Below are 67,695 nucleotides of genomic sequence, written 5' to 3' on the forward strand. Positions count from 1 at the left end.
GCTGTTATTATTCCAAGCTGGCCCGGAGTCCAAGGGAAACAAAAGCTTCTTCCTTGCCAAAGGGAGCGCTGGCTCAGCCACAGGAGACGAGGGCTGGGCTATTCCCTGGGCTCCTAAACGCTGCATTTCGGTGTTTAAATTTAGCCCCAGACTGAAGTTGTGCAGACACAGAGCCCTTCTGGAGAGCCAGCAGCCTGGCCAGCATCAACATCAACCTCGTGTGTGCCCTTCCTTTGCTGAGAGCTCAGCCCCCAAGGCTGCAGCCCCCAGATGTGCTCCCCGGGGCAGATTCCTGGCAGAGAAACACCCCAGAGTGCTCTGGAGGGCAGGGCAAGGCAGCCTGGATGCAACAACAGCTCTTCTGGCCATCCAAACTGCAGCAAGACAAAGGAAGAGGCTTGCAAGTTTTTCTCTCCTCGTTAAGCAGTTGACGAAGAGAACTTCGTGAGAGGTCAGATGTTAGGAGCTCTGGCCATGCCCTGTGCCACCTGCCTCTTTCCTGGGGCACAGAAAGTCCCTGTGGCCTCTGGTACTTTGGGATGCCAGTCCTGGCCTGGGAAGGGAGCCGAGCCCTGGCTTCCATTCCTTCAGTAGGATCCATCACCACTGCAGAGCACAGCAAACAGCCCCAAGGGACACTGCCGAGCTCACATTTGGACCCCCAGATGGGAGAGGCACTGGGGGTTTACCTCCCAAATCCATAACTGGAAGGGTCCAGATGGAAATTCCTGCCCCACACCACCTGGGGAGCTGGGAATGGTCCAGAGCCTGCCAAAAGCTGTCACCCCCTGCAGCTGAGCCCTGCCTGGGCTGGCCGCTGGATCAGGACGGGCAAGTGAGGAGTCAGGAGGAATGCTGGTTGTTTGCTGCAGCTCTGCAAACAATTCGTGGCCTTGTCCCCCGGACAAACCTGCTTTGGTAAGGATCCTATTCATACTCCAGTGATTCCTGGAGAACAGAAAGTTGAGTGCGAGTGAGGCATCCTGCTCCTGTCTGCCAGGGAAATACATCTGCTGGCTCAGAGCCCTGGGAAAAGAGAGGTGCTCCAAGATCCTGAGGATGTTCTGCACCAAAACCAAAACAAAACAAAACAAAACACAAAAAATCCCCAAAAAACCAACCAAACAAACAAAAAAAACCAACCAACCAAACAAACAAACAAAAAACCAACACACACACAAAAAAAACCAACAACAACAAACCAAAGCCAAAAAAAACCCCATAAAAACCCAACAACAACAAACCAAAAAAAAACCCAAAAAAATAAACAAACAAAAAAACCCACAAAAAAACCAACCACAAAACCAACAAAAAATTAATTTATGAAATTATTTCTTTATAATCTTTATCTATTTTAATATTTATTTATATTTATATTTATTCCATATTATATATAAACAACCACAAAAACTACAAAAAATTAATTTATGAAATTATTTATTTATAATATTTATCTATTTTAATATTTATTTATATTTATATTTATTCCATATTATATATAATATATTATAACATTATTCTAGGTTATATATTATAGATAATATATATTAATATATATTATATATTATATGTCATATTATATAACATATAATATTATATTATATATTTGTATTTATATATTATATTTTATATAAAACATATACTATAATATTTTATATAAGAAAATTATTAATGATTATAACATATATATTTTATATAAATATATAATTTATTTTAAATATATTAAAATATATTATATATGTGTGTATATATGTATATGTATACACAAATACAGATATGGGTAGAAATAGAAATATATAAATATATATTATATATGTATTTATAGATATAATATATTTCCACCCTGTAAATAAGGTGGAAGGGAGAGGTGTGGTGAGGAACCACTGGCTGAAGAGACAGCCTGACATTCAAAGGGCACCAAAGGATGGGAATATCACACTGGTTCTTTAGGATGAATGGCAAAAAATCTGAGATTTTTTTACACACAGAGTAGTAGAATAATGAAAACAGCCGAACACCCAATTTCATGGCTTATTAAAATCCTGGGGAGGGTGATGCTCTCTCTGCACACAGCTCCCTGGGGATGAGCCCGTTTCACTGCTCTGGGCAGGGCTCAAATGCTGCAGGGATGCACAGAAACCTCTGGGCACAGCAGGAAACACCAAGGTACCTTTGGCTGGGTTATTTCACCTTCTTTTTTTCCTAAATACTACTTCAGATTGGAAGAGAAATACATAACACTGACAGAAATGAGTGCTGCTCTCCAGGGAAAAGAACTGCAAGCCCACACGGCCAGGCCCAAGCAGAGGAAAAAAGAAGAAATTCTTCCTTCTTCAGAAGGAAGAGCAGAAATTCTGGCAGCTTTGTGCTGGAAAGTTTTTCCCCGTGACAGAGACAACCTGTGTGTAAGGAGTGTAAGGAGAATTTAAGGTCATTTAAGGGGGTTTCCAAGCAAAGGAATCATGGTCTTAAATCTATTTAACAGAATATGTATTTTTTAATTAACAGAAATATGATTAACAGAAATATGATTAACAGAAATACGTGGGGTTTTTTTCTTTATATTAAAGGAACACAAGCTCATATTGAGAATAATTGGGAATGCTGCCATCAAAATTGGATGCTCAGGTGGGAGCCCCATCCAAGTTTCATTGGGATTTTTCCCTGCAGAGGCTGCACCAAGCCTGCCTGAGGTCAAGAAGCATTTGGACAACTCTCAGGCACAGGGTGGGGTTTTTGGGCTGTCCTGTGCAGGGACAGGAGCTGGACTCCATGATCCTCCTCAGGATATTCTGTGATTCTGTATTTCCCCAGGATGGGCTGTGCTTGGAGAGGAACTTGGTGGTTGAACCCCTCCGATAAACCCAAAGGGAGAATCAATAAGCTATAAGCATAAACAAGAACAATTTGCAGTTTTTGTTGCCCCAAATCACATCTTTGCTGTTGTTTTGCGGGAAACCCTGGTATTTTTTGCAAAGATTTATTTGACAGGAAAAGGAAAGCGTTGCTGGACTCAAAGAAAGTGCCAGCCCCTCTCACTTACCTGTGTTTATACAAATACACACAACACCTCGATGGGTTTGTACCACCCTGCTGATTTCCAGGCAGGTCTTCATGAGAGCAAGAGCCCAAGAACTTCCTAAACAACTCGTAGAAACGAGGGAAAATGGAATTGAAACGAGCAAAGGCAATCAGCTGGGGGGAGAAAAAAATAAAATAAAATGAAATAAAATAAAATAAAATAATAAAAATCAGACTGCACACAGAGCCACATGCCTCGAGCTCTTCCCGTGGGGAAGGGCAGGCAGAAAGCCAAGAGTGGCCTCAGCACTGCCTGTGTTCCATCAGGGGATGCTGCTTGGGGAGCTGGGAGGGCAGTGCAGCACTGCCTCCAATCACACCGCTGGCAGCCCGCGTTGCTATGGCCCTCAGGTCTGAAACTTTGGAAATTAGGTAAAAGGTCTAAACACGAAACTTTTCTTTTTTTTTTTTTTTCTTTTTTTTTTTTTTTCTTTTTTTTTTTTTTTCTTTTTTTTTTTTTTTCTTTTTTTTTTTTTTTCTTTTTTTTTTTTTTTCTTTTTTTTTTTTTTTCTTTTTTTTTTTTTTTCTTTTTTTTTTTTTTTCTTTTTTTTTTTTTTTCCTTTTTTTTTTGTTTTTTCTTTTTTTTGCCTCCTCCCCCTCTGCAGTGCTGCCCCTTGCCTAGCACAACTAGCACAATCCCTCTTCCTGCTGGTAGAAGCAGCTGGGATGAAGAATTAACTCTCGCAGTCCCAGGGGTTTTCCAGTCGGGAGCAGGGATGTGAGGCAGGAGCAGTGGAGCAGGGGAGGGGGAATGTGCCAGCAGAGCATGGTTCCCACCTGTCCTGGGGCGATGAAACACCAAAGGGATTCATGAAGGGGTTCATGAAGGCATTCATCCCATTCCTGGAGGGATTCATCTTTTCCTCACCCAAAACGGGCGTGGATTTAAAGTGGGTTTCACACTGGTGCAACAGCAGTGGGAGATCCCAAGGGATGGGATTTTTTTCCATTTCCTGGGTGGAATTTGACATTTTTAAGGGTGCTAGACCCTGCAGAAATCCATCTCCTGCCATTCCAAAGAATATTTTTCATTCCCTGGGTGGATTTTGACATTTTTAAGGGTGCTAGACCCAGAGAGATCCATCTCCTGCCATTCCAGAGCATTTTTTTCACTTCCTGGGTAGAATTTGATGTTTTTAAGGGTGCTAGACCCAGAGAAATCAATTTCCTCCCATTCCAGAGGATTTTTTCATTCCCTGGGTGGAATTTGACATTCTTAAGGGTGCTAGACCCTGCAGAAATCCATCTCCTGCCATTCCAGAGCATTTTTTCATTCCCTGGGTGGAGTTTGACATTTTTAAGGGTGCTAGACCCGGAGAGATCCATCTCCTGCCATTCCAGAGGATTTTTTTGCTTCCTGGGTAGAATTTGATGTTTTTAAGGGTGCTAGACCCAGAGAGATCCATCTCCTGCCATTCCAGAGCATTTTTTTCACTTCCTGGGTAGAATTTGATGTTTTTAAGGGTGCTAGACCCAGAGAAATCAATTTCCTCCCATTCCAGAGGATTTTTTTGCTTCCTGGGTAGAATTTGATGTTTTTAAGGGTGCTAGACCCAGAGAAATCAATTTCCTCCCATTCCAGAGGATTTTTTCATTCCCTGGGTGGAATTTGACATTCTTAAGGGTGCTGGACCCAGAGAAATCCATCTCCTGCCATTCCAGAGGAGATGTCCTGGCGGGGGGCTGGCTCTGCATGGCCCAGCTTGGTTGGGCACAGAGAGAGGTGACGCTGAGCTGGCACTGTCCCCACCCACCAGGGACCCCCACAGTGCCATTCCCACGGGAATCCTGCCTGTGCCCACTCCCTCTGTGCCACCAAAGGGCTGTGCCAGTTTCGTGTGAGCAAAGCTCGTAGCAACATTGATATCTCTGTGAAACCTACAGGACAGGGAAAACTCACTCTTTGTCCCTCATGGTTCTACCAAACCAAATCTCCAGCGTTTCCTATTATGAAAAGGGAAAATCTTTCCTCCTGATGGGAAAGATTTATCCCACCATTACAAGGGTGAGTTGGTAGAATGTTCTACCAAACCAAATCTCCAGCATTTCCTATTATGAAAAGGGAAAAATCTTTCCTCCTGATGGGAAAGATTTATCCCACCATTACAAGAGACAGAATGGGCTGAGGGCTTTGTTTCAGTGTTTGTGTAAAGCTGCTGTTTTGCTTCCCTACAGCTGCACACAGTTTTATCTGAGCTGTTTTGGTGCTTCCATAGTGTTACATCCTTCCAGCCCTGCTTGGCCCTTGCTTTTGAGCGGCAGCACTCATAAATTCAATTTGGAATTTGTGGCCATTCCCTCACCCTCCTGCCCACCAGGGCCACCCCAGGCAGTGGAGGTGCCTTGGGGGGCACACGAGCACCTCCAGCACACCAAGCTGGGAGCACCTTCAGGAGTTACCCCGTCTTTTCTGCTGCTGCCAGGAGAGAGGCTGCTTTTCCAACTGCCCCAAATTCCAGCTCCGGGAAGCTCTTGGCTGCTCAGCCAGCCATCCCCAGGGCTCGGGATGGAGCCAGGCACCTCGCTGGCTCGGGGCCAGCTCTGCAGGGCAGGGGAAGGGCCACAAAGGTGGCTTTGTTCCTCCTGCCTGCTGTGACACCTACGAGGTGGAGTCATCTTTCCACAAAAAATCTCCAGCAGCGTTGCCCAGGTGCTGCAAACCACAGCGGGGTCGGGCTCGTCCCCCCTCCTGCCTTTCCCCAGGAAAATTGCAGGCCAGGAACGATCCAGGCAGGGTTTGGCACGATCTGCAGGACCAGGTATTTGCATTAATCCCTCTCAGGTTCCATCCCCATCTCTGCATGTCTCCCTGGGACTCCCGGTGAGGAGCTGTGAAAAGCACCTCACACATCTTCTCTTTCAGAGTCACAGCATCTTTCAGCCCTGTTTACCCAAGAAAGTGAAGGTGGAGAAACTACAGGTGTCAAGTCTTTAAATCTGTAGGGAAAGGAATTATTCTCTGGCAGAACAGCTGGGGAAACCCCAAAGAAATGCTGGCCCAAACCCACCTCAGGTCTGAGATGGGGCAAGAAGTCTCCAAACCAGGGCCTGGCCAGGAGCAGAGCCAGCTCTCATTGCTGGTTTGGAGCTGGCCACGTCTCTGCTCACACATTTCTTGTTTGCTTTCCCTTGTGCCAGCAGGTGAACTGTTTATTTCCCAGTGATCCCAGTGTCTAACAATGTTTTACCTCTCCTGACAAACACTGCCTTGCCCATCACCCAAAACCAGCCCAGCAGGCGCTGGGCAGCACTGCTACAATCCCTCTTCATGAGCAAATGAATCTCCATTTGGCACAGCAGCCGCATTTAGGGACAGCAAAATATCACTTTTAGAATATAATTCTGTTCTTTGTCCATGCTCTCAACTCGCTGCTTAGAAAAAACCCACCTGGAAAAAAAATCCCTTGGATATTAAGCACCTGCAGCTCCTACCAAACATCAGGTGGGACCAGAGGAAAGGAAAGTGGAGCCTTTTTGATGAGGAATTTGCTGCCTGGGTCTCACGTGGCTGCTCCCAGCCCTGTTGGGTGCTCTGGGCACAGCGAGCTGGGCTGGGATGGAAGCCCAAGGCTGTGCCACCAGAATGGGCTCCAGGGCAGCCCAGCTCCTGCCCATCCCCATCCCTGCCCCAGGAGAGCAGCAGGAGCCAAGCCAGGACCCACCAGGCTCATCCACTATGTGCCTGTTGGATCCCAGGCTTCTGGGATAGCAATAATTGGATTTTCCCTGCAAATTCTTTTGGATCCTGATGCATTCAGATGATAAAAACATGCATCCTGTGCCTTGCTTCTGCTTCTAAATACAGAGCTGCTGTGCAGCACAATGTTCTGCCTCACCACCTGCAACACAGCGCCAGACTAAACAAAAATGCCAAAAAACAGCCCCCAAAAAATGCAGACCTGAGGGGCCCGACCTTGCTGTGGCAACGGTGACACTGAATTTTGGGATGGCAGTGGGAAGCAGGGGGTGTGCAAAATAATGTTCCTCCCAGTCTCTGCCAGGGGAAAGGACTGGGAAGGATGGCAGGAGGAGTAAAAATTAATGAGGTGTCTTCCCCTCCTCCCATTCTGGGTTTAATGGTTGGAAAGGGACCAGCAGATGTCAACAGCTGGAAATGCAGATCCATGCCAGGATGGAGCCCAGCACACCCAAATGAACCTGGGGATGGGACAGAAACGTGCAAGACAATAAACCCTGGGTGAGAGCAACCAAGCCAGGCAGCAAGAAGCAGCCAGGGGTGTCATTTATTCCATGCTCCCACTGCTCCTGTTTGCTGCTGAGCTGGGGGCACATCCACGTGTCTCTGGAGGAGCCAGCTGGATCCCTGCGGGTTTGGCAAGCTGGGAACAGCCAGCACAGGTACTGGGAACAGCACAGCCAGGGCAGAGGGCTTTGTTTATTCAGTGAAGGGTGGAGGGAGGTGCAAAGCAAGGGGAAATCAATGATAGGTGGAGGGAGGATGGAGCTCTGACAGCAAAGGTCCTCTCAGGACTAGGAACTGGATCTCTGGAGGGGAGAGAAAACAAAACCAAACCAAACCAAAAAAACCCAAAAAACTAAAAAACCAACCAACCAACCAAAACCCAACAAAAACCAAAACAAAAAACCTAACAAACAAAAAAAATTAAAAAAAAGACCACCACCAAAAACACCCCAAAAAACAAACCCCAAACAAAACAAAACAAAAAACAAAACCCCCAGGTTTTTCTTACAGAAAGTCACGTTTTCTCATGACTGGAATATAATGAATGGCCCAAAGAAATATTCCAAACAAACAAACAAAACCCAAACCCTCTCATCTGAGCACATTCCTTGCCTTCCAGCCTTCTCCTGTCCCCAGCATCCTTCTCATCCGTGTCCCACACTGAGCTTCCCATTAGTGGGCAAACAGCAGAGGGACTGGAGGCTTGAGCAGAGGATCCAGAGGAGATGCAACGCTAATTAACACAACTTTTCTTCCCTTCTGTGCAAAGTTCAGGGCTCTGGCAGGGGGGTCCCTCAGCACAGGGACAGAGGAACGAGTCCTGCCCGTGCCAGGGAGATGGGCCAGCAGTGCCCACGGGCACATCTGCTCCTGCTTGCTCTGCTTCCCATGGCACTGACGTTGGAAACAAGCTGTTCCCAAGCCCAGAGGAAGGGCTGGCACCTGCCCAGGGGTACCTGGCAGAGGGAGGCACAGCGTGCCCCACGGGACGGGCACACGGTGCCGAGGCTTCCCAGAACTGCGGGATGTTTTGGCAGGGCTGCAGCTCTGCTCTTGCAGCATGCTCGGGCAGGGTGCAGAAATACACACACACAGCTCCAGGTGCCTCTGGTGTTTTGGCTTCAGAAGAGGACTGTCCAACAACAAGCGACCCACACAACTAAAATCCCACCCAGCAGCAGCAGAGCTCCTCATCCTGCTGCTCCCACAGACCCCTGAGCACACAGGGCTGTTTCACCTCCCCAAAATCCCCCCGAGCCCCGGTCTGGGAGCCCAGCTCAGGATTGCACCACTTTCCCCCAGCCCTAGATCTGGCCCAGCTCTGCTGAGAACACTTGATCTCCTCCCTGAGCGCTGCCAGCTGGGTGAAATACAGCTGCTGCCTCAATAGCGCTGCCGAAAAAAAGCCTGACATTATTCACAACAAAGAGACAAGCATTGCTGTGCTTGCTTTAGATTTCATGGGAGCAGTTCCCACTGCTCCATGGGCACGGGGAGACGAGCAGGGGGGAGATGAGCAGGGGGAGCTGCTGGATCTCAAAGGGCTCCTTGGGCAAAGCTGCTACAAGCTCCCACCCAAAACATCCCGTTCTCCTGCAGAACCCGTGGGGTATGGCTGCCATCCCCCTACCCCGAGCTTTGCACAGAGATTCCTGGTTTGCCAAGACCATCTCTTCCAGCAGAAGCTCCCATCTTACAAATTCCATGGCTTTCTCCAGCCCAAGGTCACCAGGAAGCTGAGGGAGCACTTGCCAGGTGAGCCAGCCACAAGGAGAGGTGGAAAAGAGGGAGCCAGTTAATCACGCAGCATGTGTTATCTGTCTGGGTGGAAAATGGTCTGAAAATACCCTGTATTTCAGAGCAAGTGCATGGTGATGCAGCCACCTGAAGCCTTGGCCTCCAGCTTGCAGATGAAGCCCATCTCTAAGCCCAGCTGTTCCCAGGTAGTTTCCAAAATGGAAATGGAAATGGCATCCGGACAACACAGCTGTGGGCACAGCTATTCCCACCTCAAACCTGGGGGCTTGCTCAGAATCCCCTAAAAACCAAACCACCTGAGGCTTACTGTCTCACCTTTAAGCTTCTTACTCTGGAGCTCATCAGAAAATTACAATTTAGCATTTAAATCAGCCAGTATGTAGTGACTTTAGAGCAACACCAAAGGATCATTTGAGGGCTGAAGTGGTGCCTTAACTGAAATTCTCTTCTCCTGTTTGCATCAACTCCAGAGGCCAGACACTCTGACAGTACCTTTTAACACATGAAGCAACTTTTCACACCACTTTCAATATAATTGTACTTACAAACTCAACCACAGATTGGTGTGCAATGTTACAAACAGTATTTAAGCAGAGCAGAAAAGGCATCTGTAAATAAACAAGATATTTACAGGTGACAAAAGATTAGAGTGAAAAGGAAAGAAAGCATCCTGGACAGTGCAATGAATGACACGGAGAGGCATTGGGCAGATTGTGGTTTGTGGTTGGAACAAAAAATCCCAGAATTTTTCCATATATCTGCTGGCCACCATGCTTGCCAAAATCCAGCTCAGTAGAGCAGGAGGTTCCTATTTCCTCCTTTCCCAGTGTTTTGGGCATTTTGGCCAGGCTGTGGCTCAGGACAGAGGCAGCTGGGCAATTCAGCAGCTGCTCAGCATCTCCACGAGCCATGGATGGGTTGGAGCCACACAGCTCTGTGATAAGAAATAACAGCCTAACCCTGGGTCTGATTAATATTTCTCATTTTAACAACATGTTTGGCACTGGGGGAAGCTGCCAGCAAAAACTGTGGAGTCTGGTGCCTCACCCACCCACAGAACATGAAAACAAGACTGCTGTCAGCTTCAAACCTGCCAGGAGGGCGAGGACCTTTCCTTCTGAACCCTCATGCCCAGCCAAATGGGGTCCTGAAGATCACCAGTGCCAGCTGCAGGGGTGAGGGCAGCGGGCTGAGGCTGCTGGGGAGCCACCAAACACCTGCCAAGCACCCCCTGCACCCCACCAGGATGGTGCCAACAGCACCCCTGGGTGCAGGAATCCAGAGTTATCATACTGCACTGCAGGGCTTATGCTTGTGAGTGTGGAAAATGGATTATTTAGAATATTAACTATTGTTTGCCAAGGAGGAGGTAGAGTTCCTGCTTTGCTGTTTCCTCTCACAACATCACTAAAAAGATCCTTGGTGGGACAGGAACCACGTCCTACAGATGGGACACTGGGAGGGCAGCCAGAGCTGGGGAGGTGAGACGTTTCTTGCCACCAACGTGGTCTCCCCCAGGCTGTGTTTTCCACGCCAGTTTCCTGGTGCTGGGATTGTGGGAGCTTCCATTCCTGTTTTCCTGCCTTACCAGCAGTTTTGAAGCCAAGGAGAGCAGAGAGTTCAGCAAAGAAGGGCAAGGAGAGGAGGGTCCCGAGGTGAGCGGTGCACCCTCCTGCCAAGGGCTTGCTGGGCACAGCCTGTTGACAAAGGAGCTCCCCAACAAACAAGCTGGCTCCACCTGGGGCAAGGGATTAGAAACCTCGGCACAGCCCTCGGATTCCTCCCAGCAAACCGACTGTGGCTGGAGGCAGGGATTAAACCCCGTGCTGAGGAATGTGGCTCCTTCCCGCTGCGGAGTCCAAGTTGGCACCGCGTCCCCACTCAAGACTCGGCTTACATAATGCAGCTTATGAAAGCAAAATAGCACGGCCATGCCAGCCTGTGGGCAGGCCAGGATGGGAGGAAAGGAAGGGAAAGAAAGGCATTTTTTGGCTGAGGTGAAGCCTGGCTGCCCCCCCTGCAGTGCAGTGTCACTGGGGAGGAGAGGAAGGAGCAGCGAGGGAGAAGGGCCCAGTTCTCCTGCAAGGCTGTGAAGAGCTGCACTCCTGGTGTTCAGTCTGGAGTCACAAAATGTGGATTTTCCTCCTCAGTTCGCCTCTCTGACCCTGGGTTTCTCCTCTGTCAGGCAAGTTCACGTTGAGGTCACCACTGCAGGCTTGGGGAGGCTAACATGCAAGAAGCACCCAGCCCCAAATTCCATTCCTTCTGAACACAGACACCTCCAGAGGCAGCTCAGAGATGCTCCGACCCACGTCATCTCCCACTGGGAATGGAGCCCCTGGAGATGATGCTTCAGTGAGGAGAGCAGTAGGATTGTGTCTGCCCAGAATCCTTCTCCACAGGTTCCCACCAGAGATCAGTGCACAAAAAGGAGGAACAGTCCCCAAACACCCAGCTCAGGGTGGAGTGACGAGGCTCAGACTGAGATCACCGCTCATGAACCAGGCAATTCACAAGTGACATCTTTAGTCATCCCTCAGTGACTGATATCCCCCACAACCTGCACGGCCTTGGGAAAAGCTGATCCTACTAATGGCCTGGCCCCTTTGTCAGCAAGCAAAGAGTCAGGGTTCAATTTACATCCACACAGGACGTGTTGAAACTGCAAATAGGTCATCAGTCCCAGCTGGAGAGCCTGGAGAACCCCTCGTGGGTGGAGGACACACTCAGGAGCCAGCCCAGGTCTGGCTCTGCCTCCAGCTGGCTGGGGAAGCCAGGCAGGCCTAAGGAGATCTCCCCTTTCAAGAGCTGCCACTTGTTCCCCAAGCAGCTGTCCTCAGTTTAATCAGTAACTGCACAAGTGGGATGAGATGCTGGCTCAGCTGGAGCTGGGTTATGGATGTGTGTGATGGCAGGAGTCCCCTCCCAGCTCTGCCAGCTTCCTCAAAGGGCTCCCACGAGATATTATCACACCTGACCTTTCTCCAGCACCCTTCTAGAGCGTGCCCTGGCCTCCTTTGAGGGCACAGAGAACCTCCAGCCATTTCTCCTAAGGTGGAAACCTCATCACTTTTATCAGCTGGCCAACTGAAAGTGTAGATCTCAGCCCCACACCAGAGGAGCTGGAGCTCCAAAAGGCATTTCAAGAGAACAAAGCTGCTCTGATAACAGCAGCTTCAAGCCCAAACAGAGGCTCTTGCAGAGCAAATCACCCCCTGAGCAGTGTGTGCCTGGGGCCGTCCCTTCCCATCCTCTGTGGGCAGAAGGAGATGCAGGACACTCCCAGGAAGCAGAGAAATATTTATTGGAGAAATAAAACCACTTTCACCCAGCAACTTCTCCCTCCCCGCCTCTCTTCTCCCCCAGGTGAGGGCATCCAAAAGTCAGCTCAGCAATCCTGGCCCAGCTAAGGCTGGCTGATTCCTCCTCCTCCAGATGTGTTCAGCCAGAGGCTGTGCCAGCCTGTGAAGGCTGACCTACCAACCAAAGGTAATCAAGGAAGATCAAACAGCACAGAAAAACTCCTACAAAATTGTAAGGGAAGAGGGATGGGGATACTGGAGCAGCACTAGTGGGAGTGGGAAAGGGCAGGAGAAATCCAAACAGCCACACTTGATGCACCAGGCTCTGCAGAAAGGGAAAATCCCTCGTGTCCAGGCAATAACTGGGCTGGCACAGCCTGGCAAAAAAAAGATGCTTCAAGTGTGATCTTGATTAGCTCATGTGCTCCAGGCTGTGTTTGAAGGGAGCTGTGGCTAATCTTCTTTTGATTGTCTTAAAATCCAGCTATGGGGAGAAGCCTGGCATGTGAGCAGATACATTAATGGGTTAGGGGCAGCCTTGTCTCCTAAGCTGGTGTTTGATTAAAAGGGAGCACAACCAACAGGCACTTCAAAAAGCTGCTGCTATTTTTGGCTGCTTCATTTGGAGCAGTTCCTGATGCTTGGATGTGCCCAGCAAACCCTTTGGGACTGATCCTTGCTATATCATTATTCACATTTTAAGGATGCGTGAGTAGAGAGAAAAGAGATTCACTTCCTCCTGAGAGGCTCAGATCAAAAGTCAAAATGTTTTCTATGAATGCATAAGACATAAATTCAGCTTCTGAGGGTTTCAATCTCAATTTGTAAGAGCCCCTTGGCCTTAAGAGGAGGCCTCCCTACCCTACAGAGCTGGGAAATGGTGTTTAGGTAACTACAAAGCAGATTCAGCAAGGAGGCTTTAGGCAAAAAGTCAGAAAACAATGTCTAGGGGGAATAAATTATTTTTCCCCCCTTCTAATTCATTATAATTTTCTTTTCCCCCCTATACTTTTAATAATGATCTGAAAAGCTATTTCCCAGCACAATGTTGTTCTGACCTTGTTTTCGGCCGGGTAATTGTGCAGTGAGTGGATAAATGCTTTCTCAGCTGAGAACAAGAGGAACCATTAAGCATCAAGCTCCTGACCTAAATTTACATTCAGGGCAGCTGGAGGAGCAAAGGACTGATGCCTGCTCCCCTTATCAGCCTGAGGGACACCCCAGAGATGGCATCTTCCTAAGGGACACCCCAATGGCACAGGGAGATGCTGCTTGCCCCAAAGCAACCCAAGGAAGATGTCCCTGCCCACAGCAGGGGGTTGGAATGAGATGATACTCAAGGTCCCTTCCAAACCAAACCAATTCCACGGCAAAACACAAAACCTGCTGCCCATCAGCTCCTCCTGCCCAAACCATTCCATGATTCCATGCCAAAACACAAAACCTGCTGCCCATCAGCTCCTCCTGCCCAAACCATTCCATGATTCCATGCCAAAACACAAAACCTGCTGCCCATCAGCTCCTCCTGCCCAAACCATTCCATGATTCCATGCCAAAACACAAAACCTGCTGCCCATCAGCTCCTCCTGCCTTGGTGATGCTCAGTGGCCAAAACGGAGCCATGTCCCTTTTTCCCAATTTTTTTTATTCCCCAGGAGGAAAGGGTATCTGGAGGGAGATTCAATGATTTTCAGTGTTTGAAAGACCAGGATCTTTAAGAGAAACAAACAGAAAACCAAACCGTGTCTTTTCCTTCCTTCTGTGCCAACGCCTTTAGAAAAGTTCTCTTACTTCAGGTGAAATCCAATTCTTTCCTCTGTAACGTTTTCTTGGAATGCATAAGGAAGAGCAGTTGCCTTATTCCTGAGCCCAAATCAGAACAAATTTTGAAGATTTCCCGGCTCCTGAGTTACCCCTGAGTTTGTTTTGGCTGCACACCCCAGCTTCCAAATCCTTGTGGCCGTGTCAGGATGGGAGGAAAGGAAAGGTGTTCACTTTGCCTCTGTTCCAGTCACACCAAGCATAGAGACAGGGTAATTTTGGGACTGTGCTGAGGAAGGTGCTGCCCCCAATGTTCCCCAGGAGGGAGATGCAGGAAAACAGCTGATCCACAAAAAAACGTGATGGCAGGAATGGCCCCATCAGCCCAGCAGGAGGCTCAGGTGCAGTTAATCCAGATTTAAAGGTGGGAATGGTTAAAGCATCCTCTCCTGGATGAATCACCTCCTGGGAAGCTGGGGAATGGCACCATGGGCTAAATAAAGGACCACGGGAGCAAAGTGACACATTTCTACTGCCTGGGTTATTTTCCCAAATGACTGGGTTTATGCCAAAGGAGGACGAGCGGCATTTTCTCATTTCTCTCTTTTTCTTTCTTAGGGAGAATGGGAAAGGTTCTTTTTCCACAAAGCTCCCTTTTAAATTAAGTTTGCCGGGGTTTTGTTTTCTGTAGGATTTCTACATCATGTAGAAATTGTGAGGGGGAGGAGGCTGGGAAATGCACAAACATCTGTAGCAACCCCATAACCCTCCCTGTGGACACGCACAAGCCCAGGTCCTGTCCCATCCCAAAAGGATCCCATTCAAGCCAGAGCTGGACTATCCCTCACCACAGAACCAACCACTGCTGACAAATTCCCATTTTCTGGAGAGCACACATGGATTGAAAGACCCCTGACCCTCCCCCCACCCCCAAAAAAAACCCCAACCCACAAATGAAAAGCCACATCTACCCACTAACAGAGTCAAAATCCTTTCAAATGGTGAAGGCAACACACGCACAAAAAGAGGCTGCAGAGGTCAGATTGAAGGTTTTGTTCTTTTTTTCCTTTTTTATTACAAAAAAAAAAAAAAACCAACCCCAAAAAAAACCCCTATTCGGAAGAAGTCCAAATGCAACGGAATATAACTGGCACCATCTAAGATACCCAAGTGTAAAATCCCAGAATGTCTGAACCCCCCAGCAGCAGCTGGGAGGGACAGGGCTGGCTGGGAGGGACAGGTGGCCTTTCCCTTCCCTTCTCCTAGCCCCCATCATCCTGGCTGGGTGGCACGCAGCCCGAGAGAGCCAGGACACAACAGTGGCATCAACGGTCTCTGTAAAACCATTCAGTCGGAGAAACTAAGAACATTATGAAAAAAAAAATCTAAAACTTCTCTTCTTTTTTTTTCTTTTTTTTTTGTTTAACCTTTATCCAAAGCCCTGCTTTAGTGACGTGCTAGCCCTGCTGGACAGGTGACACAGCCACAGCTCTGTCCGGAACGCTGTTGACCAGTCAACTCTTGGTTCAGGACACCTTCCTCCCACTCCGAGCATGTCATGGCCACCTGAATTACAGTAACAAATGCTTCTGCAGGCTTCCTGCTCTGGGAACCCCCTCCTGCAAGCTCCACTCCACGCTGGAACAAATCTCATCCCAGTCTCCCTCCGAGCTCACCCTCAGTCCCACCTGCATCCGACTGCATCTGCAAGAGCTCTGCCCGCTCCGGCTGGATGAGGCGTTGGAACGTCATCTCTTCAAGAAAAAAACACTTTCATATATAATTTTTTTTCTGTTTTTATATTTAAATAGAAAAATACTACTTCACTCTGTGTTATGAGCCAGAGATGGGTTGACTTCCAGTGACAGAACCAAGAGTTCTCCTCAATGCCAGAAGATTCCCAGAAACCTCAGAGTGGCCGGAGGGCGACGATGTCCCCGTCACGTCCCCATATAGGCAGGAGCACACGCACAGCTCCCGTCACCACAGCTCCCATCTTCCCTTCTCCACAGAGAGGCACCAACCTCAGACAGCCATCAGTCTGCAGAGAGCCAGCAGCAGGGCTGGCCCCCCCAAATCTGGCTCTGTTTTAAGCTTTCTCCTCTCCTACGGGTTTTCTGCATGTGCAGTCTGTCCCTGGAAGCCACCGGATCCCATCGGATGTACACATGAATTAGACAAAAAAAATAAAACAGTGGTTAAAAGTTCTCTAACACCCCGTCCTCCTCTCGTCTTCCGAAGAGTCAACGACAAACAGACACGGATAAAACTAAACCTGCCCTCCTCCCCACCTCAAGACAACAAGAGTTACTGAGACACGAAACATGTTATCTTGTACCCTCGGGATTACAGCTAGAAGGGAACTTTAGGGGCGCGGGGAGCGCGGGGGGAGGCGGCGGCGGCGGCCGCGGGGCGCAGTCTGCTTAGTTCTTGTACTCAAAAGGCTCGTCCCCGGTTTCGTTGAGGAGACACGTGCGGACCAGCGCCTCCGTCACGGCGTAGGGGTCGCAGTTGGCCGAGGGCCGGCGGTCCTCGAAGTAGCCCTTCTTCTCGTGGCCCACGTTGCGCGGGATGCGGATGCTGGCGCCGCGGTTGGCCACGCCGGCCGAGAACTCGTTGATGTTGGACGTCTCGTGGAAGCCCGTCAGGCGCCTGGCATTGTCCAGCCCCCCCTTGGGGTCGTAGGCACGGATGTGGTACTGGTGGCGCTTGCTCAGCTTCTCGATGGCCTCCTCGATGTGCCTGCAGAGGGAGGGAGGGAAGGACAGGGGTGGCACAGTGAGGGTTGGGATGAGCTGAATGCCTCTGGCTGTCGTGTCAAAGTGACAACGAGATTAATGGCTGTCCCCAAGGCACTTTGTGATGATGCCTTGTGCCCCACAACCCACTTGGCAGTTCATCCCCACACAGAGCTTCTCTCCGTTCCTCCTGCTGACCCAGAAAAGGAGTCCTTGTGGTCAAATCCCACAGGCTCCCCCGGGAATGCCATCTGTGAGACACCAGCAGTTAAACTGCCCACTTCCACCTGCTCTCGGACAGGAGAGCTCTCAACACTGGGGTTTCCATTCATGAAGCTCACAGAGTCACAGGCTGTCCCATTATCTCAGGGCAGCACTAAGATTAAGGCAAGAAACCAGAGCCACCAGGACGGATCCTTCCACACAGCTCCAGTGACACAGGGTCCCTGACTGCACAACAGTCATGTGCAGGAACTCACAGTTTGCATTTTTAGGATGTTCATCTTTTAAGAAAACATGGCAGCCTTGCCCGGAGGAAGCAAATGGTCTTTCTCTTTCATCATGGCTATAAAAATACAATTTAAAAAGTCCTGTGCTGGGTTGGTTTGTTTGTTTGTTCCCAGCTGGAAGGTCAGGAGCTGGACAGGCTGTTAGAGATAGCTGCATCCTGTACTGGTGGAGCTGTACTGCTGGCTGAATTCCCCACCAAGCATCAAGACAAGAATGTGTCATTATAAAAAAAAATACATACGAAGAAAAAAAGAAACCACAAAAACAAAATGACCAAAAAAACCCTATCCAGAAGGCTCATATGCCATGCCAAGAACCAAACTCCCATGTCATCCAAAATCCTGCTGCCCAGTAAACAACCCACACACTTACTTGAGACCTCCTTCTTCCCTCATGCTCTTGGTGCTGAAGTTGGTGTGGCAGCCAGCACCGTTCCAGTTCCCAGGGATGGGTTTGGGATCGAAGGACACCACGACCCCGAAGTCCTCGCACACCCGGTGCAGGATGAAGCGCGCGATCCAGAGGTGATCGCCCATCTCAATCCCCTCGCATGGTCCCACCTGGAACTCCCACTGCAAGGAGGAGGCGTCAGGGGCTCAGTGGGGTGGAGACAGGCACCTCCCACCCCCTGATGCTGGGCACAGCCACACAGCTCAGAGCAGGCAGACACTGCTCCCGCTGCCTGCGGTTTTTCCACGCTACTCTCTCTCATTCCATGAGGTATCTTAGCATGATTTACCTGGGCTGGCATCACTTCTGCGTTGGTTCCTCCGATTTTCACGCCGGCATAAAGGCATGCCCGGTAGTGGGCCTCCACAATGTCCCTGCCATAGGCTTTGTCTGCCCCTACACCGCAGTAATACGGACCTGCAAGAGCACAGGGGAACATCAGCTCCACAGGGAAAATCGCTGACATCCAGTGAAGACCCAGCACGCACAGAGAATGCTTCAAAAGCCCCAAGGTGTGCTTTTCATGGAAGAACTAGCAGGGTAGAACACCGACAGAGAGCAAGTTCTCCCCTGAGTTTAAGTCCCCTGCAGACCAACAAATTTGTTGTCCCCTGCAGCAAATTTGGACATGGCCAATCCCCACCTCAGCCTTTCTGTGACAAATTTAATCTCGTGGTTGGTTTTTGCCAATATTTCACTTTCTACCGTCCACCTTTGGTTCTAGGAACACCTTGGAGCCCTCAGCTCGCCTGAAGCTGTGCCACACAGATTTCAGTTCAAACACTCCTGACTTGCTCCAGGCTCCCAGAAGATTACCTTGGGGTCCAGGGAAGCCATTGGAAGGCCAGCCAAACGGATGTCCGTCTGTCCCCAGGAGAGTGTACTCCTGCTCCATCCCAAACCAGGGGTGCTGGTTGGACACCATGTCCATAATCCTCCTGCAGGTGTGCCGGAGATTTGACTCTGGAACGGAAAAGCGACACGAGGCTCATGAGCGATGCCACCTCCACTCCCCATTTCCACTTATTTTACACTTTGAGTCCCAGCAGCATTGAAGAATCCCAAGCCCAGCCTTTTATCCGCCACCAGCACTTTGTTCGCCCTCTACTTTCAAGTTCTTTCTTCCCATTCCCCTTCCCGGGAACACCACCTGCACCAGGAGAAGGAAGAAGGTCTGTTCATTCACCTGCAGACTGGCGGTTGTATTTGAAGACCTCACAGAGAACGAGTTTGTTGGGGTCCTTGCGGAAAGGGTCCCGAAACATGGCAGCAGGTCGCAGGTACATGTCACTGTTGGAGCCTTCGGACTGGTAGGTGCTGGAGCCATCGAAATTCCACTCAGGGAGATCTGGAGCAAAGAGAGGAACCAGCCACAGTGACCCATGGGCCTCCAGTAAGGCAGAGGTGAAGATGCTCATAGAGAACTGGTTTAGTCCCAGCTCAGCTGATTTTGTTCCAAGTGGGGGAAGCAAAAAAACCCAACGAAACAAAACCCAAAACAAGCAAAAAAATCACAGGAGTGCAAGTCCCCGGCCACCCTGGAAAATAACAAGTTGCTGGGCTGCTGGCCAAGCCCGAGTGAACAGAGTAGCACTGAGGACATTTCCCATGTCACAACAACCACAGGGATGAGCAAAGCATGCAGTCCCCTCGGCTGGGAGAGGGCAGACCATGAGCCATCCTCCAGCTGTGGGAGTGAGGACAGCCATACCCTCAATCACACTACAAGGCCTTAAGAAGGTGGGAAGGCAAATCAGAGAGGTGGAATCTCCTATGGAAGGGGAGCGTGGCCCCTCGCCCACCCCTCCATCCTGAGCACTGCCCTTCAGGTCAAAGCCCAGAACTCCACCCGGGCAGTGTTATCTCCTCCATATCCCAGGGGGAAAGAGGGAGGATGGGAAGCACAAAGATTTCTAAGGAGCTGTGTCAACCACTCCCTCAGAGGGAAAAGGGGAAAGGAGAAAGGGGAAAAGGAAAAAAAAAAAAAAGAAAAAAAAGGAAAGAAAAAAAAAAGGAAAGAAAAAAGATAACTTTGCTCAGTCACACACAGTATTTTCATTTCATAACTGTCTCCAGCCAGCTCCATGGCAACCTGGGGAAAATCCTAATGCTATTATTGTGTAAGCTGGGACTGTTTGTTCTGAGGGACACAAGCTCTTAATTACACCGGATAGCTCCATTCTTTCCCCTGCACTTTCTTCTGCCAAACTACTTCCGGCCAAAACGAGTACTCAAGAGTCAATGGGCAGCCCAGCCCCTGCCAAGAGCCCCCAGCCCCTGCCAGCAGCCCCTCCACGGCGGGGACAGCCCCAAGGACGGGCTCCCAGCCCCAGGCATCTCCCTGAAACTCCACATCTGGAGAGCTGGGAACGTTCCCCCACGGAATCTGGGGAGAGAGGTAACGGGAAGGGCCAAGGAGGAAACATCTTCCCTAAAAACCATCCTTCTGCCACGGGAAGAGAGAAATGGCATCCTTCCTCCACCCAGTGAGGGGCTACGAGTGCTGCACCTGCCCTCTCACCTTCCAGGCTCTTGGGCTCGTGGTCCAGCGTGCGGGTTTTGCAGCGGAGGTGCTCCCCCGTGCCGTCGATCCAGATGTACATGGCCTGCACCTTCTCCCCCTGCGGCAGCTTCATGTACATGTGCTTGATGGCTTTGCTCAGGTGGGAGCTCGCTGAGGTGGCCATGGCTGCAGTCCTGACGAGGGGGTTCCTGCAGGGGGGAATCACAAACAGCCCCAGCTGTCAGCCCTTTCCTGCGTGCCCACATTTTTCGGCAGCCCCCCTTCCCCACCCAAGGCCAGGGAGGAGCAGGAGCCAGCCTGGCCGCAGGGCTGGCTGCCATCTCCAGCGGTTCCCTGGCATTCCTCAGGGAGAACACACAGCAGCCCAGGCTAGCCCTGCTCCAGAAACCCTTCAAAACACCAAGCTCCTGCTAATAAACCAGAGCGACAGACTTCCAAAGGGCTCCTTAGCCCCACGTGAACTTTTCACCTCCACACTCTGCTCAAGAGCAAGGCTAATGCAAGGAAAGCTTAGCTGGGGCTTTCTTCATAAATCTGCATCATCGAGGAGGGCTTTTCTGCCCCAGCTGCCTTCTCAGCCCGGCTGAGCTTATCCAAGCCCGGTCCCAGGGCAGCAGGAAAAGCAACAGGCAGCACAGAGGAGCCCTGAGCACCGCAGGCAGCAGAGGGGAGGCGGGATGGGCCGGGTGGCTCTGGCACCACCGGGTGGGAGCTGCAGCATCCCCAGAGCCCTGCGGGACGGCCTCCTATGGCCAGCCAGCCCACTGGTGTCCGACCCACAGCACCGGGGAGCTCGGAAATGTCTGGAAATGTTTGGATGTCGCTCCAACATCCCGCTGTCCCGCGGGATGAGCCGTCCCCAGCCCACCCCGCCGCGGCTCCCCGCGCCCCGCTGCCCTGCCAGGGGCATCTCCCACGCGTGCATCTCCAGCGAGCAGCTGAGGAGCCTCGTGGGGGGCAAAAAACCACCCACACCAACTGCAAAGGGAGTGTTTTCAACAAAAACTCAAGCTGCCACTTCCTCCCCACCTCCCCGCCCCATCCTCCCCTTCCCCCAAGGGAGGAATTTTCCCTTGGAAGATCTCCCCGGGGCTGCCTCCCCGGCCCTGCCGTGCCCGGGGGGCCTGCGGCGGGTGGCGGCACGGCCGTGTCCCGGTGTCCCCGTGTCCCCCGGGCCGTACCTGGGCTCGGCGGCGGCGGGCGCGGGGCTCCCACGCTCGGCTCCCGGGGCCGCGCCCGCCGCCCCTTTATGGCGGAGCAGCGCCGGCCCCGCCGCACGGATTGGGCAGCGGGCGGGACGGGAGGGACACGGGAGGGGGGACAGGGCCACCACTCCGCCTGCCGCCTCCTCCTCCTCCTCCTCCTCCCGCTCCGGCCCCGCAAAGGGGCACAAGGGTGGGTGGGTGAGGAAAACTGAGGGAAGAGAGGGCAGAAAGAGGAGAGGTTGGGTGGGTTTGGGGTCTTTTTAACAACGCTCCCGAGCGGAAAAACAACCCCTGGGCAGGCGGGAGCGGATCCAGGGCTGTCGGCAGCGTTTACATTAGCGGCTGCCTTGGCAGAGCTCGCAGGGATGAAAAACGGCCACCCCGGGAAAAGCGGGAAGAGAGGGAGGCACCGCAGCTCCACCGAGTCCAGGGCACGGGCTTTGGCTGGGTGCCCGCTCTTGGGAGTGGGGCAAAAGCCTCGGTGCCCCCCTTGTCCTCCCTGGAGCAGGTCACAGCCTCCAGCACCTGGATTTGCAGAGGCTCGCTGCAAGGATCGCGGACTGTCACTCGAGGGGGAGAAATCCCCCACCCCACCATGGGAGCACCCAGCAAACCGCAGGGCAGTGCCCAGTATTTTTCCACAATGTCCGGGTCTCCACCGCACAGGGTCGCTTGTCCCATGTCCTGCAGCTCCAGGATATGGGATAAGAGACTCCTACAAGTCCCAGCCCGGATCCAAGGGGCAGGAGCAGACGGAGCTGCCACCCGTGTGTGCACACGCCGAGGGCACACGCAGGTGCCAGGGCGAGCACACGCCACCCACACGCCTGCCACAGGATCCTGCTGTGCCCCGTGCCAGCCTCGGGGAGATGGCACCAAAACTGCCATTCCTCGAGCAGCTGGAGCCTCCCGGCCATCACAGCCACCCTGCCCGGGACACGGCCACAGAATCCAGAGGGAAAGTGGCCAGGGAGAGCCGGATCCTCAGGAGGGAGGAGGTGGAAGTGCTGGCCAAAACCAGGCTGTGATTTATCGCCCATCTCGAGAGCCAGATCCCCACCCTCCCTGCGGGGACAGCTTGGCTCAATCCTCACACCACCTTGGAGCGGCCATGGGTGTGTGGCAATGCCCCGAGGCTGTCCAGAACAAGGTGAGATTCGGGTGCTTTTCTCCTCCTGGAATTGCTTGGGCAAGGCAGAGAGCCAAGGAGCATTGCAATAGCCTGCCCTCAGCACCCCAGAAAGTGCCTGCTGCCAGCACCCCCGCTCCTGCACCCCGTGCACAGAGAAATGGCTCCAGCACACCAACAAAAGTGGTGTTTTACCCACGGAAATGAGCTCAGGAACTCACGTTCAGCCCAAGTTCAGCTGTGGTCACCCAAATCTAACAGCTCAGCTGAGTTAAAGGAAGCAGAGCGGGAGCTGGTGCCTAAAATAGCTCCCATAAAGGGGAGCTGTCAAGCCACAGGCAACGCTAAGCAGTGTCCAGCCCTCTTCCCTGGGTTTGTTGAGGGTTTCTTTAATCTGAGAGCTCTGATCGCTCCAAATTCTTGGAATTACAGTTCTACCTGCTAATTGCCCTGTAACTTTGTCCGCCTTTGGCTTCGAACACACCCATATGTTGACAAGAGGAGGCCCCTGAGCATTGGTGACCCCCGTGCCCTGCAACCTCGGGGCTGGGCAGCTCCGACCAGCCCCGAAGGCAGGCGGGGAGCGAAGGCAGCTGACAGCATAAACATCATCCCTCCATCCCAAAAATCCACAGGCCAGCCTGGCAGAGACCCCCGGGCTGGGCAGGGCTGTGATGGCGGGGTGGCAGGACGGAGCTGCCAGCCCCGGCAGGGTTTGCTGGCCGGCTCATGCCCCAGCCCCCGGCAGCCGCGGACCCAGCGCCCTCTCCCGGGAAGCGTCCTCGCTGGGCTCACCCAGCTTGTTTACCAGAGCCTGCCTTCCTTCCCCTCCTCCTCTTCCAGCCTGGCCTTTTTTTCTTTTTTTCTTTTTTTTTTTTCCTTTTTTTTTCTTTTTTTTTTGCTGCAGTGACCCCCGATGTCGCTGAAAAAACCCTCCTGGGGGGCAGCTGGGGAGGGCTCGGTGCCAACAGGCGACACCATCCAGGGGTGGATGGAAATCCACCTTCAAAGGGCCACACGCACAGACAGAGGGCGAGACAATGTCCCCTTCCAGGGGCGAGTCCCAACTGGCACAGGTTTTTCCTTCTTCCTCCTGTTAATTCGTGGGAACACCTTTATTGGCCTTTATTGGCCTGGCGCGGCGCTTCCCGCCGCCACAGTTTGATATCCTGAGAGAAGTGCCAAGGTTGGGAAGTCGCTGCTGAGTTAGGAGGGTTGGGCAGGCTGGACTTTGCAGCCTCCTGCCTGCTAGGCAGCTGGGCAAACCCTCAGGGACAGGGCACAGCCGTGACCCTTTCCTTGTCCATGTGTCCCCCTCCATCCCTGTCTTCCATTTAGAAACGCCTTAAAATGCAGAAATGTCACACCATTATGGGGGTAGGGGGGTGGGTGTGAAGAGGAGGGTGGCAACTTGAGGGTTAAATAGACAGGATATGAAATTTCCCTGTGGCTCAGGCCCTGGGGCAGTGGCTGATGGCTTTTGGGGACTTTCCCATCACTGTGATCCTCACCACAGATCCTGGGATCTCAAGCCCAACAGATTGCAGACCTCGACTGCTAAGCCCAGTTGGTTCTTCACCAGCACTAATGAAAAATTCTGAAGTAGAAAGGGATGTTATTTTGGGTTGTTTTTTTTTTATTATTTTTTTTTTTCCAACAGAGATGTCACAAAGGGAGGAGGAATTGCCCATTTTATTGTGATCCCAGGTCCCAGGAGGAGGCTGGACACACCCAAAATGCCCCAGCCTCCAGCAGTGGCACAGCTGGGAGGGAGGAGGGATGGGCACAGCATCATGGAATCACAGAATGCTTTGGTTTCGTTTGGAGGTTTGGAAGGGACCATCAAGTCCAACCCACTGCAATGAGCAGGAACATCTTCAACATCTCTGTCCTCTCAACAGTCAAGACACTCCTAATCTGAGCTAAATAAGGTGTCTGTGCTCAGCTGGGGCTGGGCTCTCTCTCCAGGCAGCACTGACACAACCAGAGCACACAGCCTGCAGCTGCAGCAAGGGTTGGATATATATACAGGTTGGATATTAGGAAGAAGTTTTTTACAGAAAGGTGATAAAGTTCTGGAATGGCTGCGTGGGGAGGTGGTGCAGTCACCATCCCTGGGGGTGTTTAACAAAGCCTGGATGTGGCACTGGGGGCCAGGGTTTAGCTGAGGAGTTGGGGCTGGGTTGGACTCGATGGTCTTGAAGGTCTCTTCCAGCCCAGACATTCTGTGATTCTGTGAATTTTGTGAGCTATACCACTTTCAGATGCATCCAGGGAAGTGCTTTGTGCTGGGAGGCCCTGCATGAGGAACTGAACTGCACCCAAGTGACCTCAGCCACGGGCTGCCTGTCCTGATGTTGCATCACCACCATCCCTGCCCACCCCTGGGCACAGCTGCCTCTGCCTGGACCCACGACAGCAGCTCCTGGTGACCTCCCGAGGTGCTCCCAGGCTGGCACACCAGGCGATGCAGCACGTTTCACCCAGGGCTGGAAAAACCAACCCAACACCCGAGCAAGCGCTTAGCTCAGCCTGGGGGGCTCGCCCTGGGGTGTGGGGGATGAGGGCCCCGGGGGGACTGACCTTGTGCAAGCAGCAGTGGCCGAGCCGTGTCCCCCGGAGCGCTGCAGGAGGCTGACGAAACCCCCCAAGGCAGGCAGGCAGCAGCTGCTGGCCCTGGCTGTGAGCAAACATTGCACGCTCCGCAGCAGCCCCATGCTCCCTTTGAAGATGCTGCCAGGGTCAAGGGTGGCCGTGGGCTGGTGGCCAGAGGGCTTTCAGCCTTTCCAGAGCAGATCACCTGGGCTGCGCTGAAGGGCAGTTTAGGAAAGCAAATTAATCAGTGCAAACTTGCAGAGGCACAGGCAGAATGATAAAAAAACCCCCTCCCTCCCCATTCAGCTCCCTGGAGCACGCACAGAGGGAAGAGGGACCTTGGGGCACGGTCCCCAGGACAGCCCAGGTGCTGCCAGCAGGTTCTTTCTTCAATTAGGTAAAAATACACCTCATAGGACTTTGGGGACTGCACTTCAAACTCAAAGATAGCCAATGGGACAGGAGCCAAAAAATTCTTGCCTAATCAATTCACCAGAAAAAGAAGAGAGCAAAGGAACTAATTGCTTTATGGGGTGTTTTACCAGGAGCAAGAACCTCTTGCGCCTGGCTTGGCTTTTCTCTGTAAAGAGTTTTGTTATTTTGCCTTTTATTAAAACTGTTCTGTTTCCAACACTTAAAAAAAAAAAAAAGAAAAAAAAAAGAAAAAAACCCAACCTTCTAAGCTTTTTTTCCCTTTTAAAAAGACAAAAAATAGTTTTGTCACTCCGTCAACAAGAAGCACATTCCTGCAGCCACCTCCCTCCCCACCCCTTTCTGAGCCACCTGTCCCCGTGCCCACGGCTGGCTTGGCACCCTCCCAGGAGCCATGGCACTGCCCCGAGCCCCAGCAGCCCCCTGCCCGGATCCAGGGGCATTCCCGGTAGGCAGCCCCTACCTGCTGTGCTCCAGAGCTTGCCGGGGGGCTGAGCACCTTCCCCGAGCACTTCCCCTTTCCTTCAGCAGGGCCCGGGGGGAAGCTGGAAGATGAGAACGTCAGGGGCAGGCGGGATTTGAGACCCAGAAATTGCTTGGCTCAGTTTGTTCTGTACAAGGGTGGAGAATATCCCAGGGAGCGCTCGGCACATGCCTTTCCCCGCTGTTGGAAAGTGGTTATGCTGTGCAGGGTTGTTTTTGTTGGGGTTTTTCCCCCCCTATTTTCAGTTCACACCGTTTAAAAGCTCTCCCAGCCACGTTGGGGCTGTGTTAGCTGAGGTTGGTACATTAATTTCAGCCTAACACACCTCACACCTCCATAAGGGAGAGGGCAGAAATCCTCAAAGTGCTGCCTGAGAGGATGAAGTGGTGAATCTGGGCCTGACATTGTAAATTATAAAATAAAAAAAATATTTTAAAAGTAATATTAATTATAAAACTAGAAATTATTAATTATAACAGCAAAGTGCCGCTGCCCATGTCCCTCCCTCATGGCTGAATTAGGTCCCTGTCCTGCCACAACACATACTTAACCCAGGCTGCTGAAGTCAACAGCCCCAGACGCTGGGGTAAGGTTACACCAGTGGTTCTGCTTCAGCTGGAGGGGAGACAAGTGAAGGCAGAGCCTGCCGCAGGGGCTGTCAGCTGTAAGGGACAGTCCCGAGCAAGGAAACCACAGGCAGATGACAACAGGCTCGAAAATACTCCCCAAGGAAACACCAGTGGTGTGCTTGCTGAGCAAACAGATCTCACACACTCAGGGGACTGAGCATGGAAGTCACATGTGAAAAATCACTGTAGTGTGTTCAAGAAGGAAATTAATATTTAAGGCTGAGCTGGAACTCCTCAGCCTTGGGCAACTCCACTTTTTAAGGCACTGTGGGCCTAATGTCCTATAAACTATTTATATGGAAAGAGCATGAGGTTGTACGGGGGGTGAAAAAATCCCAAATCTTCCCCCAAAAGCTCATGGTGGGGATATACTTCATACTTATGCAAGAGGGGAGAGCAGGTTTGTGCACTCAGGCTGGAGTTCCCCAGATTTCTGCCTCTCCAGACCATCACCCAGAGCCAGCAGCAATGCTGAGATGTTCGGGGTGTGGGGGAAACACCAAGAGGGCCAGGCTGGGCTGCTGGGGGGGCTCTGAGTGGCCAGTGACCCCGGGCAGGGAGGCTGACACTGTGTTTGGGCAGCCTTGGACTTTGCCACGCTGGGGAGCAGTGCCAGCTGATGTTGGGCAAGGAGAAAAACCCCAGCCCATCCGCTCTGGGAACATGAGGCTCTGCCCCTCATCGCCTCAGGGCTGCTCCCCACGTCAGGGTGGGTGATTCGGGCTGGGGCAGAGGGGCAGAGAAGCCCTCCTGACGTGTTTGATGTTGCAACCTTGCCCTTATCTTTTTATGGACTCCAGCCACTCCTTCTAAATCTGGGCTCTGCTCCTGTGTCCACTCCTTTTTTTCCAACTTTTTTGGTTTTTTGCCTAAACAGCCACCCAGCTCACGTGAGCTCCTCTTGTGAGGAGACCATGTGCCCTGGGAAAACCTGGGAAGCTGCAGCCAGCAGAGGAGAGCTTCATCCTGCCAGACCTCTTGGGTCCCTTCTTGGGGAAAAACTCTGTGGAAATGTCCCTGTGCCCTCCCACAGTGACCATGTTGGCCAATTCCTGCTCACAACCTTAGTTTTTTTCCTGGCAGAAACCATCACAGTCCCACTGAGGCCCGTCCAGAGCTGGATGAGCACCCAAGGAGCCACCCCACCCCCTGAGGATGCTACAGAGCATCTGCTCAGCTGCCAACTGGAAAATGTGTTCTTTTTTTAAAGTTTTGACCTTTCTCTGAGGATTTCAGGTGTGAGACAGCCACCACTCCAGTTCATTCCTTTCTCCCCCTCTCATCTCATGCAGAATCTTCATGGATCCATGATGGGAGCTGCTCCTCCCAGGGTGTTCCATAACTCCTTCCCACAGCTCTGCCTGCCACCACTGGGACGAGCGGGTGTTTTGTGGCTCACAGCTGCCCCTTCCCCGCATCAGTTGGGGTTTTGGCACAGTGACCAGCCCCGCAATGAGCCCGGAGCTGTCCCTGTACTCCCTGGCTCTGCCTGAGATGCAGAGCCCTGCTGCTGCTGCTGGAACAGCCTCGCATTCCTGGTTTGACAGCGCCACCTCGTGAGGTGGCCCCGCTGCTGGGGACACTCTGGGACACTGTCCTGCCCCCAGGTCTGGCACAAAGACCAGAGCAGGCTCAAACACCCACCTGGGGAGCAGATTCCTCCTCCTGCCAGGGGAGCGGGTCACTCCTGCTGCAGGACGGGCTCCTTCTTTTTCTCCTCCTTCTCCTCTTCCAGCTGGAGGGTCTCCAAGGCTGGGTCTCAGGCCCAGATCTGGTGAAGAAAGACAGCAGATAAGAAATGTGGGCTTGGTCTGTTTGGGGCAGATACGGTGGGGTCTCCTGTGAAATTCCCATCCCGAGCTGAGCAGATGGACTGACAGCGACCACACTGAGGTGCCACCAAGAACCTGCTCTGAAGGCAAGAAGTTTGCCCCAGCAGGGAGAGGGGAAGGGTTTTGTGGCATTGACATTCTCTGAAAAAATTCTTTTGTTTAAGATTTTTCTCTTGAGAAGCTAGGAATCTTAAAAAAAAAAAACCCTAATTCTTATTTTATTTGCTTCTCCTGTGTTGTGCTTATATGTAGAATGTGTTTGAAAATTGTTTACCCACAAGTGATTACTTCATTAGTCTCCAGTATAAGTTGTTTTAACTCATTAGCCAATCAGGGCCAAGCTGTGTTAAGACTCTAAAGAGTCACGAGTTTTCATTATTATCTTTTTAGCTTTCAGTAAGGATCTTTTCTATATTCTTTAGTTTAGTATAATAATCTTGAATATAATATAGTATCATAAAGTAATAAATTAACCTTCTAAAAACATAGAATCAAGTGCATCATTCCTGCCTTCGTTGGAGCAGTTTCCCAACAAATACAATAGGGTTTCATTTCAGGACTGCCCAAGTGTGTCTGCAGGGCTGGCAATTTAAAAAGTGACATTTCACAGCATCACAGGACGGGTAAGGTCAAAAGGAACCACCTGGTCCAGCACCTCAGCTCAAGCAGGGTTCCCTGAACCCAGTACTGAAGATTGTGCCCAGATGGTTCTTGAATGTCTCCACTAAGGGGGGATCCACAACCTCTCAGGGCAGAGAGGTTCCAGTGCTCAGTTACCATCACAGTGAAGAAGTTTTTCCTCATGTTCAGGTGGGAATTCCTCTGTTCCAATTTCTGCTCATCCCATCGCTGGGCACCACCGAGAACAGCCTGGCTTCCACCTTCTGGACATCCCCTCTTTCAGATCCTCTCTCAGCACTCTCCTCTGCAGGCTAAGCAGGCCTGGAGGGAGCTGCTGAGAGCCTCGTGGTCCCCAAAACCCCCAGGAGTCACCCAAACAAGCGTGTCACAATCAGGGTGGCACTTCGGAACCCAGCACCGGAACATCGCACCACCATGATGACTGCTGGTGAGTTCCCCTTTGCTGGGGCTTCAGCCCCTCTAAACACACCCCAAAAGGTGGAAAAATGGGGGAAAAAAGCAGTGTTAAGCCTTGAAATATAGGTCCTTCTTATAACACAACTGTGCCTTGATGGAAGAGGGCATTTCCAGGGGCACCCCCCACCAGGGGGATGATGCCAGCCCACCTTCTTGCATCCAGATCTTCCAGACATGAATAAAACTTGGCAGGGTGGTGGGAGGTGCTGGGCACTGCCACTTGCACTGAGTCCTGGGTGGATAAGCTGTGTCTGGGTACAGCTTGTGATCTCCCTTCTCCTGCCCTGTGGATGCCACCACATCTGCGCCCAGCCTCTGTGAACCTTTGCTGTTTGGGAGGCTGCCATTCAAACTGCCCAGCTCCTGCACGCTCCTGAACCTGGTGCTTTCCAAGCAGCCTGTGCCACCCATCCCCAAGCACGTTTCACACACTGCCCCAGCTCCAGATCCTCCCCCTGCATGAGCACAGGACAAGCTTTTACCACACATCCCCTAAACCTGATTTCCCTCCCAAAACTCCTCCTCTGGCTCACAGCTGGCAACACAAAGCTCAGGTAACTTTCTCTTCTCCCCCTGTAGCATCCATAGCCTCCACGGACATGGGGCTGCTGCTGCAAGATGATGTTTTTGTTGACTTTTTCAACATCTTTCTGAACCTTCCTGTAAGTGCACTCTGCACCATAAAACCTGGAGCCTTTCAGAGCTCTCCTCAGGTGAACTTTGTGTGGCATTAGAGGCCGCAGGAAAACTGGGAGTTCACCACATTCAGGCTGGAAAATGAGGGAAACCTGAGGATCTCAACTTGGAGATAAAGGGTCTAAAAGGGAATTTTATGCCCTTCTGTGTAGTGGGAACTAACTAGAGCACTGGGCTCCGGGCTCCTCTGCCACCCTTGATCCCTTTCAGCTCTCCTTTTCCGTTCTGGTGCAGGTTTTTGGGCAGACACCCCTTTACATCAGCGGCACGGGCCGGTGGTGCCTGTGGCCAGAGCTGCCGAGCCACCTGGTGAGAACATGCCCCTTGCTGGAAGGGAGGAGTGGGAGGAACAGGGAGGAAGGGCACAGGGCAGGGCAGGGCAGGAGCCGCTTTGCCACTGCCAGGGCCCCTCTCTGGCTCTCCTGGCCGTGCAGCTGGGCCATCATTTCAACCCCGGCCGTCGTTTCGCTTTTAAGCCCTGGGCGGAGCACGATCCATTTAAAGTCCTGCTGCAGTTTATGGGGTCTATCCATAAACACCGAGCGCTGGAGCGGAGGAGAGCATGTGTGGCGGCACAGAAGGACACAAACATCAGCCCCTTGTCCCGGATTCCTCCTGAATTCAACAGGAGCCAAGCCCTGCTGCTCACCGGGCTGGCTCAGCCCTCCCTCCCCACCCGTCCCCGTTCCCACAGCGCTCAGATCCCGAAGCAAAAAGGAACCCCCGCTCCTCCGGGGATCTGGGAAGGCTCTGGGAAGGCTCTGGGAAGGCGGGCGAGGAAGGGGGAGGCAGCCCTGCCGGCAGCCGTGCGGCGCCGGGGCTGCCACCTTCGTTTTGGGGACAGGCAGCGGCTGTAACTTGATTATCCCCCTTGTGCCACCATCGCCACAAAGCAACAGGGCGCCTTCCCCACCTCCTGCCCGGAGCAGGGAGCTGTTACTCACCCTAAATGCCAGGCAGCAGCCGGCTCCTCGCTCGCAGCTAATCCTCCCCTTGGGCAACGCAGGATGCCAGCCCCGCGGCTTTGCTGGCTTGGTTGGAAAAGCAGCGGCTGCCTCACTTCTGCAAATCCAGCCTGTGCCTGCACCTGGTGCTGTGCCAGAGGCTGCTGGCTTTCATTCGCTCGGGGGAAGCAGGTGAGTCATCGCGGCACGGAGGAAATCGGATCGGCTTCTCCTCCGCGCCCGGGCTTCCTCCCTCTGCGGGGCTGGCACTGCCCACTGGGTCGTGCCTCTGCTCCGGGCGAACCAGGCGTTGCACATCCCATTTTTAGGGGTGCAGAAGGTTCTGGCGGGATGTGCAGGGATTCACCCCACCACGCTGTTAATGCAGGCTGGCTAAGTAGCTGCCTGGCAGGGTTTGCCGAGGGGTGGAGCGGGGCTGGAGGGCATCGAGGGGCACGGGGAGCCGGTGTTTTGGGTTTGCTGCTGGGTAGGGATGCCCTGGGAAAACAGGCTGTGGTTTCTCTTACTGGCAACAACTCGAGGTTTTGCTCACTTTGCCCCTAAAATGAGCCTTCTCAGTCCAGCCAGGTTCTTCCTTCAGCCTGCCTGTCAACTGCCACTGGAAAGAAAGCTGTGGCAGCAGGAAGATTTTCCTTTCAGAAAAACAAGCAATTCACCAAGGCTTTTCCTGAGTATATTGCTGCTTCTTCTCCAGTCGGGTTGAAACTCAAAGCTGGAGGAAGTTGAGGGCGAGCCCCAAACTCAGGACAGCAAAGATGGGCATTTGCAAGGAAGAGAGGCACAAGAGCTGTCCCTGACAGGAGCAAGTTATCCTTGCAAACACCCCGTGTGCATCCCAGGGCCTGTCCGAAACTCCCAGTTCAGGGGGATTTGCTGGTCTCCCTCCAGCAGCCTCTTTCAGGGTGGGAGCTGGAGAGTTTCCTTGGGCTCTGGCAGGCAGCCCCTGATGCCATCTGTGCTCTGTGTCCCACAGCAGAGCTCCTGAACTGGCAGAGTGCTGACCAGTGGCTGCTGGAGAGGTGCATCAGCGGGAGCCAGGGCATGCAGCACTTCTGTGCCTTCCTCCGAGGAACAGCAGGTGGGCACAGGATGCTCCAGGGCACCCTCCCTGCCAGCCACGGGCCACCTGCCTGGCAAGAGGCTGGCACAGAGCTGGGGGCATGGGTAAGATGCCAGAGAAAGCTTTGGAAGGTGAGCCAGCAGCAGAGCTGGGAGGGAGATGCACAACCATGGTTTTCTCTGCTCTGTTACCTCGGTTCTGCTTCATCCACCCTCGGGGCTTTCAAGGGCTCCTCCCAGCTCCCATCCCTTGTCTGATCTGTAGGGGAAGAGCTGATCGACTTCTGGCTCATCACTGAAAGGCTCCTGGGTCTGGACGAGTCAGATGAGAGCCAGAGGGAGCTGTTCTTGTCCCTGGTGCACAGGCTGAGAGCCACTCACCTGCGTGAAGGCTCCAGCGTCATCACCTTCTGCACCACCATCGTGGGTAAGAGGAGCTGGGGATGGGCACTGCCCTCCCAGAGCGGGGATCTTTCCTGGCTGCTCCCAGGGGGATGGGATGCCATCCCCTGCCTGGGGAACAGCCTGCACAGAGCCATCTCCCTGTCATAATTCCCTGCATCCATCTCAGGATCTCTTCCGAAAGCCAAGCACATCCAGTCCATCAGCACCAGGAGGGAGATCCTAAGCGAGATGCAGGAACAGGTCCTTTTTATGATTCAGAGTTACTGGCTCCCTAAATTCTTTGTGCACTGCAAGATGGGAATGGAGGAAGAGGAATCGTGCTGGCCTTTGCTCCAGGAATATCAGGAACGTTTATCACGGGCTGGCTGGCAGCAGCCCCCAGGCCCTTCAGAGCCCCTCCCCACGATGCACATCAAAAGGAGCCAGGGTGTGCCAGGGCCCTACTGCAGCCAGAAGGCCAAAGCAGAGGTCTGGGCTCTGGTCAAGGAGGGCAGAGACACCCAAGAATTGAAAATGGCCACTTTTCGGGTGAAAAGTGCCGGGAGCAGGGAGGAATTGTGTCTGGATAAAGATGCTCTGGGATCGATTCCCCAGCAGTCACAGCATTCTGCCTTTGGAGGCAGAGGAGGAGCAGCATTTCCTGGCAGACCTCAGTCCAGTGCAGAGCAGGATGTAGAAAACGTCTGTCAGGAGAAAATCCTCTCTGACCTGCTTCCCTCTGCATCCCTTGTTCGGCTGCCATCCCTGAAAAAGCCAGTCAAGACCTTGGATTTCCTTTCCTGGGCTCTGAGTGCCGAGGCCTGTGCAGGAAGACCCTTCAGAGATTTCCTGCAGCACCAGAACCGGCCCATGGAGACTCATCTCCTGGACCTGTGGCAAGACCTGGAGGAGTTTCTGCCCGTGGTGCTGGACTCCAACAGAGAAAACAACTTTTTCCTGCGCCATTTGATTGGGGAAAAGATCTGCAAGACCTACCTGGAGGACAGCAGCATTGAGAAGCTCCCCTTGGAGTCCAGAACTCTTGTCAGTTTGTGGAACCATCTGATATGTGGAGAATTCTCCCCCTGGATATTCAGAACCCAGAAAGAGATTTGCGAGGTACTCAGGGGTGCTGGCAGCAGTCAGGCTGGGAGGTACAGCTGGCATTGGCACCCCTGTGGTGCTGTGAGGGCTGTGGGGATGTTTAGGAGGTGAATAATTTGGAAAATGAAGAGGAAAAGGGAGTAGGAAGGGAATAACTTGCAGTGGGCCAGGCCAGTGGAGAGGAGCATCCTCGCTGGTTTGCTGGGCAGCAGGGCAGGGCTGGGCAGCCATGGAACATCTCTGGTAACCCTGGCTAGGTGCGCACTGCAGGGGCAGTGGCCATCCTTTTGCACCCATCACTGCTTCCAGCACAACCCCAGTAAAACCCATTTAGAACCCCAGAGCCCTTCTGGGCAGCCCCATGGACCAAGCTGGATGTGCAGGTGTGTCCTGGGCATGTCAGCAAGTTGTGGCACCAGCACTGTGACCCTGCCTGAGGACAATCCCCCTTTGCTCCTCCTCAGGTGCTCTGTGGCCTCTATGAGGAATTTCTAGCTGCTGATGACAGGACATTCCTCCAGTTTATGGTAAGGGGGATCCCCTGGGGGGTGTGCAGGCTCCAGTGGGGGTGTGAAAAATTGGAGAGAAAGAGAGGGAGGGAGGAGAAGCCCAGCATTAGCTGGAGTGGTCTGGCACCCCACGATATCTCCACCCAGTGCTGCCACAGGGTGACACAGCATATCCTACCCTGCTCCAGCTGCCTGGAGCAATGATCCTCAGCTCTTCCAGCACAGCATCCCATTCAGCTGGCAGATCCTGGAGCAATGAACCTCAGCTCTTCCAGCACAGCATCCCATTCAGCTGGCAGCACTGCAGGCACAACCTGTGAGAGCTCTCCTGAGACAAGCTGTGACCCTGCCTAAAAGCTGGGAGAAACATAATTGCAGGCTTTTAGGCTAGGCACGGGTGAGCCCAGCACTTCTGGGAATTTATCTGCCCTTTTTTTCCTTGCCCACGCTATTAATGTGTAATTATTACTGCTATTAATGTGACTCATGTGCATGACACACGTGGGATGACCCTGCCCCAGCACCAGTGCCCAGCCAGCACAGGGGGAAGAGGCCATGCAGCCTTTTAGCCTATGACTCAACCACCCTCAAGTTTTCCACATTTTTTTTCCCACCAAAAAGAATTATATACGAAATCAGAGTCACACAAGCCCTCTTCCCAGATTATTATTCCTCTTGGCATCAGAAATCCCATAAAATGTCCCCAAATGCCAGCATTATACCCAGAAACCTCCTTGCAGGCAGAACCCCCTGAACATCCCACCTGCACAGGTACCTGCACAACCTGTGCAGGCAATTCTTCTCACTGCAGATGGTGTTTTCCAATTTCCAAAACAGTTTCAAACCAACTGTTTTCCAAAAAAAAAAAGTGAAATCAGCAGCTGATCCTGGGAATGATAAGGAGAGGCTGTCAGGGCTTGGTGTCCTCAAAGACCTGGCTCCCAGAGCCTCAGCCAGGGAGAGGCGAGCATTTTGGAAAAGTCAGCTGGCAGCTCCCAACTGCTCTTAGTGGGAAGTTAATTAGCTGCCCAGGTTTTTAAGCACCTCTTGTCGAGGAAATCTCCCCTCCGAGGCCAGAGCTGGTCTGTGAGTGCAATTAGCACTTCAGCAGGGTCGGGCCCTGCTCTCTGTGGGCACCATCCCCTGAGCCAAACTCCTCCCGGCGCTCCTGCTCCGGTGTCAGGGGAGCTGCTGGCAGCTTAGCAGGGTTATTTTTGGTGCCTGCTCTCAGCTCCCGGCCAGAAACCGGCCACTCTACCCCTGCTGCTTGGAGAGCTGTGCAAACAGTTTGTCTTTGGGGAGAGGCAAAACCTGCAGGAAGGTTTGGGGGAATGAGGGAGGCACTCCCAGCTGGAGCCAGCCCGGGTGACAACAGCCAACAAAAACAGCACACGAGGCTGCCAGGCTGCCAGGAACACCTTCAGGGTTGTTTCCAGCCCTCCTGGGGGGTGTTGAGCCCTTCAGGAAAGCTTCAAGGCCGTGTCTGGCCTACCTCTGGCTGCCTGTACATCCCAGGCAGCTTGAGCTGAGCTTTGTGCTCTCACAGATTCCTTCCAGACCGCTTAAAGCTCAGGCAGAGGTCTAAACCAGGCAGGTTTGTAGTCTGAGGTGCAGTAAAACATGTGGGTGATACAGGCTGACCTAGAACAGAGACTAGATGGAGCTAAAGAATAAGGTAGGGATTTATCAGGAGGCCTCAATGGATCCACCTTGGGCAACACAACCCAAAATGGCCACAAAATGGACAACTGGTCACGAGGTCTCTCACATTTATAAGTTCTGATCCATTTGCAGATTGGAGTTCATTGTCCCATTCCAGCTTTAGCCCATGCAGTCCCATCCTTCTTGTTTTTCTCTCTTCAGCCCACGTTGTTTGTGCTCTTGGGCTGAGATTTGGATCATTTGTCCTTGGTCCCCAGCTGGAGAAGGAATTGTTTTGTCTCCCTGCTCTGTGCAGAGAGCTCACCATCCCTTGATATGAAGCCCAGACCCACACACCAAAGCAGAATAGAATCTGAAAAATAAAAAGTTCAAACCTGAGGCGGGGAAGGTGCTCTGTGTCATCACCCTGCCCTGTTCTCCCCGCAGGCTCCAGGCATGGATGTCCCCACAGCCGAGGTGCCAGGCCGTGCTGCTGGCAGATGGGGACATTTCCACCTGTCCCAGAGGATGAACCAGTCCCTGCAGCTGAGCCAGGCCTTGCAAGGCACGAGGAGCTTGGGGGGAGTCTCCTCCAAGCACTGGCAACTGCTTGCTGCTCAGGACCTGCAGAAAGGGGGTTCCATCCAGGCAGAGATGGAGCTGCTCCTGGGCAGTGCTGGTAAGAGGGGGCTCTCCATTCCTGGTGGGGCTCACGTTGGCTGAAGCTATTAAAACATGTTTTATGCTCTGGTGGTAGCCCTGAACAGGTGATGGACATCACGGGGTGGGTTGGTACAGTGGGCCTGGGAGCCTTCATTTGTAATGAAAACTTTGGCAGCCTTTTTTTTTTTTTTCAGTCAAAATCAGTCAAAACTGTCCACTGGGATTTTAGACAAAGGCCAGATTCCCTCCTGCCAATACTGGGGGCACCAAATGCCACATCCCTGCACTGGCCTGGCTCACCAGATCAAATGAAAGCTGCAGCAAAGTGTCTGAAGCCAAAGCCAGCAGTGGCTCCTGCCACCCCAGGTCCACATTTTGCCCTTCTGAGGTTGCTGGGACTGGCCATGCTGGTGCTGCTGGTGTAACCCCTCAGCTTTGTTCTGTCATCAATCTTTTGGGAATGACACCCATTTTCTAGGCACCTGTGCTGCACTGAGGGTGACAGCAGTCATCTGTAGCTTGTGGGTCCTCAGTTTTACCCAAGAAATGCAGTGTCACGGGCAGATCATGGAGCAGGACACACAAGGGGACAGGGAAGGTGACAAAACCCAGCCCACAGAGCCAGTGCTGAAGGGCTGTTGTAAGCAGAGGTAATGGACATTGTCCCCTCTCCTCTCTCTGATGCAGAATTCCAGAGGATGATAGCAGATGAGCTGGCTGTGGGCAGCCCAAGCAAGGAAGAGGAGCTTCTGCAGCTCATGAGTGCAGCACTCGGTGAGTCCAGGCAGGAGGCCAGGTGGGCTCCCAGACATCCATCACCCCTGGGGAGCTTCTGCAGAAGGAAAGGCCTATCCACCCCCCACAGGCTGTGCTCTGGGGCATTAACCCAGCCAGGGAGGGTGGCAGTGGGGGATTTCTCTGAAGCAGATGCTGAGGAGGTCAAACCATGGGAGGTGAAGTATCGGTGATGCTGAGAGAGATGGGGAGAGTGTGAGGTGGTCATGGAATCCAATTTTATTGTGGACTACAAATGCTTATAGACTGTTTTAGGAAGGCTAGTAATGTTTTACTACAATGATTGGGTTAAAAATCAAAGTTTGTATAAACAAACTTATACATTTTAAACATCTCTTGCTTGTAGAAGTCTGATGTAATTTTCTTTTTCCAGTAAACCTGTCTGATTTAATCTTCTTGTAATCTTGATTTAATCCTCAAAGTTCTGTTTGCTCTTGCCAAGGCATCCTGTTACCAAATCCCTTAAGCTAGCAGGTCCAAAGTCCATCATGTGTCTTGTGTGTCCCGGTATCCCAGTAGTGAAGAGCTCCCACAGTGTCCCTGGGCCAGAGTCACCACAGAGACACCACGTGGAGGCTCCAGGATCCAGCTGTCTGCTGTCACCTCTGAGGAAGAGGCCAGCCCTGTTTCTGTCCCCACAGCTGTTGCATCTGAGAGGATTGCTCGGGAGAATGCTGCTGCTGCTGCTGCAAGGAAGAGGGCAGCTAGAAAACGCAGGTCTGGCGCCTCGCAGCACACAGCTTTGCTCCTTCCACTCTTCCAGGTTCTTCCCACTGCTTCCCTGTAGTGCCACTGCTCATTTGGCCCTCTCAGATGTAGGGTGGCCTGTGGGTCTGGACTGCAGAATTACCAGGGAAAGGAGAAAAATTAACACTCCCCACCCCCAGTTCAGATTTACTCTTCACACCTTGTGCAAATCTCGTGCACTTCATCCTCAGTCAACCCCAGAATGTCACCTGAGCAGTGCTTAGATTCCCAGAAAAATCACTTAAAATCACACTGTAGCTATACTTAAATTTCTGGACTCACATCTCACCTCCTGGGAATACTCCAGCCATGAGTCCTTGCACTGGGATATAAAACAAATGGAAAAATGATGCTGAGCACCTGGGCTGAGCTGATTTCTTCAGCCCAGTCGTGCAAATGCACCCTGCCCAACATCCATCCCACCCCAAGGGGCCAGACAGCAACTGCTATAAATGCATTTTTCTATGGCCCATCAGCATTGGTATTCCATCCAGAGCCTCACCCCAAACCTACCACATGGCTTCTGGGCCTGCAGGCTGCTGGACTGGAGGAGGAAACACTCCAGATAAGCAGCACAGACACTCCCAAGGCTACCACGTGCAAGAAGAGAGTCCAGGGGAGGGTATCTCGTGTCCCCTACCATTGTCCAACCTCCTCCAGGACCAGAAATCCAGTGGGACCCCAACCCTGGGGCTATCCCCTGTCAGCTGCTCCCCACCTTAGCCCCCCTTCCATCAAACCAGTGCCCTCCTCATGCCTCTGATGCTCTCTCTGTTCTCCCATCTGGCAGCTTTGAGGAGGAGGATGATGAGGATGATGAGGAAGATGAGGATGAGGAAGAGGAGGAAGGACCCTACTATCAGGAGAAGAAGAAGCAAAAACAGGCAGAGAAGCAGGAAAAGACAGAGAAGCAGAAAAAGACAGAGAAGCAGAAAAAGTCAGAGAAGGAGAAACAGACAGAGAAGCAGAAAAAGACAGAGAAGAAGAAAAAGACAGAAAAGCAGAAAAAGACAGAGAAGAAGAAAAAACAGAAGCAGAAGAGGAAGGAACAGCAGCAGCAGGAGGATTTGTTGCCCTGGAGCAAAAAGCCCAGGTCTAGGCGTCCTCAGCTTGTGAAGGAAGGGCCAGAGGACCTCAAGACACCGAGGATGGTAAGGAGGGACCCTGTGTGCTCCCAGGCTGAGGGTGTTCACCAGGCAAGGAAGAGAGGAGGTGCTGTGAGACAAGGATGCCACATAAATGGGGTGAGGGGGTCAGGCTTGCAGAGCTACAGAGAGGCAGCAGGGAAAGGCTCCCTCCTGCAGGCTCAGGACTGGCTGAGCAATTCACACCATCCCCTGTGGCCACCAGGGAAACTGAGAAATGCTGGAAAGCAGAGATGATGGCTGGCTCACAAATCCCACTGCCAAGGCTGCTGCGGCTCGCAGTGGTGGGTCCAAAGAGGAGGGCTCAGCCCCAGTGCTGCAGTCCCTGGCTGATGCCACCTGTGCTGTGTCCCTGCAGGGATGGGCCTGGGATGCCATCCGGGAGCTCGTCAGGAGCTTCTGCAAGTTCCAGAGGGACATGAAGAATCACACACGGCGTGCAGAATTTGAGGAGTTTCTCCGACAGGAGCGAAGAAACAAGAGGGAAAGTATGTCCAGTGTCCTGCCACCCCTGCTCCTCCCTCCCCAGGACACCCCTGGGTTTAGGTAGAGAAGAAAATGGAGAAAACCTGTTCCTTACCTCCCACCACCATGACTTAGTGCCCTGTTATGCTGCTGCATCTCTCTCAAACAATGTTGTATATGCAAGTTTTCATCCCTGCCTCAACAAAACAAAACAAAACAAAAAAACAACCATCCAAAACAGGAAACACTAAATGGAGCTAAGGTGAGACAGGCCAGAAAAACAAACAAGAGGAAATTGTTTTCTGGATAACAGGGAGCTGACCTGAACAGAAAGTTTACACACAGGTTTGAGAGGAGGCAGGAAAAGCAGTTAGAAAAGTAATCTACCAAACACACAGAAACCCTATTTAGATTAAGAAAAATTTGTATATGGGGGAAACAGATTTTTTCCCTTTCATTCTCACTGATTATCTCCTTGTGTCAGAGCCAGGGCCAACAGCTAGACAGACCAGCAGGCTTTAGCAACAGGCCATTCCCTATGGAAACAGTGGACATAAACACTCTGTGGGTGCAAAGAGGAGGGAAGGAGATCACCAAGCCAGAGGAAAGGTGTAGCTCACAGAGACAGAAAGGCCCCAGCAAATTGCATGCAGCTAAGGGAAGCGCAGGTGAGGTGAAGGAACAAACCCATGCTGGACAGCAGCACACAGAACCTCTTCCCCTGCCTCAGATTTGCCTGTCAAGGAGAAGAAGAGCAAAAGTCCTGCCAAGAGCCCCCGCAAGGACAAGGGCAAGGGCAAGGGGAAGGGCAAAGGGCAGGTGCAGAAGGTGACGCTGGTCAAACGCCGCATTTTGGACAAACAGCTCATCGTCGTCAGCTTCCTCGTCGACGACCTCCGCTTTTACCTGGAGATGGACAAGTGAGTTCTGCTTCCACCAGGTGCTCGGGCACCTCGTGGTACAGAATCCCAGAATGGTTGGGGTTGGAAGGGACCTTAAAGGTCATCACATTCCAGCTCCCTGCCTTGGGCAGGGATGTGTCTCTCTGGACAAGGTTGCTCAGAGCTCCATCCAGCTTGGTCTTGGCACCAGCCTGCCTTGGCTCTGGCCCAAACCCATCTCTGATGGAGAGCTCCAAAGCTCCCATTTCAGCCTGCAGTCACCCCCTGGATCTGGGTTCCTGTTTGAAATCCTTTTGGTTTGGTAGTCCCAAGCGATTCAGCATTTGGCTACAGCGTTCTAGATGTCCCAGTAGTGGTGGCATTTCTCCCCTGACTCTGTCCATGTACCCAACAAACCTCTAAGACCAATCCATGGCCAATGGGCACAAACCCTGCAGCCGACATCCCCACAACAAGAAAATCCCCATCTTTCAGTCCTCCCCTTTTCCCAAAAAAAGGGAACATATCCTGCCCCAAGTGAATCCTGTGACCACGAGGGTGGCAGAAGAGGTAGGTGGCTTTTCATACCTCCTGTGTCACTGCTCCACGGGACTGCTTTGAGAAGGGTGGCAGAAGAGGTAGGTGGTAGGTGGCTTTTCATACCTCCTGTGTCACTGCTCCACGGGACTGCTTTGAGAATTGAGGATTGAGGGTTGAGGATTGCTTTTCCTGGCCAAGCAAATACCAAATTGTCAGATAAAGCCCTTTTCTGACCCAGAGATGGGGCAACTGAGAGGCGTTTTAAAAACTTTTATTCCTTTTTCAGTCTCATGAGAAGGGTGAGACAATACAGATGTTATAATTCGCTCCATCATAATCAGATGCCAACTAATTCTTAATAACAATAATTGTCAGTGTTTGTTTGTTTCTTGGCCTATCAGCTTTAGCCACACCATGCTGTAAATTCCTTAAAGCCACACCATGCTGTAAATGCCTCATCTAAAATTACCCCTCGTGGGTCCCACTACAATGCATTTTTCATAGTTCCATTTCTCCAAAGTACTTAGTCTTTCTTGCAAGGCCAAAGGAATTTAAGAATTTTCTACAAATCCATTTCCCACACCAAGTTAAGCAAGAACAGGACTGTCTAGCCTAGCAGTTAAGGATCACTTGTCTCAGAGCAAGACCCCACATGCCTTTGCAGGTTTTCCAGGCTGGCTGACTGCCTGGAAGCTACGCCACCCTGCAACATGCAGTCAGAAAAGCACAGTTCCTTTCTCAAGAAGAAACTTGACGTCATCAGCAAAGTTTTCCTGAACTCTGACATCCCCCCCAAGCTGCGGGTGAGACCCCAGGACCTGCCCAGGAAGGCTGGAGGCTGCTCATTGCTCGAGGCCATGGCAGCACAGCTGGGAACAGTGGTGGGGAAAGGGAACAGGCAGGGGTCTGGATCTGCTGCAGGGGCTTTAGGGCTTCCACATGGGCTGGGAGGGGTGGGAAGCAAATCCCCCAGCAGGCCCTGATAAATTGAGAATAAGCATGTAGGTAAGGATGGGAGAGATGGGGATGTTTCTCCAGCATTACCTGCTGGAGCAATGCCAGGCCTGGACACCACCAGTCCAGTCCTTTCACTCCTCAGAGGCCGTGTCACCATCATCCCCTTCCACTGCACCCACCCCACCTCCTCCCAGTAGCTCTGCCATCTCCCCTTTGGAGGGCACAACGCTTCCCCCAGAAATCCAGGTGGGATCCTGCCCTTGTGCCTGGAATTGGGATGGAATTTGGGTCTCTGCTTAGAGACTGCTGAGGTGGGGTCGGGGAGAGAAACCTGGCCCCAGCAGGAGTGCTGCAAAGTGCTTTGGTCTCTTCTGTGCCCAGGTCAACATCTCTGAGAAGGAGAGGGATTTAATCTGGCGTTCATCTTCCAAGGGGCCGCTGACCCGGGCCATCTACCACAACGCCAAGGTCACCCTCTTCCCCATCCTGATGTACTTCTGGAGAAGGTACCCATCCATCCCCTCTCTGCCAAGGTGGAGGAGGGCCTGGGGATGCCACCCTTTATCTCCAGCCACTTGTTCCTCTGCCATGCTGAAAATGCAGACGCGATGCTCCCCAGGAGCTCAGCTGGAATTGTCTCCTTGGAGCTTCACTGTCCCCGGTGTTTCTCACGCAGGTTCTGCACCTGGAAGGTGATGAGGAGCTTTCGGGCCTACCAGCAGGTCATGAGCTCCAGCACCCATCAGGAGGAACAGAGCTTTCAGCTCACCAAGGAGGACAGGAGCTCCCGGGTCCAGCAGGAGAGGAGCTCTCAGCAGCCCAAGGGGACCAGGAGCTCCCAAATCCAGCAGGAGAGGAGCTCTCAGGAGCCCAAGGGGAGCAGGAGATCCCAGGTCCAACAGCAGGAGAGGAGCTCTCAGGAGCCCAAGGGGAGCAGGAGATCCCAGGTCCAACAGCAGGAGAGGAGCTCTCAGGAGCCCAAGGGAGGCAGGAGCTCCCGGGGCCGCAAGGAGGGCAGGGTTCCAGCCTCTTCACCTCCTGCAAAAAGCCCCTCCAAAGCACCCAAGACCTCCGGGCCCACGAAGATGGTGGCCATTCCCTCTACTACACATTATAGTCCAGGTTTGTTCTTCCAGTGCAGGAACACCCAGACCTGACATCTTTTAGGTTCCCCAGGAGCCCCCCCCCACCTTCACACAGCTTTGAGGGTGTATGTGGTGCAGGCCTGCTGGGAAAATGGAATGGAATTTTTTTTTTTTCCTGTCAAAATCAGTCAAAACTGTCCAGCGGGATTTTAGAAATTTTCTTTGGTGAATAGGGAAGTGAGCACAGGGACCTCCCATGCAAAGAGCTGTTGCATAATTCCTATTTATTTCAATAGCCCAGTTAAAAATAGTCAGGCACACCCCCTGAAACAGAAATAAAAACCCGCAATCTTTTGGGCTGCAAGTCAAATGGGAGCAGGAAAAGGAGAACAACTGTGCAGCCAAACACCAGGCATGCCATGGAGCGTGCTTTGAATATCTGCAGTGGAGAATGAGCTCCATCAGGGTTTGAGGTGACATCTCCAAGGAAAGAGATGTTTTTTCTTCCTCATCCCCTTGTTTAGTTTTGATACACTGAATAACTCTAAACTGGAAAACACAAATTGATGCTGAGCGCTGTCAGTCTGCCTGACAGCCAGCTCCTTGGCTTGAATATTCATTTGGAAATTGTCTAATTGATTTTTGATTAAAGGGGAAACCAAAATAGGCACATCCTAATCTTGCTTTGACGGATGAGTGGGCGTCAGCAAGCTGCTGTTCTGCTCCCTGTCATTTATCACTGTCAAGTTCTGGCTAAAAAGCAGCAGAGTTCGAGGATTTGGATGCCTCCAGGCAGGTGCTTGAGCTCCTGCTCCACAGCAGGGCTGAGGTGACAGAGCCCTGTGCCCCAGGAATGCCAAGCCATGTCCTCAGCTCCCACCACTTCACCCCTTGGCTATTCCCATGGACAACATCCAGTCTCCAGCTTGGGTCTCCACCTTGTTACAGAGGTCTTCCAGGACCTTCTCAAACGTAGTTGTTTTAATGCAAAAGTCACAAAAAAAAACCCTAGAAAAGCCTCATGTATCACACATGTATTCCAGGACAAGGACAGTGTTTTCCAGGCTCTTCAGGGAGCAGAGAGAGTGACCCCCAGAAAAACCTCATGTATCACACATGTATTCCAAGCTGGTGATAAGCCAGAAACCTTGTGTTTCAGTGCAGTTATCCAGGACAAGGACAGTGTTTGCCAGGCTCTTCAGGGAGCAGAGAGAGTGACATTCAAACCGATTCAGATCAGAGATAGGAAGTCGTTTTTCACACTAGAGGGTGGTAAAACACCGGTATAGTTGTCCAGAGAAGCTGTGCAGCCCCATCCCTGGGAATATTCAGGATCAGGCTGGATGGGGCTCTGAGCAGCCTGGTCTAGTGGAAGGTGTTGGGGCTGCACTAGGTGGCCTTGAAAGGTCCCTTCCAACACAAATTATTCTGTGTTTAAATCGGTGCAAACTGCTGCAAGGCTTGGGGCAGTCCCAAGCAGCAGAGCCCGTGTTTAACTACAGCCACAGAGAGTGACTGCACTGGGAGCTGCTCTGGACTCATGGAGAAGACTCTGATCTCTCCAGAATGGACATTATTCCCACAGGGACTGTCCCTGGGACAACACTCCCCAAGCGACCTCTCCTTGCTGCATCTCACAGGGATGAGTGAGACATGGGGTCAGAAAAAACAGGAACATTTTTAACGGGAGCCAGGCAGGAAAAAAATCCCTCAGTTTGCCTGGCATGTGGGGGACAAGATGTGTGACCCAAAATAGCTGCTGTTTCTGATTGTGCTGATGTCCACTCCAGCTCCCAAGACACTTTTGTGCACCTTATGCTTCCACCAAGGACCTTTCTCTAAGGGTCTTGCTTTTCTAACCTTTAGGTAAAAACTTGCTTTTGACCTGTCAGGGAAAAAAATTGTTTGTTGCCTTTTAAAAAGCACCAAAATTGCTGAGGAAAACACCTGTAAATGCAGAAAAAAACCTCCTCTCCTCCTCTTTTATTGTGAGGGATGTGCAGACGTGGTTTGAGCAGGGCTGGGTGCTGGCAGGCAGGGACCCATCTGCCATCACCAGGCGTCACTGTCCACAGGGCACAGGCTGCCCAGGCAGGCACAAAGCCTGGCACACCTTTCTTTTTCTAGAAAAAAAAAAAAAATCCAGTTTGTTTTCTCAATCATCCATTAATGTGGTTTAGAATGCTTCAGCTTGGCAGGTGAGAAATGCATAAGCTGAATTAGTAGCGAGTATCCAAAGAAATTTGAGGACAAACCTCCTAATGAGCCTGCAGAATGCTTCAGCTTGGTAAGTGAGAAATGCATAAGCTGAATTAGTAAAGTCCAAAGAAATTTGAGGACAAACCTCCTAATGAGCCTGTATTTAAAAAAAAATAATTAAAAAATCTCCCATTTCTGCCACCCTGTCTTGCCACAGAGCCAGGGTGGGACATGTCACCCCCAAACTGTTTTGCCATCAAGATCTCAAGTCCTTGCTCAGCCACCCTTCCTTGAGCTCTGGGTAACCTCAAATGATTGGAGGGGGACACCAGTGCTGTCCCCCCTCTTTTGCCACCAGAGCACTCCATGTCTCTTCCCTCCCCAGGTAAAAAGGCTGTCCTTACCTACACGCTGTCAGAAGGCCTCGAGTTCCTGCTGCCACGGCCACCAAAGAAAACTGAGCCTCCAGAGGAGAAAAAAGGTGAGGAAGCACTGAATGGAGCTGAATGTGGCACTGGATGGAGAGCCCCTGCTCCTGAGGGCTGTGGGCACGGGAGCTGGGCTGGAGGGCTCCCTGCAGCAGCCCTGGTGAGAACTTTGTTGTTCTTTGTTGCTGATGTGCTGTTGTTCCCCTCAGCTGCAGATCCCAGTGGGGAGAAGAGGCCCTCGCTCAGTGAGCCTGCCCCACAGGCTGGGTAGGTGGTGCCAGGGGTGCTCACCTCCTGCAGACCCCACCAGCACAGCCTGTGGCTCCCTTAAATCACAGGGGTTGGTGCAGGATGCTGGGCAGCCCCAGCATCTCCAGTGACAGTCACAGAAACTCCCAGCTGCTGCACGTCTCCGTGCCTAGAATGCATCCCTGGGAGCATCCCTGATCCCTCTCCATGGCCAGACTCCTCCCTGGGAGCATCCCTGATCCCTCTCCATGCTCAGAACTCCTCCCTCGGAGTATCCCTGATCCCTCTCCATGCCCAGAACTCCTCCTTAGGAGCACACAGCCATGTGCTCAACCCTGCTCACCCTTTCCATGCCCAGAACTCCACCCTGGGACCATCCCTGATCCCTCTCCATGCCCAGAACTCCTCCCTGGGAACATCCCTGATCCCTCTCCATGCCCAGAACTCCTCCTTAGGAGCACACAGCCATGTGCTCAACCCTGCTCACCCTTTCCATGCCCAGAATTCCTTCCTGGGTGCCTCCCTAATCCCCCTCCATGCCCAGAACTCCTCCTTAGGAACATCCCTAATCCCTTTCCATGCCCAGAACTCCTCCCTGGGAGCCTCCCTGCTCCCTCTCCATGCCCAGAACCCCTCCCTGGGCACACACAGCCCTGTGCTGGTCCCTGATCACCCCCACCTGCCTTCAGCACCAGCAGCCACTGATGCAGCACCTCTCCCTTCCCTGCAGGACCTAAGGGAAGCTCAGCCCTCCCAAAACAACACCCACACAGGTGTGATCCAAGGAAGCTGAGCAGCCTGGACATCGGGAATTGCTTGCACTCAGCAATAAGAAACCTAAAAATAAAACAACTCACAGCACCCTCCAGCTTTCCTGGTGACAGCGCAGCAGCTCACAGCTCACAGCCAGGGCAGGGATGTGCTGTGATCCCTGTTTCCAGCTGAAACACCACACAAATCTCCTTCCTCACATGCATCTGTGACATGCAGCTCCTCAGCTTTCCACACAAATGAAATTCTTCCTGTGGGTATCAAGGCTGAGAGAGCCCATTTGGTTCACTTATTCAGCTGGCTGCTGAGATGGGGCCTGTTTTGCCAAAGCCTTTCTGATTTTCCAGCAAAAATCAGCTCATGCCTGACTGGGCTTCAGCATGCTTTTTTTTGGTGAGGTTTTGGTTTTTTGTTGGTTGTTTTTAAGCCAGTGTGTGTTTACAAAGCACTAACCAAATCATAGCAAGGGCCTTCATTTTCCCCAGGTGAAACTGAGTCAAAGTGACTTTGCCAAATCACCAGGAAGCTGCAGAAACCACAAATATTCTTTGGGCCTTGTGAAGAAAAGACCTTTATCAGTTTGTCAGAGGCAAGCTCTCAGCTTTGTCATTTTGAGCTATTTTTATCCACTTTTTAATCCCAGATCCTAGAAGAATGCATCCTGGGAATAACACCAGGTACATTTTAAGGCAGAGGACAACATGTTTCATATTTATCAGTTCTGATTATCAACACTTTGCCTCTGGAGGATCAAAAACACCCAAACCCAAGAACATTTATTTAACTGAAGGGCCTGGGAAGCTGATACCATTCCTACAACACAAAATGTGACCAACTCTCAGAACTGCTGTTCCGGAAGTTGATTTTGCCCCGAAAGCTTTCAGCCTCAAAACCTTGCTGTGTTTTTGTGTGCTTTTCACCAACACTCCCGAGCCCAGCTGAGCCCAGGCTCTCTAAAGCTTCACAGATGTGCCTGAAGCTCAGAACAGCAAAACCAAAGCCTAAGAACAGCCTTCACTCCACTGCTTCTGCGGGTTGCTTTGTGGGTTTGTTTTTCAGAGCAGCAGATGAGCCACGGGGAGCTGGGAGCATCCCTGTGCACACAAGCATGTACATCCTCAGCATGCAAGAGCCAGGACAGGGAGCACCTGATCCCATCACTGGGCTCAGCCAGCTGTCCTGGGGAGCCCCAGCAGAGCAAAAAGGCAGAGGCACAGCAAATGCAGGCAGGACAGCAGGGCAATGAAGCATGTGGGGTCAAATCACACCCCTGGGCACCGTTCATGGGCTGCAAACCTGCCTGAGGCAAAGGCAGCACCTCCCAGGGGGGCACTGCTGCTGGGACATCCCACAGCACTAATTTTGGCAGCTGGTTCTGCCCCCAGCTCCCCAGGACACCTCTGTCCTCAGGCTGTGCCCCAGACACTGCCACGCCACCAGCTGCAGCACTGCCCAGCAGTTTTCCGTCCTGCCTGGTGTCTCACTGGCCCGTCCTCCTGGGAGAGGCAGTGTAAGAGCCTAAATGACAGATGCAGGACTCCAGGCGGCTCTTCCAAAACGCAGTTTATTACATGCAAGATGTTACAGCAGTCCAGGGTCGTGGGTGACAGAGCCAGGCCTGGGGACCCTTAGTTTAGGTTACAAATGCATTATATACTTTTCTTTGAACAACAGCCTTGCTCCCAGTCCTGCATTCCTTCCTCCCATGGGCCATGTGTGAAAAAATCCATAGCCCTGCCCTGGAATGAAAACCCCTCAAGCCATAACCACCTCTGTTAGGGTGAGGAAAAAGGCTTCTCCCAGCATGCCTTGCTGTGACATGCAGATTAACTGTATCTCATTGGCTCTTCCACCCCTGTGCCTTCATCCCATTGGCCCTGCTGGTCTGCCCCGCCCCTCAAAATCCATATATAAACCCCTGCTTTTCCTTTTGGAGTGGCTCTTCATTCCTGTGCTCTTTTCATGAAGAAAGTCAATAAAGATGAAGAAGCTCAATAAAGCTCTCATTGGAGCCCACAAAGAGCTGAAGTGACCCAGCGTGAGCACAGATGTGTCTGTGCCCCCGAGGTGTGTTTTTCAAGATGCTTTTTTGGGGAAGGCTATGGCACCGATGCTCCAGGAGCAGCCTGCTCTGCTGATGCTGTGCACTGATCAGGTTTCTTCTCTGACACCAGGACAGAGCACAGGAGCTATCCCTGGAAATTATTCCCAGCAGCCAGATCACCCCAGAGAGATAAGTCCCAGCCTGGCTGGGTTTAATCACTGCTGTTTTGAGGCTGCCTGCTGTGGAACAGCAGGAACAACAAAAACTTGTGCCAACTCTTTGTGCCTCCCCAGCCAGGGATGCCCTTTTGCACCTGCCTGCTGCCACAGCAGGATTCTCCCCACGATGACATGGGGACAGGAATGGAATCACCAAATCCCTTCAAAGATAGCTCAGGTGCTGTTCTTGAAGGGCTTTAGTTGGGGATGGATTCTACATAGGACCAAAATAAAGATGTCCCACAAGGGAAAATTCTGATCAAAACAGAGCCCTGACATTATTTCTTCATACTGGGACAATATGCAGTGATGTTTAAAGGATGTTAATGAAATATTTGCATGGATCTCTTTTAAATACAGCGTATTTTGTAGATGACAATGACAAAAAGAATTCATAATAGAAAACTCACTCATTTCTCACCATTAAGGAAGGTGCCTCAGCCACAGTGCAGGCTCATATGCCTATCCTGACCCAGCCCTTCAGTGGATTAGCAGTGATGGAAGTTGCAAAGGTCACAGAAAGCAGGAAATGTGGCATTTTACAGGAGGCTGGAGGAGCCCAGCCCGTGGCCTCACTTCTCTTCATGCAAGAGCAGAAATGCTGCCATGGCACAGGGCACCCCATAGCGCCCTGCTCCCCCCACTGCTGAGACCTGAGCACGCATCTCTGGGTGTCCTCCTGCCTTCTGGGCATGAGAAACACACAGTGAGCAAGAAAACAAAAAAAGAGCAGGGAGGAAAGGTAAAAAACCCAAAAATATGGGTGCAAGAGGAGCCAGCATTCTCCAGGTTGCATTTTCCCATCATCAGTTGTGCAGTCATACTTCCATAATGTATTTGAAATGTTCCCAGGACCCTCAGAAGGACCTTTGCTCCAAGGCAGGAGCACTGATGCAGCTGGTGCTTTGACAGTGCTGCAGAACTTCTCTTCATGTGCAGAGGGGATGGGGGAACCTGGTTCCTAAAGGAGCATAGAGTCAGTTTTCTGTTCAAGTTTATTTCAAGTTTGTTTGTCCATGAGGTCATTGAAAGAATAACAGTTGGGGGGGAACCACACAAAAAACAAACAAACAACAACAAAAAAAACAACAAAGAAAAAAAAAGAAAAAAAAAACAACAAAAAACCCAACTTTTTCAACACCTGAAAAATATTTCCATAATCAACATATAATCACAGTGCAAATCAGAGCATCCAAAGCTCATGGCTGTTACACCAAACTCTTTGCAATCTTTCCTAATTTAAGCCCTCCATACTCTGTCCCTGGGCGTGCTTTATCCCAACTCCTTCCCACCTCTTCAGCTCTTTTGCAGGTGAATAAGTAAGAAATAAAAGGAGTGATGGTGGGACCAGACATGGCACAGGAGGCAGTGACATCCTACAGAGAAGGGTCCTGGAAGTCTGCGAGGTGGCTGCAGGTGGGGTTCTGCCGTAAGCTGTTGTACACATAGGTGGTAAGTTCTGGGAAAACCCCCAGGAAATACTCAGCATAGTCTCCTATTTTCTTGGTGATCCTGAAAGAGAACAAAAGCAAACAGGGTTTTTTAAGCTTGTCCAAAGGGTCAATATTCTAGGATGCCCTTGCAGAGAAAAAACCATTCCAGAGAGGCTTTCTGATAACTTGGAGAGGTTTCCTAGAAACCCCAGAGCTGCAACTTTTCTACTCCTCAATCTTTTTTTTCTTTTTGTTTTTCCCTTTTTTTTGGCTATTCCTCCAGCACCTCCATCTACCTTTCATCTTGAGAAGATCTCTCAAGCACGTGGTTGGGATTCTTTGGCTTGTCCTGGGCAAAGACAGGACTTGATGATCCTTGTGAGTCCTCTCCAGCTCAGGATACTCTCTGACTATGGCAGGGGCAAGGGTGAGAACACTTACCCTTCATCTTTGTGTTCATCCATGTTTCTCATGAGCCTCAGGAGATCGGTGACATCATTTGTGTATTTGTATGTTTTGGTATGTTTTGCATTCCTGGGATTTTCCATAACATGTAAAACATCTTTGTCAATCTGAAAGAAAGCACACAGATTATTCCCTGCCTTTCACACCCCACAAAAACCAATAGAATCTGAAGGTTTGCCAGCCAATTCAAGAATGACCAACCCCTTTTACCACCCCAGTTAGCAGAGATCCCTTTAGCATCAACATCTTCTGACTATGTGCCTTCGACTGAATTGTTTTTTCCAGTTGTCTGTATTTTGTGTGGGGCTACTTTTTCCAGTTCCATTTTTAAACACTCAGAAAATCTTCTGCCTGAATGTCTAGCTCAAACCTGAAACCAATCCACATTGAAGAGGATTACCATTTTGGTCCACTGTGGATAAGGAAAAGTGACATTAGGATCTTGAAAAATACTTTTTCTTTTTCGGTCATACTTGATTTTATTCCATATACTCTTCAGGAAGTTGAACCTGCTGTGGGATGAGAAGTACCATTAGCTGCAGTGGGACCTAACTGTTCCCAGCACTACAGTCAATTCCACCAGAATTCCACCTCCTTTGTACTCCCAGGCCTTACCTCTGATTGCTCCAGAAATAGGGGTGTTTGCTCAACCCTTCCAAGCCTCGTTCATCAGGAGAGAACAGGCTTTGTACAAGGTCCCGAGCCTCTGTGTAATCTGGGGAGTTGGAAGCCAAATCCTCAATTCCAACTTGCTGCAGGGGTTTCCTACCGTCTGTTAAAACGTGGAGCACGAGCCTGCCCAGGGCCTGCAAAGAGACATTTGCAGCCACCCAGCCTCCAGCCCAAAGGAAGAGGACTCGTATCCCCAAACCCCGCAGGGGCCCAGAAGTGTAAAATACACACCTGATGGAACCCTGGTTACTGAGGATTTTAGATTTTCTGTGCTGACAGGCACTGACCCCCAAGAGAACACTGCATTTTACCTGAGGCCCTGGAGAAGGATTCCAGAATGGAATGATAGAACTGGGATTGTGGGTGTGGAGTTTGATTAAAAGTGTATAATATCACATGGTGGAAAACTTAGAGTTTAAGGTTTTAAACTATAGTAATATCTATAAAGCAAGATGGAGGTTTTAGGGCAGAGGCTGGTCCTTCTTCACCTTCTTCTCCATGGGTTTGGGTGGTTTTGTGTAATTGGATAAAAAAGTCCACATTGCAGGCCATGGGTGGTTGGGTTAAAGTAAAAATAATTCAGGTGTCACTTCTTAATTGGACAGTTTATCCATAAAAGGCCTTGTAGAGAGAGAGACAGGGCTCCATTTTGAGTTTGTTAGAGTGAAGTGCTGTAGAGCTCAGGGTTTGTGAGACTGACATGGATAAGAACTAACATCTGAGTCCAAACAAGAAACATCACACATTTCATCCCAACCCTGCCAAAAAGAAGTTAAGACTCGACACATACCCAACACAAACCTCAAAGCTGTGTGCACAAGGACAGAGGAGATGGGCATCCAAATCAACATCCCTCTTATGCAACATCTGTCACTACACTGATTTCTCCACAAATCAAAGCATTTTCTAGTTGGGGATGCAAAAAGCCTTTTCCTAGGACCCACAGCTGCAGAGCACCCAACATTTTAAACCATAGGCTGGTTCACAGAGAGCTTACCTGTAAGTCTGACTTTACAAGTTCTTCTTGGCCTTCAATTGACCTTCTTTTACTACCAAAGTCCGCCAAGTAAATTTTGCCACCTAAATCTGGGGAAATAAGAGAAAGTGTTAGCAAATAAAAGTGGCAAACCTTCATATGGTCCATTGCTGACTTCTGGATGGCCCCTTCTTTAAAAACCAGTTCTCTGGAGGCACCTGTGGTGGGTTGGTTTGCCTGCAGAGCCCTGGAGAGGCGGGCAGAGCTAAAGGGAGCTTGTTCTCTCTTTGAACCTATCTGTACTTATTTAAAGAGGAGATCTAAACCCCCCCATTGAGCACAAAGCTTTTACAGACAGCTGTGGGACACCTTCTCTAAACTTCGGGGAGAGCAAAATGAAAACATAAGGAAAGCAAAACATAACCAATTACAACGTTCCCGGGCTGTAGATCCTGGTGAGCAAATCCGAGGGAGTGCAGCTCTCTCAGTGCCTGGAAGATGATCTTCAGAGCAGCTTTGTAATCCTTCTGGCCTTCAGGGTCCTGCAGGTGCTCCTGGAGGTTTTTCTCCCAGAGTGGGAAGCACAAGTACATGCAGCCTTTTTTCTTCTCGGACTGGAAGAGCTTCAGTAGATGCTCGCTGTGAGAACATTTTTCAAGGAACTCTTTCTCTTTCTCACCCTCTGTGCTGCGGGTTATTTGCACTGCCACCTCTGTCCCTCCGTGGAGCCCAAGGTAGATGCCATCCTGAATTTTCTGCTGGATGTATGGGAATGTCTTCAGTTTGCCGATCATGGGGCGATACATTTGATCAAGTTTTTTCAGCTGGGCCCTCCAGCGTTTGCTGTTTGGCTCCCACGCTCTGGGGGTCTCTGGGACGAGCCTGACCTTGTGCTCACGAAGAAGGTTTTCCATGCTGCGAGAACGATTGTTCCTTGCAACCTCCATCAGGTTCCCATGGTCAGTCCTCGCTCCCTTTTCGCACAACAACTTTGCTATTCCGCAATTATCTTCCTTCACAGCCACCATCAGGGCTGTGTTGCCTTCCTCATCTGCATCATCAATGTCTATCTCATCCTTCTCCAACAAAGCTGTCACCAGCTCCAGGCTCTCCATTTCAACAGCCAGGATGAGGGCAGTTTTCCCACATTCATCTTTGCTCTTCACATCCACACCGTGCTCCAGCAGGAAATGAACTATGGGCACAGGTGACTCATCACTTCTTTTATCTGAATCCTTCTTTAGGGCGTGGATCAGGGCGTTCCTGTCTCTGTTGTCACGGATGTTCACATCAGCCCCCATCTCCTGGACCAGGATTTTCACAGCTGAGAAGTGGCACTGCCTGCAAGCGTCCATCAGCGCTGTGGCACCTCCTTTGTGCAGCTTGGCTCTCTCCTCACTGGCCTCCCTCCTCAAATTCACCTTTGCCCCTCTGCTGTGGAGGAATCTCAAGGCTTCGTCCTCCCCATACCACGCAGCCTCCATGAAGGCTGTGAAGCCGTTGTTGTCCTGCTCGTTGATGTCTGAGCCAAGCTCCAGGAGGAGCTTCAGGATCTCCACGTTCCCTGCGGTCCCTGCCTCAGTAAAGGCAGTGCCACCATTGTCCTTCCTGGCGTGCACAGAAGCTCCCCTGGCCAGCAGAAGCCGGACCAGCTCCTCATCATTGTTTCTCACTGCAGTCTGCAGGGGTGTCCAGCCATGTTCTACCTTGGAATTCACATCTGCCCCTTGCTCCAGCAGCTCCAGCACAGCTTCTTTGTCCTTGTCGTACACAGCGTCATTTAACTTTGAGTTAAGGACTTCTGATTCATTCATTCTGGGAGGGGAGGAGGCCTTCTTCTGGTTGTGAGCTGGGAGCTCCAAGGTGGTCAGAGGGAGGGCTCTGGGTTCACCACCAGAACCCAGGGCTCCACAGAAGGATGGGGGATCTGCAGTGCTCAGTGCCTTTGGAGTGGGGGGTGTGCCAGGCGTGGCCCATGAAACACATTAGGGGCACTTTTGAGGGCTCTGTGGTCTTCACCTGATCAATGAACAGAAAATACTGTTTCATTAGCCTGTGGAACCTCACCATTTACACTCCATGTGTCCTGTGTGAGGGGCAGCTGAGGACAGTGTGCCAGTGCCAGCTGGGAGAGCCAAGGCCTGGGGAGAAGCACAGCTCTGGCACTCATGGATCCTTGTTTCCTTGCCTGGCCCAGCCCCTCTCACGGCCCAGGGAGGTGTCCCTGCTGCTTTTGCTGTGAATGTCACCTCAGACTCGTCCCAGGTTACCTGATAAGCCATCAGTGTCAGATGGAGGTGGGCATTCCCCTTCACTTTTGGATGGCAACCAAACACAGTCCTGACTGCCTCTGATCCAACACCTGGAACGAGACAGAAATCCTTAATCCCTCCTGCTTCTACAGGCCATGAGGAGACCCTACCTGACAGGAACCTCTCCTAAACTTTTCACCACGTTAGGAAATTGATCAGGTAGGACTTAATTTGCCTTTATCTATCTGGTATCTGGAAAAAGTGGGGCCCCAATACCCATTTTCTGTTCAGCACTTTCAGGAGCTACTCCCTGACAAGCTGAACTGGAAATAAATTACCTAAGTAAATCAGGAAAGGGATAGAGAAGCCTTAAGGTATAAAAGAAAAGTATAAATGTACATGAATTTACCCTCAGGAAAGCCAAAGATTGGTTTTTGGATGGTTTATTCCCCACCCCACCACCCGCCCCAAGCAAGAAATAACAAATACCGCATTTCATTTATTTCAATGCATTTCATTTCCTTGCGTTAATTTCTATACAATTTGCCACACAGGGCCAGAACAGCAGCACAGCTTCCTCTGGGCACGGAGGGGCTCAAGTTCCTCACCCCTGTCAGGACAGCAGAACCCTGGCGAGGAGGAAGAGAGAGACTGAGCACCTTCCTCTTCCTCCGAGCAGCAGAGTGACAAGATCTGCGCTCCAGGAAGTGTGTATATATTTCTGTCCCCGCCCCACTGACTTTTGACCATGCCTGCATGTCCCTGTGTGTCACCCAGCCCTGCCTGCTGCCACCCACAGTGACACAGTCCTGAGATATGTGCTGGCTCCTGCCAGGAGGGAAGGTTTTATCCACCTGCAGGAGGATGCTGGGGTTCTGGGGGAGGTGTTTGGTGCCTTTTTTTCAGCATGCAGCATGAGCAAAGTGCTCTCCCCCTGCACCCAGACCCTGCTCAGAAATATCTGCTCAGCAGTGCTTCAGGAGCTGGAGGTCTGCAGGCACTGAACGCATCAGGGCTGTGGAGTGGGGAGACATCTGGGGTTTCATTTTAAGCTTTTCCTCACCTTTTTGGTACATCCATCCACGTGAGGGGACTAAATGCTGCTCAATTACACCCAGGGAATCGCTGAGCTGCAGATGTGTGGGCTCCTCCCTGGCACCACCCTGGCACCCTGCCCCTTGGAGGCAGCGCTGGATGAACACCCAGCCTGCTCCTCCAGGCCCTCCCTATCAGCCTGGAAAGCCTGTGCAGGAAATGCACAGGAGGAGCCCAGGCTGTGATGGCCCAGCCAGTTTCCTTCCCTGCCCTGTGACGTGGGATGAGCTCAGCAGAGCCCGTGCAGACGCCCCCACTGCGCTGTGCCAGCAGCAGGATGCAGCTCACGGCTGAAACGGGGCTGGGATTGCATCCATCCAATCATTCCTGGCTTTCCCTGCTGCCTGGGCACGTGCACAAGCTGGGAATCTGTCTATGGACACAGAGACATTGTGAAAAATATGTATTTTATGATTGGTTTTTCACAAATATTAAAATGAATATTATGTGTGTTAGGTTAGAAAGTTGTGCTGTATTAATTTTCCTAAGTAGTGTGTTAAATATAGTTTTAGGTTGTGGACACAGAGACATTGTGAAAAATGTGTATTTTATGATTGGTTTTTCGCAAATATTAAAATGAATATTATGTGTGTTAGGTTAGAAAGTTGTGCTGTATTAATTTTCTTAAGTAGTGTGTTAAATATAGTTTTAGGTTGTAACATAATGTTAAAATAGAAACTATGCTATGTAAGATACTTTTATTAAAGAAAGGACTCACACAGAGCTAGCAGCCACAGGACACCTAAATCTTTCAGAGAAAGAGAATTTATTGTTCTTTTATCAGAAGAAACAAACTTCTTCCTACATCACTGAGCCCTGAAGACGCCATTAGGATTAAGAGGAAGAAGTTTACACTGACCAGCCAGAATCCTTTGTTTGAATAGAATTTATGCATCATGTATGAGATTAATGAATATGCAACAGGCTGTTGTTTTTAAGGGTTAATCCTCTGTTAACATGGGTCCTTTTTTAGGTTTATTTTGCCCAGAAAGAGGTACCTGGACTGCCCATAACTCTTTGTTTTTATTGTCTCGTATTGTCCTAATATCAATTGTTCAAATTTTTATTACTCTAATTATATTACTATTTTTTTTACTATTAAACTTTTAAAATTTTAAAAACAAGTGATTGGCGTTTTTTACACATGGCCTGATACGATACAGGCACAAGGGCTGGGAAAAGCCCTTAAAGGGCAGGGTGGATGCAGGGTGGACTTTGTCTGGCTGGGGAAGAGCTTTTAAGGTAGATAACAACTTTTGGATTAAAATTTGGCGCTTCTGCCATTTGAATTTTGCAAAGCTCAATCAAGGTAATCTTTTATTAAAGATAAATAGATAATTACAAGGTCTTGGCTTGTTATAGTCAGCAATCTCGTTTTGGCTCTGATTATAATTTGAGTTATTATCATCTCTATAATTGTCAAAACTGTTTTTGGAGACTGCCATTGTGCAGAGCCCAGCGTAAGGAGGGGATGATGTGTGGGACTAAAAAAAAGGTCCCATCTCTGGGTGCAGCCCTGTGTGTGTTTTCCATGGATATCCCAATTCTTTGTCACACCTCCACGCCAGCTCTCGCTAAACTCTGCCTCTGCAGGAGTCACATCCCTGTACCTCATTGGGCATCCTGCTTCCCACAGCATCCACAGGCTCTGGGAACATCCCACGCTCTCTGCATGGAATTCTGCAGGCTTTGTGCTGCCACAGGAGACCTTAACACAGCCCCAAAGGGACAGAGACTGCGAAAACTCAGGGGCAATCTCCAATCTGTCCCACGGCTGTCTGGATCTCATTTTCATTCACAGGAAGAATCTCTCCCAGTTTGACCAGGGCTGTGGCTGCAGCTGCTGGTGCTCAAGTACCCATTTGCAGGCTGCAAAACAGACAAACTGCCAGAGCAAGGGCACATCTCAGCTTCAAAGCCAGTAAAGATAAAAAAAGCGCCAAAAGGCATTAAAAAAAAAATATAACAACATCACATCACCCACCCAAGTACAAGAGCCTTCTTCAGCTTGCTGGCTTAATTAAAATCATTTATTATCCTGTGGTGGGAGGATGAAAACCCCTAGGATGGTAGGAACCCAAACCTGGTGCTGGGAATGAGGTGGTTGCAACCAGCAGGGCTGTGGCAAGAGTGTCCTGTGCCTGCATCCCAGTGAAGAAGGGTGTGTTGGTAGTGCTTTCCTGATCCAGATTGTTTCTCACAGAGCCATAAATTTGAAATCTGAGTCCTTGCAACAGCCAGTTTCCAGGGAATGAAAGGGTCTCCAAGGTTTTCCAAAGTGTGGGAGTAACAGAGCTCCTCTCCTCTCCAGACCACCATTCTGCAGTCTCTGGGTTATGGAGTTCCTGCTGTATTTGTGCATCTGCAGAGTCATTATTTGCCCCCACGCACCCAGGGACTCAGGAGATGAGCTGCTGAGACACAGACAGCAGGGAAATCAAGGGCACAGCTAAGCAAATCTCCCTTTTCCTCCATTCTGATGGACTTACACCCATTTCTGCATCCCTTCCCCTGGGATGACATCTCCCGAGAATCCTTGTCCTCCCAGCAGCCACAAATAAACACGGAGCAAAATGTGGCAACAAAAACTGCCTGCCAAGGGCAAAATTATTTTTTAAAGGAGCTAAGAATAGTAGGATGAGGTTTTTTTCTTCATGTTCCCTTCACGTGCTTTCTTATTATATTTCCAAGTGGGAATATCCCAGGGTTTATGTGCTTGGCCATGCTGATATGATCCCAGTGCTGGAACACAACCCTGGAAAATAGTCCACAGGAGGATGGCAGGTGATGCTACCCATGGAGGAGCACCCACCACTTCTCACAGAACCATTTAGGTTTGGAAAGACCTCCAAGGTCATTGAGTCCAACCATCATCCCAAGTCCAGCATTGAACCACATCCCTCATATCTATGCCTTTTCTGGAGTATTTTTACCTATTTTAAACTTCATTTTTTAGGTTTTTGGGCTGCTACTCAATCCTCATCACCACCAAAAAAGAAATTTTTGCCAGCAGGGAAGGAGAGATGAAGGCAACAATGAGGCAGGCAGGGACCTCACCAAGCAGGGCAACACATCCCAGTCCCCGGGCAAAGAGAGCAGGGCAGATCTATTTAAAATAGCCCAGAGCAGCCAAAACAGGTGAGAAGAGGAGTCAGGCTGAGCACCTGAGCTCAGATGCCTTTCCCAAGGAGAGCAGGTAGATGTCCAGCAGGATTTCTCCCAGCTGTTTCTCATCCCTATCCTTCCCCAGGCTGTGCCATGTCCCAGCTCCCAGCCCTGGGCAGGCAGGAGGGCTGCTGGATTAAGCCCTTTTCTGACCCAGAGATGGGGCAACTGTGAGGTGTTTAAAAAACTTTTATTCTATTTTCAGTCTCATGTGAAGGGTGAGACAATACAGATGTTATAATTCGCTCCATCATAATCAGATACCAATTAATTCTTAATAACAATAATTGTCAGCATTTCTTGGCCTATCTGCTTTAGCCACACCATGCTGTAAATGCCTTAAAGCAAATAATCTAAAATTGCCCCTCGTGGGTTCTACTACAGTGCATCTTTACAGTTCTATTTCTCCAAAGCACCTAGTCTTATTTACACAAAACCATCCTTTAAAACTTGTTTCTAGCTCCATTTCTCCCTCAGCAATGTCTGTCCTGTTCCATGGCATTTCTTAGCCAGCATTTCTTATCTCAAGGTTTGCATTCAGATGCACACACTGTGTGAGCCTTCTGCCAGGCTTTGAGAATCCTCTACAAATCCATTTCCAGACCCCAGCACTGCCCTTGGTGCCCCAGCAGCAGCAGCAGAAAGCTCGAAAATCACCTCTCATCGTTCCTCAGCCGCCGAGGCAGCCCAGAGGCACAAATCCTTGTGTGCAGCTGGAGTGGATTGGCAACCTTGGCCTTCAGCCGCCTGCTCAGGGGAGGGGCACTGCCCTTGGTGCCCCAGCAGCAGCAGCAAGCTTGAAAATCACCTCTCATCGTTCCTCAGCCACCGAGGCAGCCCAGAGGCACAAATCCTTGTGTGCAGCTGGAGTGGATTGGCAACCTTGGCCTTCAGCCGCCTGCTCAGGGGAGGGGGAGCACATCAGCTGTGAGCTCTGGCACCTCGTTCGGGCAGAGGCCTGGCAGTGGCAGCTGCAGAGCCATGCCATCCAGCTGCTCCCTCCCTGCTGGCTGCCCGTGGGCTGGCAGGGTCTGCAGGACACGGGGCGAGGCGTTGGGCGTGCTTGGGATGGCTCAGTGCGTCCCCTGTGCTGCTCGGCTTCCTCCAAAAACATACCCAGATTACATTTTACAGCAGGCCATTCTTTAAAATGATAAATAAATCATGGATGTACACACATGCAGCTGAGCTTCCTCCAAAAACATACCCAGATAACATTTTACAGCAGGCCATTCCATTCTTTAAAATGAAAAATAAATCATGGATGTACACACATGCAGCTGAGCTTCCTCCAAAAACATACCCAGATAACACTTTACAGCCTCTCTTCACAGCCTTTGTTTAAAAAGAAAAGTAAATCACTGGTGTACACACATGCAGCTGAGCTTCCTCCAGAAACATACCCAGGTAACACTTTACAGCAGGCCTTTATTTAAAATGAGAAATAAATCACAGGTGTACATGCATGCAGCTGAGCTTCCTCCAGAAACATACCCAGATAACATTTTACAGCAGGCCATTCTTTAAAATGAGAAATAAATCATGGATGTACACACATGCAGCTGAGCTTCCTCCAGAAACATACCCAGATAACATTTTACAGCCTCTCTTCACAGCCTTTGTTTAAAAAGAAAAGTAAATCACTGGTGTACACACATGCAGCTGAGCTTCTTCCAGAAACATATCCAGATAACATTTTACAGCAGGCCATTCTTTAAAATGACAAGGAAATAATGATTATACACACATGCAGCTGAGCTTCCTCCAAAAACATACCCAGATAACATTTTACAGCAGGCCATTCTTTAAAATGAGAAATAAATCATGGATGTACACACATGCAGCTGAGCTTCCTCCAGAAACATACCCAGATAACATTTTATAGCCTTCCTTCATGGCCTTTCTTTAAAAAGAGAAGGAAATCATGGATGTACACATATGCAGCTGAGCTTCCTCCAAAACCATACCCAGATAACATTTTACAGCCTTCCTTTCTGGCCTTTCTTTAAAACTAGAAATAAATCACAGGTGTACATGCTTGCAGCTGAGCTTCCTCCAAAAAACATAACCAAATAACATTTTACAGCCTCCTTTCACAGCCTTTCTTTAAAAAGAAAAGTAAATCATGGATGTGCACATATGCAGCTAAGCTTCCTCAAGAAACATATCCAGGTAATATTTTACAGCAGGCCTTTCTTTAAAATAAATCACAGGTGTACACACATGCAGCTGAGCTTCCTCCAAAAACATATCCAGATAACATTTTATAGCAGGCCTTTCTTTAAAAGGAGAAGTAAATCATGAATTTATACACATGCAGCTCAGCTTCCTTCAGAAACATATCCAGATAACATTTTATAGCCTTCCTTTCTGGCCTTTCTTTAAAAAGAGAAATAAGTAATGAATTTACACACATGCAGCTTCCTCCAGAAACATAACCAGATAACATTTTACAGCAGGCCTTTCTTTAAAACAAGAAATAAATAATAGATGTACACCCATGCAGCTGAGCCTTCTCCAGAAACATATCCAGATAACTTTTTACAGCATTCCTTCCCAGCCTTTCTCTAAAAAGAAAAATAAATCATGGATGTACACACACACAGCCTGTTGTCACATGTGTGTATCCATGGAAAACGAAAAGCTCGGAATTCCTACACTTAAATATCTGCACATCCACCTGCCTGAATCCTGGTCCTAGTGCACTCCTGCATCCACATCCATGTCCTAAGAGCACCCCAGAGCTGCCTGCACCCCTGGAGCAGGGATCTTGTGGCTGCAGGAGCCCCTGAGCTGCTGCTGGGAATGCTCCAGCTCCCAGGGCATGGGGTGAAACAGCTTTTTTCTTTTTTCCTTTTTTTTTTTTCCCACCAAATAAATCCAAAAGGTTTATTAATGGCTCATGGAAACCTGGCCCAGGAGCAAGTTCATGTTCACAGCCTGGAGGGCAGGGCAGTGCCAGCCCCCACGGTGGAGCTCAAATCCCCTCAGCTGCTTCCAAATTTGCAGCCTCCTCCCTGGGAAACTTCAGCCTGGGTTTATTTGAGTGACCACAGCTGGATGAGGGAACCTTTGGCTCCTCTGTCTCAAATGTGGTTTTGCGGGTTGGGTGGGTTTTTTTTAATCCCCCCCGAGGTTTTAAGGTTTTGTTGTGCGGCTGCTGGGTTTTGGCAGCAGGCACAGCTGGGTGCAAGGCTGGCTTTTAGTGACTGGGTTTTCTCCTTGGGAAGCATCTCAGAGGAAACTGGGCTGCAAGTGGGATTGTCCAGGATCAGCTGTGGGGGCTGAGAGCTGCCACCGAGGCTGAGGCTCAGCTTGGGCCATGCATGTTGCAGCAAGAATGGACACAGCCTCACACTTCCTTGTAAAGAAAGCTCAAAAAAGTTTTAATTCTATATTTTTAGGACTTCTTTAAAATGTAATTTTAAAAATTTTTTAATTTAATTTCTGAATTAATTTAAATTTAAAATTAAATTTAATTTTAAATAATTAATTTTAAATTAAATTCATTAATTATTTTAATCAAGTGTTGTTATTTTTTTCTTATTATAATAATTTGTTATTATATTAATATTTTTATTAATTTTTAAAACGGAGAAGCTGAGAGCTGCCACCGAGGCTGAGGCTCAGCTTGGGCCATGCATGTTGCAGCAAGAATGGACACAGCCTCACACTTCCTTGTAAAGAAAGCTCAAAAAAGTTTCAATTCTATATTTTTAATTTAAATTTAAAATTAAATTTAATTTTAAATAATTAATTTTAAATTAAATTCATTAATTATTTTAATCAAGTGTTGTTATTTTTTTCTTATTATAATAATTTGTTATTATATTAATATTTTTATTAATTTTTAAAACGGAGAATCAGTTTTAAATTAACTTCAAGATGTGCAAGACAAAGTATTCATAGTTTTCATTCAGAAGCTGCAGTGAAAAAAAAAAAGAAACTGCAACAACAACAACATTTTAAATTAACTTCAAGGTGTGCAAGACAAAGAATTCATATTTTTCATTCAGAAGCTGCAGTGGAAAAAAAAAAGAAAAGGCAACAACAACAACATTATTTTTTGATTCTGGCTTCTTCTAGTCTGCTTTACTGCTCTCTTTCCTGACAAGTAATTTAAATATTTCCTGGCTACTTTCCAGCTAATTTCTTCCCTCTGACACTGACAAAGATCAGATAGAGATGCAAACTGCTCCGATCCCAAATCGCCTGGCTTGTAAGACAAGGCCATGCTTAATCTAAAAGGAGATGAAAGGTGAGGGGAAGCTGCAGCTGCTTTCCTCTGGACAGGTGGGGATGGAGCAGAGCCCGTGTGTTTTCCAGTGCCTGCTGCTCCTCGCCCCTGCACGGCTGTCACAGGGCTCAGGAGCTGCAGCTCCTTGTCAAATGCATTTGAGTGGCAGGGGGTGGCTTGTGCTCGTAGTGACACCTTGGAACATGCACATTCTGAGTTGTTCCCTGGCATTCCAGCTCCTCCTCACCAGCCCTCTCACACTCTGCTCCGCTGACGCAGGCCAGTTAATTTTGGCTTCCAGAACACGCAATAAATAGAAAGAAGGCAATAAATAAAACCATATTTCGGTTGGGCTTTTATTCCAAGCACTTCTTTGGGCTGCTCTTCTCCAGCCCTGGGTGCTTCCATGGAAAGCTCTTTCCATGCAACCTTCCCCTTCCCTCCCAGACCTTTTGAGGGAACTGCTCAGACCTCACTCTGCACAGGAACAGGATTTTTTTTTAATCCCTCTGATATCAGAGAGTTCCCCCTTTGTCAATGAATTCAATCATCAGGTGTGCTACTGACAAAAATCAAGTATTGTTTATGTCAGTGGCCCAAAAGCAGGGTTTTTTCCCTGCATCCTCTCAATTTTATGACATTTTTGTTTTTAATAATACTGAGTAGATATTGGGAACTGCAGTAAAGGGCTGAGAAATTATGAGCAATACAAGCAGCACTGAATACCCTGGCAGTTCATACATTCAAAGCTTCACTTCTGCTTTCATTCTTTCTATGAACTACTCAGTTTTCTTTGATCAACCAAATACCACAAAGTTTTATGCCTCAAAAATCTTCCCCTTTCCTCTTCTGCTTTTGACAGTGTCACTTTTAAAGGGACTGGAAATGCCCCCTGAGTCACCCAACACAAGCAGCTTTGAAAAGCATCCAGAATTAGAATGTAAAATTTAATTGAAAGTCCACGACCAGAAAAATAAAGACCCAGCCCATGCTGTCAGGCTATTTTGCTCTGTACATTTAATTTTATTTGATTTTGTAATGACAACGTTACGTCGGCAATGAGAACAGACCATTGTGCATCGCTCGCGTCAGTAACACAGCAAAGGTGGTTCCAGTTGTAAAAATAAATAATAAATAAGAAAGCAGCTGATCTCTCCCTGTAAACACAGCCAGGACAACAGCCAGCGGCTCAGAGGTGGGACCAGGATGGGGGTGGTGGAAGAGGACTCGGAGTGACATCCCCAAACTGGTCTTTGGTCCCTTGCTCTGCTCAAGCAGCTGTGAAAAGCCCAAAGGATGCTGTGCTCCTGCTGTTGCTGAGACAGGGGGGCAAAAGAGAGTTCCCTTGACAAGGAGTGAGTACCAGTGGGATAAGGAGCTCCAGGTTTGGTCTTAGGGGATAAACAGAGCCCTGGAAAGAGCAGGGAGCAGTGCTGGTGGCACATTCCCCAGGACCCAGCACAGGCTCCACATCACCCCCCCACCCACCACTGCTGCCAAGTGGGACCCACACCTCTCCAGGACCCCAAAATTCCTGCTGAGAGGGACTTTCTAAAGAGCTGCCCCCAGCTCTGGCCTGGTGATGTGTCCTGCCACCCCCGAGTCACTGAATTCCGGGACTGGTTTCGCTCACTCCACGGGTTTCTGATAAAGTGCTGTGGCTGCAGACTGGTTTCACCATCCAAGGGAACACCATGCCCAATTATAAACCCAAGCAAAGCCCTGGGTTTTCTCTCCCATGTGTGAAAATCAAGTTTTCCATAGAGTTGCTCTCCAGAGTGCCTGTTTGACCTTTCTGTTCCCTGCCTGGGACAAGCTGCTGAGATGCCTTCCACATCTTTAAGGGGAGAAAGGGAGCAACATGGGCTGCAAAGCATCCTTGCACTGCCATCCAAACTCTCTAGCAGCTCTCCCTGCTGCTACTGGTGTACCTTGCTCCAAAATTGTGCTACAAATCTGTCTGGTCCTCTCAAATTATTACACAGAAAAGGTGGGAGGCATGCTAAGTGCTACAACAGCTAAAATAATTTAATTTACAAGCTCCTTGGAGCAAGGGATACACTTGTGTGCTTTTAGCAGTGCTCCTGTAATAAATATAGCTATAACAATAATAATAATAATGATGAAATAAATAACAATAACAGGGATAAAACGTCACGCACGTGACCTAAGCTTAGGTGCAATCTGAAGCTCGTGGAGCTCAAGCGAGGGACGAAAACGTCACTGCACTGGAAGGAGGTGGAAAGCTGCGATGCAGAGCATGCATAGGACACAGCTGGAGGATCTTGGGATCAGGAGAAGGCGGGAGCAGGATGCCTCCAGCTGAAATTGCCACGTAGCCTCGGGGCTTTGATGCCGGCCATTCCCCGCGAGCGGGAGTGGCAGGTCCTGTGCTGGCCCCGCGGCAGGTGGGAGCTCTTGTGGGTGCTCAGGGGAATCCCATCTCTGAATGAGCCGAGTTGGAGCTGCACTCGCAGCTCAAGCCCGAATTCTTTCCGCGTCCGCAGTGGCAAAGATCTCCGGCCGGGCTGCGAGGGGAGGCTCCGGGCTCCCACCCCCGGGCAGGGAGGAATGCCGCGTCCGGCGGCTCCCGAAGCGCTCAGGGTGCTGGGGATCCCGCTAAAATTCCACAACTTCAGCCGGAACCCCGCCACACGGGCCTCGGCCCTCGCAATCCGCGTCCCACCCTGTGCCTGGCCCCCCGGCTCGTCGCCCGGCCGCGGGTCAGGTGTGCGAGCGCTTGCTGGAGCCGCGGCTGGCGGCCTGCTTGGTCATGTCCTGGTAGGAGGCGGATTTCAGGAAGCGCGGGTAGGAGTCCTTCTCCATCAGCGTGCGCGTCTTGGCCTGCGCCTCGTTGAAGCAGGCCGAGGTGGCCCCCGAGAGGTTCTTGCGGGTGATCTCCCTGGTCTCGTGGTCGATGTTCACCTGCAAGGCAGCAGCGCCCACAAATGTTAGTTCCTCTTCTACAGGAAGACAAAATGTCCTCTTCTGTGAGGACAAAACCCTGGTTTTAATTTGTCTTCAGATGAGGGCGAAGATGCTCACTCTGAGAGACAACTGCTCACTTTGAAAATTTAAAAGGTTTATTAAACCCTAACAAAAATACAACAAAGGACTACATAAGGAAAAATTCGCAGCGCTGGGAACTGCCCCACGTGGCCAGTTCATCTTCAAGATGGATGCTCAGTCTTTTATACCCCTGGGGGTTGCATCAGCCAGCCCTGGCCCCTCCCAAAGTCTGTCAGTCAGCTCTTCTGTGCTATTTATCGGTGGAGACTGATTTCTTGTAACTTGATTGGAGGTAAGGTGTTGCCATGCCTCACCCCCTAAACAACAAGCTTTTCCATTCCCAACTGCCCCAGGCAAGGGGCACATGTGCACACCTTCTTTTTTCCTGTCTTAGACAACCCCAGCTATCTGATGGATGCAATACAGGGCGGGGGGGAAAGGGAACCGTGAGGAGAACAGAAGACATCTCAACTACAACAACGTAACTATACATTACAAAAGCTCTTCTTAATATTCACACAATAGTTATCTTTTAGTTGCGAGAGCCAATCATCTCATTATCCATCTATAACACTCACAAACCTTTCTATCCTTTCACTAATGCGGCTCCGGGGTTTTCAGAGTCTCCCCAAAAATGGCTGCTGTGGGTGACCCAGACAGAGAATTCCAGTTAAGCACAACCTGTCCGGGCCCCTCAGGCAGGCTCCAGAGCCACAGGCAATCTTAGCAAGCTCAGCTCTTAAGTGAGATCAGCTCTTTAGTGATTCTCAGCTCATTTGTGATTTTCAGCTCTTGGCTTGCTAAGTGCCTCAGCAGCAGATGCAGGGAGAGAGAGGAGAAGCTCTGTATGAGCTTCACATTCCACAGATGTGTCTTTGTTGGCAGCAAAGGGTCTCAGTGACAGCTCTTCTGCCAAACTGGACAGAAGTATGGGTTTATAGAGGGTACAGGAGTTTTGGGAAGCAGTCCAATAGTAAGGGTCAAGGCAAAAGTGACCTATCATCTTACAGAGAGATAACGAGGGTCCAAAGGTGGAAGAGGGGCTTCTTAGGTCCACTCATCATGACTAGGCATTTCTTATCTTAAACAACTGACCACCAGGGAGGCCTTGCAT

General features: G+C 50.6%; 4 protein-coding genes and 1 long non-coding RNA gene across 9 annotated transcripts in view; 1 reads left to right on the forward strand and 4 right to left on the reverse strand.

Moving 5' to 3' along the window:
* Nucleotides 1-1,754: 1,754 nt before the first annotated feature.
* LOC120512247 lies at nt 1,755-4,030 on the reverse strand. Its single transcript, XR_005629974.1, has 3 exons — nt 3,859-4,030; nt 3,044-3,195; nt 1,755-2,399 (listed from the first exon to the last, which is right to left on the reverse strand). It is a non-coding gene; the product is annotated as an uncharacterized LOC120512247 (long non-coding RNA).
* Nucleotides 4,031-15,153: 11,123 nt separating this feature from the next.
* Nucleotides 15,154-31,508, reverse strand: GLUL (glutamate-ammonia ligase). 4 transcript variants are annotated; one of them, XM_039730314.1, is made up of 9 exons: nt 31,373-31,508; nt 28,447-28,573; nt 25,246-25,472; nt 20,326-20,516; nt 18,991-19,152; nt 18,621-18,767; nt 18,094-18,221; nt 17,727-17,926; nt 16,530-16,848 (listed from the first exon to the last, which is right to left on the reverse strand). In XM_039730314.1, exons 3-9 carry the CDS (start codon nt 25,377-25,379, stop codon nt 16,530-16,532), a joined length of 1,281 nt encoding a protein of 426 aa, XP_039586248.1. In that variant the 5' UTR covers nt 25,380-25,472; nt 28,447-28,573; nt 31,373-31,508. The 4 variants fall into 4 exon arrangements, with proteins under 4 accessions (XP_039586249.1, XP_039586248.1, XP_039586247.1 ...); XM_039730313.1 differs by lacking the exons at nt 28,447-28,573; nt 31,373-31,508 and adding an exon at nt 26,153-26,240; XM_039730315.1 differs by lacking the exons at nt 28,447-28,573; nt 31,373-31,508 and having other exon boundaries at nt 15,154-16,848; nt 25,246-25,379.
* RGSL1 (regulator of G protein signaling like 1) lies at nt 28,255-47,105 on the forward strand. The gene is made up of 19 exons (XM_039730240.1): nt 28,255-28,274; nt 30,130-30,394; nt 30,663-30,737; nt 31,435-31,564; nt 32,367-32,471; nt 32,718-32,879; nt 33,024-33,955; nt 34,405-34,467; nt 36,538-36,769; nt 37,441-37,706; nt 39,243-39,446; nt 39,799-39,928; nt 40,636-40,825; nt 41,991-42,129; nt 42,665-42,789; nt 42,960-43,405; nt 45,953-46,048; nt 46,205-46,262; nt 46,975-47,105. Exons 1-19 carry the CDS (start codon nt 28,255-28,257, stop codon nt 46,979-46,981), a joined length of 3,645 nt encoding a protein of 1,214 aa, XP_039586174.1. The 3' UTR covers nt 46,982-47,105.
* Nucleotides 47,106-48,686: 1,581 nt separating this feature from the next.
* On the reverse strand, nt 48,687-55,622 carry RNASEL (ribonuclease L). Its single transcript, XM_039730312.1, has 7 exons — nt 55,094-55,622; nt 53,248-54,842; nt 52,845-52,933; nt 51,791-51,981; nt 51,576-51,687; nt 51,152-51,282; nt 48,687-50,789 (listed from the first exon to the last, which is right to left on the reverse strand). The coding sequence occupies exons 2-7, from the start codon at nt 54,635-54,637 to the stop codon at nt 50,654-50,656; spliced, it is 2,049 nt and encodes a 682-aa protein (XP_039586246.1). The 5' UTR covers nt 54,638-54,842; nt 55,094-55,622; the 3' UTR covers nt 48,687-50,653.
* Nucleotides 55,623-64,572: 8,950 nt separating this feature from the next.
* The window catches only part of RGS16 (regulator of G protein signaling 16), a 7,244-nt gene continuing 4,121 nt past the window's right edge, over nt 64,573-67,695 (reverse strand). For both annotated transcript variants that reach the window (XM_039730348.1, XM_039730350.1), the window contains one exon: nt 64,573-66,497. In XM_039730348.1, coding sequence (XP_039586282.1) covers nt 66,297-66,497 — 201 coding nt within the window. In that variant the 3' untranslated portion in view covers nt 64,573-66,296. The remainder of the gene's footprint in view (nt 66,498-67,695) is intronic.

This window comes from Passer montanus, unplaced genomic scaffold (genome assembly GCF_014805655.1).
Source record: "Passer montanus isolate IOZ18808 unplaced genomic scaffold, ASM1480565v1 scaffold71, whole genome shotgun sequence".
Lineage (NCBI taxonomy): Eukaryota > Metazoa > Chordata > Aves > Passeriformes > Passeridae > Passer > Passer montanus.

What these genes read in the sequence shown, in the direction of transcription:
- GLUL (XM_039730315.1), bottom strand. Translation starts at nt 25,379, where the DNA reads ATGGGGCTGCTGCGGAGCGTGCAATGTTTGCTCACAGCCAGGGCCAGC. An exon ending in ATACAACCGCCAGTCTGCAG is followed by an intron (nt 18,768 to 18,990) that starts GTGAATGAACAG and finishes TTTCCGTTCCAG; the next exon opens with AGTCAAATCTCCGGCACACC. An exon ending in CAGAAGTGATGCCAGCCCAG is followed by an intron (nt 17,927 to 18,093) that starts GTAAATCATGCT and finishes TCCTCCTTGCAG; the next exon opens with TGGGAGTTCCAGGTGGGACC.
- RGSL1 (XM_039730240.1), top strand. Translation starts at nt 28,255, where the DNA reads ATGAGCCCGGAGCTGTCCCT. An exon ending in CTTCCTCCGAGGAACAGCAG is followed by an intron (nt 32,472 to 32,717) that starts GTGGGCACAGGA and finishes TCTGATCTGTAG; the next exon opens with GGGAAGAGCTGATCGACTTC. An exon ending in GCGAAGAAACAAGAGGGAAA is followed by an intron (nt 39,929 to 40,635) that starts GTATGTCCAGTG and finishes CCCCTGCCTCAG; the next exon opens with ATTTGCCTGTCAAGGAGAAG.
- RNASEL (XM_039730312.1), bottom strand. Translation starts at nt 54,637, where the DNA reads ATGAATGAATCAGAAGTCCTTAACTCAAAGTTAAATGACGCTGTGTAC. An exon ending in GCCCGGGAACGTTGTAATTG is followed by an intron (nt 52,934 to 53,247) that starts GTTATGTTTTGC and finishes TTATTTCCCCAG; the next exon opens with ATTTAGGTGGCAAAATTTAC. An exon ending in GATGAACACAAAGATGAAGG is followed by an intron (nt 50,790 to 51,151) that starts GTAAGTGTTCTC and finishes GTTCTCTTTCAG; the next exon opens with GATCACCAAGAAAATAGGAG.